This window comes from Nuphar pumila, chromosome 12 (genome assembly GCF_984573655.1).
Source record: "Nuphar pumila chromosome 12, dmNupPumi1.hap1.1, whole genome shotgun sequence".
NCBI classification, from domain to species: Eukaryota; Viridiplantae; Streptophyta; class Magnoliopsida; order Nymphaeales; family Nymphaeaceae; genus Nuphar; species Nuphar pumila.
In genome coordinates, this window is record NC_143260.1 from 24,733,436 (window position 1) to 24,794,383 (window position 60,948).

General features: G+C 37.3%; 2 protein-coding genes and 1 pseudogene across 3 annotated transcripts; all 3 read left to right on the forward strand.

The window, feature by feature from the left end:
- The first annotated feature begins 1,701 nt into the window (after nucleotides 1-1,701).
- LOC149820345 (LOB domain-containing protein 7-like) lies at nucleotides 1,702-2,346 on the forward strand. The gene has a single exon (XM_089981788.1). It carries the CDS (start codon nucleotides 1,702-1,704, stop codon nucleotides 2,344-2,346), a length of 645 nt encoding a protein of 214 aa, XP_089837914.1.
- Nucleotides 2,347-17,235: 14,889 nt separating this feature from the next.
- LOC149820346 (PRA1 family protein F3 pseudogene) lies at nucleotides 17,236-17,939 on the forward strand (annotated as a pseudogene). Its single transcript, XR_016426542.1, has one exon. The product of XR_016426542.1 is annotated as a PRA1 family protein F3 pseudogene (transcript).
- Nucleotides 17,940-44,302: 26,363 nt separating this feature from the next.
- LOC149820347 (thioredoxin-like 2, chloroplastic) lies at nucleotides 44,303-57,616 on the forward strand. The gene is made up of 4 exons (XM_089983726.1): nucleotides 44,303-44,716; nucleotides 45,379-45,561; nucleotides 55,933-56,097; nucleotides 57,346-57,616. Exons 1-4 carry the CDS (start codon nucleotides 44,516-44,518, stop codon nucleotides 57,478-57,480), a joined length of 684 nt encoding a protein of 227 aa, XP_089839852.1. The 5' UTR covers nucleotides 44,303-44,515; the 3' UTR covers nucleotides 57,481-57,616.
- The last annotated feature ends 3,332 nt before the right edge of the window (nucleotides 57,617-60,948 follow it).

Sequence of the window (60,948 nt, forward strand, 5' to 3'; positions counted from 1 at the left end):
CTTGAAAATTTTCAAACACCTCTGCCCTTTTAAACAAGAACACCAAACTCATACTAGAAAAATCATCAGTAAATACTTGTTCAAAGATGGAGTTTGTATCGGTCTACATATATCAACATGAACCTGAAAACTAGAAAAACAATTAGTTGAGTACATAAGAACTTGTTAATTATTTATTATTTGCCTATTTAATTGCACTAATTAGTTGGGTTTGGTCAGGCCAAACCTGACCCAACCCGCTTCACATTGGCCCATTGGGCCAATGAGCCGGGTCATGGGCTAGTCTTCAAACCCGAGCCCATTAAGAACTGGGCCATCTCCGAGCCGGGCTGCACTTAAAGCCCGACAGGCCGCACTCTAAATGGGCCCAGGCCGGGCCAGCCAGATGCCCACCTCAATCAGGTGGCGATGCCTCTATTGGCTTGATTCCATTGCTACAAAGAAAAGGTGTTGGCAATAGGCTTTCGCCTACCATCAACTACTGCAACGTTTATGGGAGGACACTGGGGGCCATCCCAGCCATGCATGAACGGCGGGTGGCTGCCGGTGCTGCTATGTTTGACAGTGGCTCCTTGTTGATGCAATCCATATGGGGCAGTGACTGTCCAATGTTTTTTTTTGGTGACAGTGCATACAGTCTCATAAGTTCGGGCTTGTTGGTTGTAACTGATAATGACTCCCTCTTGTTCCTGCATGAGAGAGATTAAAAAAAAATCAAGTTGAATTCATTTTTAATTTAAAATCGTAAAATTGGATTTTGGAGAGATTTTAGGGATTCTTTAGATCCTAATTATCTTTAAATCTTTATTAGCCATAGATGGGTGGACCGGATTTTTTCTCATTTTCACATTCCAAACAAGGTGCAGAAACTCCAGATTTCCTTGTTGGGTTAAGATGCCATGAAGTTACCAACTTCCACACATATATCATTTTATTCTTTTTACCCATTGCTTAGATACTTCTTTCTATTGAAATCTTTCGGTTGCTAACTTTCACACTTTCTCTCAACCTTACGTGCATGTTCCTCCTCTTTAATCGGTGACCCGTTTTCTCTTCTGCATCCAAGTTTTAGACGCGTACATATCAGAAAACGTCAACGTTTAATTAATTGCATAAGACATGATTAATTTGGTTACCATCCAAATTTAGCATGCATCTCTCTCTCTCTCTCTCTCTCTCTCATATTCATATCATCCCCTTTTGATCCTTTCCTCCCTCTCTTGATGAATTAAAGATCTCTCTCTTATCTTCATATTTTCCTTCTCTCATGATTGTCATACACCCACAAAGCTGTGCTCCCATGTAAGTTTTCCTTTCCCCTCTTAATGATTAATTTTCTTTTTTGAATAAGCCAAGGGAAAATCCTCCGATCACCGACCACATAAGGTTCTTGAGATCCCCCTGCCCAATGGAGAGTACCCCTTAGCATCAATCTTGCAGTAAGGGACAAGCACCTCCCCCTGCGGTGGGTGGGTTTAGAACTCGTGACATCCTGTCGACTTGACGACATTCACAAGTCGTCTCTACCAGAACAACGGAGCCCTTGCGGGCTTTCTCTTTCTCTTTAGTCTCGTCATTTTAATAAAATTGTGCATTTGTTGGTATTTCCATATCAGGTTGAATATGGCAGTCAAAGGTGGTACAAGTCAAGCTTGTGCATCATGCAAGTACCAAAGAAGAAGATGCCATGAAGATTGCGCAATGGCGCCATACTTCCCCCCAGACCAACTCAAGCAATTCCTAAACGTCCATCGTCTATTTGGAGTGAGTAATGTTCAGAAGCATCTTCAAAGATTGCATGAGTCACAAAAGGCTGAAGCCATGAAAGCCATCATATATCAAGCCAATGCCAGGGAAAGAGACCCTGTCTATGGTTGTCTAGGAGTCATTATTAGGCTCCAAAAAGAGATCGAGTACACGCAAAGGGAGCTGAATTTGGTCAGATGTCAGATCCTATTTTATCAGCAGCAGTTGCAAATCCAAATAAGGCAAGAGATGCAAAGACAGCAGGTAGCATCCTTTGACGGGGAGAGTTATCTTCTTTCAAAAAAAGACGGGGAGAGTTATCAAGCAATAGGATGTGGTGAAGTTCTAGAGTTCAACAGTAATGACCAAATGACACAGGAGTACTTGAATTCTTCTTCTTTTCAGCAATCCATGGCACCTTGTGAGATTGAATTGAAGGATTTCAACTCACAGAGTATTTACCAGACCACAGCAGACCAAGATTATGAGGATATCAAGCAACTGGATCCGTTCTTATTTGATCCGAAGCAAGATATCGTCGACTGCAAAGAAGCTTATGAGTCCAGGCAAGTGTTTATGCTGATTCACTACTGCAAATAGACAGGATTAAAATTAGATGCATGCATCATAACCATTCATCACATTAAAGTGTATTAATTAGATGCATTCCGCTTTATTAGCCATTCATCAAATTGAAATTAATTAGCTTGGTTGAATCTTGGCTGTTCATCCAGGATGAGTTTAAAATCTACTGTAATTTTCTAAAGAATAACTGAACACATCCATGCGTATGTGTGTGTGCATGTATGAGTGTGCGATAAACGAGAAAAAATCTTGCCTATTTATGCATTTTCAAGTTGAGTAGACTGTACATATCTATTTGTCATGGTATATTAGTAAAAAACATTCTTTACATATGGCAATTGGAATGCGAGGATGCAATTTTTTCTCTATTGCATTTTCCATGGATCTTGGCCAACCATGATAGTTCTACCCTAAAACATTTTAAGGATTAAATCTCTTGATCTAAAGCACATCCCGAAATGAACCATGATAAATCTTTCCATATGGTCCGATACACTTGAAAATACGAGTACATGAAATTGTACTAATTGGCCAAAATAATAGTGCACATATGTGTATCACACACACACACATTTGGATATGAAATTAAAGAAAATCTATACATATTGAGGGTCATCTAACTGCCATTATATCTACATGAACTTTAGTCTTGGTGTTAAAGTAAGGTCTTTAAACAAACAAAATTGAAAGTTAAACCCTACTGATCCAACATTCACTCACTGTTAAATCTTACATTCGTTGGGATCAATTTAAACCTTGCAGCTTAATGATCAGTTTCAATCAAGATATGAATAAATGGTTTTGGTTCGCATAGTTACTCAGTTCAGTTCATTATCCCATGACTTAGTGTGACCATCGGCGGCTTCGCATCTGATTTGACTAGCAGCCCATCGGTAGGTCAGTTGGTCAGTCAAGTCCCTGTTCATTTTGAACATATATTTTCCTTTATAAAGCTAGACCAGTCATCCATTTTTGCTTTCAAACATATCTTTTACATGGGGTTGACAACTCATGTCATGCTCAACAAGCTCTTGGTCATCCTTATAGCTTTCAAACCATGCATTTGATCTGATTCTCCCTTGTATTTGAAATGCAGCGCTGAATCATCATTCAAGGAGGTGCAATCAGCAGAACACGTACCTGAGGAAGAATTCAGCTCTCTACAGTCAACAATTCTTGCTAAATAGGACCATTTTGCTTTGCCCTTCTTCCAATAAATGCTACTGAATAAAAGTATATATGTCACTAAGAAGAGTTGAAACAAAGTTTTGATATAAAGGAAACCAAAGAAATGTGAGTATATGTTTTTGTAACGTGATAGCTTTTCATGTGGGCAATGTATATCCATTTGCTTCATAGACAACAAAAAGAAAATAATGAGCAGAATTGTTGAGGTCATGGGTGATGGATTTTGATGTCATCTGAGTTTGACTTGAAAAAAAAGTTTTGAATGGAAAACTATAAGGGCATGTTTGCAACATCCCTCAAGAGAATTATATATTTTGTTAAGTTTTTGATAGAATCATTATCACAAATTCATTCTCAGATAGACACATTATAGATAATATGTAATAATATAACAAATATATTATATATAATATAATATATTGGGCTGAGCAAGTGAGTCTATTGCTATTTTTGTAAAAGAAAGAAGAAAGTGAATCAAGTGCTTGTGATTTTGATTCACAGCTCAGTTTTGCAAGCATGAGAATGTTGTGCCCTAAGAAAAAAACGTTCTCAAGGGCACAATTTTCCCAAGTGATTCACTTTCACCGCTTGCAATTTGCAAAGATGCCTTAGAACTGTTGTGGTTTTAGGTCCCAAACAAAAATCCGGAAAGAGGTTCAAATCCGATCAGGCATCAAAGAAGGAACACAAATTACCCAAATGTAAGCAAAAAAGCAATCAACCAAAAGGCAAGAAGATTTATGTGGTTTGGCGATGTGCCTACGTCCACAAGAAGAGTTCGAGATGATATTATTAATAAGAAACAATCGCCGTACAAGAGAAATATGCAAAAACACAAAAAAGGAACAATTGCACTTATCGTTTGATAAACCAAATAAACTGCTGTGTGCAGCCAAGCCTTCCTCTCTCTACCACCAAGACAAAACAACCCAAGAACATCTTCTTGATGGCCTTCAATGGAGGACAACTGTAATAACTATAATTTTTAAATGTTAAAATAAATTCATTAAACCTTATGGACCTTTGAACTAGATCAGGACAAGATCCATAGTTTAGAAACTCGATCCAAATAACTTTTGGATTTGGATCTTTTACTAGATCTAGATACTAATCCAGACCCATATCCAAAGATAAAATAAATATTTTTAAGAGATATGAATATTTAATCAGATCCATAATTCAGGGATATGCTTGTAAATATTAAATTGTTCAAGGGTAAAATGGTAATTTTATAATCCAAGGGTATTTTATGAGAAATGGTTAAATTGTCTAAAGACAAACTGGTAATTTTATCACGCAGGGATATATTTTGATAAATAACTAAATTGTATAAAGGTATTTTGGTAAAACTAAATAGGAATTATGAAAATTAACAAAATAAAAAAATCTAAAATAATCACATTTTTCATAAAAACCATCAAAAATAATGTTTTTTGCTAATGATTTTACAAAACCAAGTCCCAAAAATAGGGGGTGTAGGATTTGGTTTTGATAAGGAGAGGGTGAGTCACCCTCTCCCCTCTTCCAGGATGAGGACACCCAGGGAGGGCGAGTTCCCTTTTGGCCTATAAATACTCTCCCCCACCTCCTTTCTCTGTCACTTCTAAAAGCCCACCCCTCTCTCCTTCTCTTTCCTTTATCTCTCTAAAATCTCAACTTCTCTCTAAGTTTTCTATTCCAAGGCCTGTTGTTTTTTTTATTGGTTCCATTAGAAACCGGCCTCTACCTTTTGACGATTTCTATTTATTTGGGTGAGTCCTGCCCAAGCAAGTTCGACTTTTGAAGCTTGGCCAACAAAGATTCTGCCCAATTTGAAGGCAATTTTGAGTCCTTGCTATGAAAGCGTTGCCAAAATCTTTGTTCATCATCAAAGATTTTCAGATAGCATAGTGGCAGAACTGCAAAAATTGTTGCAACCAAAAACATACTTAAAGTCACATTGTAGAAGCGCTGCCCAATTTTTCACTACCAAATAAATGAGGTATGTACTTGTAGGACTCATATGGTCCCTTGTATAAACTTATAGGACTTCCTAAGCTCTCTCCTAAACCCTTATGATTTCTTTTATTAATTAAAATATGGTTATTATACCAAAATTTTAGTCCATTTACACCCCTATATAGTAGAGGTTCTGTCAAAATTTTTAAATAAAATTTGGAATTTTATATACTAAAATAAGGCAGGTTCTATTAAAAATTTCAAAATAATTTTTGGGTTTTTATAATAAAATAAGAGCGATGCGGTTTGAATTTTTATCGAAATTTCAAATACCGTAATATGATATATGGTAAATAATAACAAAATTATAAGACTGAATAAGTAATTATGTCTTATTTGAATTTTAAGTAGTCGAGCTAATTAAAAGAAAATTACTGTTATTTTTAAGAAATATAAATTATATATTATCTATTAAACATTTAATTTTAGCATTCAATTTACTGTGGATGATATGAAATAAAATCATAGGCCTAAGGTGGCACTATTTTTTCTAAATTAATTGAAAATATCTAGCACTTTTATTTGCAGAGATTATGGGTTCAAAACAATAAATCTAATTAAATTATTTTATGAGACTTGTATGTGATACATATGTGAAGAATTTTATATAAGATTGTGGTTGAGCCATAAGTACTAACCAGGACTGAAATTGTTCAGAGATCCATTTATATTTTATGGTATTGACGTAAAGGTACAACTATTCTGAATTCTAAGCATGCTATATTTATTTTTATTGGCATGCATTAAAAAGATGATCTCAAAAAAATAAGAAAAGTTGTACTAATATTTGTGGAGCTAGTTGATGATGAGAACTTGTCGACCAACGAGTCAGTCAAGTAGTTTCAACACTTTGCACCCATCCTCGTGGAATCCCTATGAAAGGCTGTGAGGGTGAAAACCCAAGAGCAGAAAATCCATCCCCGCGAAGGGTTGTGTGGGTGAAAACTCAAGATCAAGAAATCTAAAAAACAATTGATCCTATCTCTGATCCATGATTGATGTAAAGAGGGACAAACTCAATAGACAAAGCCGACAGTCTAACCATGTACATGTGCTTAGCAATTGACTGTGATCATAGCTAGTTGCGGGAAGCCTTGAAGAAGGTTCATTTACTCTGGTGTTGGCCTTTCTACTGCCAGAGGTAAAACATGAAATAAAGTTTATGAATGAACACCCCCCTAAAAGTTTGAATGCTCACAATGGATCCAGGTAATGGTGTCTTGAAATGTAGTTAAATCGGGATAGTCACTTAATTCTATAAAATATTTGCTAGAATGATATTTAATACAAAACAATTTAATTTGAAAGATAATAATATGGTTCATGCATATAGGATAGACATGTAGATACATAATTATCTATTTTATTAATTATAGGCATACTGTATGATATAATATTATGTATGTTACAGAATCTAAAAACTTTTGGAGTTTCGCATACAAATTTTACCTAAGAAGGTTATTTCTGTGTTAGGAATACTAAACATTCCTTTTCGTAGATGTCAGAACACAAAACAATCAAAATACTAAAAGTCCTCACAAAAGTCACAAAGCTACACATGATGACTCTTTAAAAGATAAAACTTCTGATTCAATAATTGAATCGTAAAAACACTCACCAAAGAGGATTCGCGGAATTCCACAACTGTTATTAGGAGCACACAGGACAAAGTTGTCCTTTGAAATTGAAGGAGTGTGGTTTCTGTGGGGAGATGGGGCATTCCATCGATAAATGCCATCTCAAACAAGCTTATGATTGGAGACAACTGGTAGCCCAAGGCCTTACCGATAAGGTCTCACATACACCAGTGCTAATAGAATTTTTCTTGAACTCTTCCAAGGACACACTAAAAAATGGAGAACCCACTTATACTTTAGCTTCACTTACCTACACTCCGGCTATGCCTCCCTAACAACCCTGTAATGGTTGAATTAAGGATTGATTAGTGAAGTTTATGTCTTATAAATATCTATTGTATAATGTTCTATTATGTTTTCTCTTGCATAGTGTCATTATGTAAATGAGACAAATTATGAATAAGTATATGCTATGTTTGTCAACACAAGAATTTATGTTAATTCTTTGAATCCAGGAAAAATGTTTTAGAATGAGGACACCCAAGGGGGGAGAGTTCTCCTTTGGCCAATAAGTACCCCCCTCCTTTCTCTCTCACTTATGAAAGCCCTCCCCTCTCTCCTTCTTTGTCCTCTCTTTCTAATATCCCAACTTCTTTCTAAGTTTTTTATTACAAGCCCTATTGTTTTTCTGATTTGTTCCATTAGGAACCTTTGTAAATCCTACCTCTACCTTTTGATAGTTTTCATTTATTTAGGTGAGTCCTGCCCAAGCAAGTTCGACTTTTAGAGCTTGGCCAACAGAGGTTCTGCCTAATTCGAAGATAGTTTTGATACCCTACAGCAGAAGCACTGCCAAAATCTTTGCTCATCATCAAAGATTTTTAGATAGCACAACAGAATCGCTACAAAAATTGTCGCACTCGAAAACATACTTAAAATCACACTGCGGAAGTGCTGCCTGATTTTCTACTACCAAATAAATGAGGTATGTACCTGTAGGACTCATCTAGTCCCTTATATGAATCTATAGGACTTTCTAAGCTCTCTTCTGAACCCTTAAGATTTTTTTATGAATTAAAATGCAGTTATTATGTCAAAATTTTAGTCCATTTATACACCCATGTAGGGGAGGTTTTGTCAAAATTAAAAAAAAAAGGAACTTTCATACTAAAATAAGGCAGGTTTTGTTAAAAATTCAAAATAATTTTTGGGTTTTTCATACTAAAATAAAAGAGATACTATCCAATTTTTTATTAAATTTTCAAATACCATTATCTGATATAGAGTAAATAATGCCAAAATTATAAGATTGAATAAGCAATTGTGTCTTATTTGATTTTGAAATACTCAAGCTAATTAAAAGGGAATTACTGCCATTTTTAAGAAATTTAAATTATGTATTATCTATTAAATATTTAATCTTAGCATTTAATTTACTATAGAGGATGTGAAACAAAATCGTAGGCTTTGAGTTGACACTATTTTTCCTAAATTAATTAAAAATATCTGACACTTTTATTTGCAGGGATTATGGGTCAAACCCTAAATCTAATTAAATTATTTTATGAGACTTGTATGTGATACATATGCTAAGAATTGCATACAGAATTGTAGTTGAGCCATGAGTAATGACTAGAGATTCTGGAATTATCTAGAGATCCATTTATGATTGAAATGCATGCTTCATGTTGATGATTCATGCTATTTGTGTTTAATTGCAATTATGGTAAATTCTATAACTGCATGTTGATGCATTTTAATAACATGAAATGTTTTGTGAGTATTGACTCAAAGGTGCAACTTTATGAATCTTGAGTTTGCTACATTTATTTTAATGGCATGCATGGAAAAGATAATCTAAAAAAGATAAAAAAAAGTTGTACTAATATTTATAGATCTAGTTGACAGTGAGAACTTGTCGACCAACAAGTCGATCAAGTAGTACATATGCTTTGCACCCATCCCCATGGAATCCCTCTTAAGGGTTGTGAGGGTAAAAACCTAAGATCAGAAAATCTATCCTTGTAAAGGGTTGTGAGGATGAAAACCCAATATCAAGAAATCTAAAGGACAATTGATCCCATCCCTGATCCACGACTGATGTAAAGAGGGACGAACTTTGCTGACAAAGCCAACAATCCAACCATATACATGTGATTTCAGTTGATTGTGATCATAGCCAACCGTGGGAAGCCTTGACGAAGGTTCCTTTACTCTGGTGTCGGCCTCTCTACTACCAGGGATAAAACGTGAAATAAAATTTATGAATGAACACCCTTGGAAGTATGAATGCTTACAACGAACCGATCTAGTGGTGCCTCAGGATGTTAAATCAGGATAGTCACTTAATTCTGTGAAATATTTGCTAGCATGGCATTTAATATAAAAATAATTTAATTTAAAAGATAATAATATGGTTCATGCATATAGGATAGACATGTAGATACATAATTATTTGTTTTATTAATTACATAAATTAATTTTTATATTCATAAAACAAATGTCAGATGTAAGCAATTCTTTAAGATTATTTAGATTAAATTATTTTGATTATATATGTGACTCATAAGGAATTGTGAGACATAAGCAATTCCTTATGATTGTTTAATTAATTACAATTAGATTGATTCAATTTAGTTAAAGAGATTGCCAAGCGAATATGTATTGTTAGATTGTGATTGTGGAAAAATGCTTAAAACAAATTTGTCTTATGGATGTATATTGAAATGTCACATATGAGAGCTATGACATATTTTTGTGTACATAATTCCTTACACACTAGAGACCTGAGAGAGGTCTACTAGTACATACGATGACATTATGTCATCTCACTTATTTTTATTAAAAAATTTCATGTTCACATAGATGATTGGGCGAATGCTACAGTATACGAGGACTCAAGTATAATTTTAATATATACTAGGTTAATTTAAATTGTATATGAGTTTTCATGTTTTTGGCTTGTATAAACTCTGATATTTATTCAATAGAATGAAACGTTTTTGAAATAATTGTTGGGTTTTTCTTTTACCTGTAATGGGCCAAAAAATCAGAGCAAGTTTATGTTTTAAAACAACTTCCGCTATGTTTTGAAAAATGAAATTTTATAGTACAATTTTAATTCTTTGAATTTTTGGGGCATTACAACAACTCTCACCAAGAACCCATATTTTCCCCTCTCACAATTCTCTTATGTTTCTCACACAACCCCCAAACTCACCACACTTAAATAGGTGAGTACTCCCACAATTGGAAGAGTTCTACACCACTTGTCTCACCACTTTTTTTTATGAAATAAAAAAGTTTCAAAACCTCAAAAAAGTTCTCTCTAAACTTTATCAAAAAATGTAGCATGTGGTCCCATGATGGACGTATTCAAGCCACATAATGACAATCTCCACCTTGGCCTGAATGTCCCATTTACCAATCATCTCTTCCACATCTATGCCCCCTCTCCCTAGGGTCAACTATGTCTAACTTGAGACATTCCAAGCAATGCTTGAACTTCTCAACAATCATCAGCGTTGTCATCATATCTGTAGGGTTCTTTTTGGTAGAAATATTCTCTAACTAGATCTTTTCATCTTCAATGAATTCATGAATTTTATGGTACTTGATCCCAATATGCTTCAACCTTGGATGATACACCAGATTATGACCTAAGTCATTCACACTCTTGTTATCACAATGCATAGATACCTTCTCTTGTGAGATACCAAGTTCACTAACCAAACCCTTCAACCAGATAACTTCTTTTGCTACCTCAATTGTTGACATATACTCTACTTTAGTCATATATAAAGCAACAGTTTCTTGTAAAATGCATCTCCAACTGATAGGACCACCATTGAATGTGAACACAACCTGTTATTGATCATCTCCTATCAAGGTCACCTGCAGAGTTAGAGTCAACATATCCAACCAATGCACCTCCACATTTATCCTTCATGAAAGGGGACTTATTACAATTGTTGAATGAATTTTATGACAATGCAAAGATACCAGAGGTCATGGGTCGATCAATACTTATTCTCATCAACCATAAGCTAAGGAAATTGACAAATTTAAACCCATTTCCTTGGTCGGCTTGACCTTTAAGATAATTACAAAAATATTGGCATCAAGATTAAAGCTGCATATTTGGCCTCTTGTTTCTTTTCCACAGAGTGCCTTTATTTCTAAGAGGAGATTACATGAAGCATGTGTTATGGCCCATGAATCAATTCATTCCATCAAGCATTCAGGTACTCCTTTGTTCATTTTAAAGATTGACTTTGAAAAAGCGTTTGATTCTCTTTATTGAAATTTTTTAATAAATTGTTTCAAAATTATGAAATTTGGTGATAAGTAGACTTCATGGGTTGAAGGGTTACTTCACGCATCCTCGATTGTGGTTTCCATTAATAGGGAGAAAGGGAAACCTTTCAAACCTATGAGAGGCCTGCGACAGGGGGATCCTCAAGTGAATGGGACATTGTTTTGAGAAGAAACCCATCTAATGAAGCATTCAGGCAATAGACAGTCCTCATGGCTGATTTGACTGGTCAGTAATATCTCAACCATTGGAGTTTGGTGGGTTCGGCTTGCGCAATCTCTATTGTTTTAATATGGCACTCCTTGCAAAATGGTTATGGGTGATTTGTAAAAAAGAAGGAAAGTTGTCTACTATTTTTTTTTTTGAAAAATATGAATTATTGAAATGCCCTTGGAATTTGACGGTGAATCGCAAATGGAATGGGGGTTCAGGAATTTAGAAGGGGTGGACATTTTTGGTGAGTGAGTTTTGTCAGTTCCTAAGTGTATGCGTGGGTGATGTCAAACATACTTTCTTCTGGCAGGAGAAGTGAACAATCTCTTCGAGAGGAATTCCTCAAATTATATTATGCTGCTCATAGAAAATATTACAGGGTAAATGACGTCTGAACACCTTCCTCAAGTGAATGGGACATTAATGTTTTTAGAAGAAACCCATCTAATGAAGCATTTAGGCAATAGACAGTCCTCATGGCTGATTTGACTTTTGTTTCTTTGATATAGCAAGCTAACGACATGGTTTGGATGTTGTCAAATGATGGACAGTTTTATGTTGCATCTCTATACACATCATTGTATAGCCCTCAACAACGTGGTAGCCAAAAAACTCACTTTGGGTGTGTGGGTTACCTCTACGTGGTTCGTTGATGGGCTAGTTAATTATACAAGAAAATCTGAAAACGGAAACCAGGTTGCAACAACTAGGTTTTCACATGGCCCATCATTGCTCCTTATGTTTGTGCAATGAGGAATCAATTCAACACTTTTTCTGGGATTGTTCCTTTGTCTGGTTTATGCTGCAACAAACTTAGGGGGATCTGAACATGACCGGGGATGATTTAAAATTTTCTAGACAGGTTTTGATTGCTAGTCATCTCAACTCTAAAGGAAAGAGATGGATTCTTACGGCACATCTAGGTTCTAACAACGTAGAAATTGATTTGGTATGAACAAAATAAATGCATTTTTAGGGGTTTGTTAAGAAGTCCCGATTATCTTCTTTTTCAGCTGATGTGGGAACTATCGTTTAGGGTGCACAAAACATGGCCGAACCAGGCCACTCATTGGATTAGTTCTTGTAGATCCCTTGGTTAATGATCTATGCTCCTGTCAAGCATTTGATTTTCTGATTTTTTGCAATATTTTTTATTGTCTCTTTGTATTTGGAATTGACGAGAATGATACCTCATCACTCCTACAATTTTGTTCTATACTTAATGATTCAGTAAATATATTTTTTTGTAAAAAAAAGAAATATATATACAAATGAGGTTGAATATCACCTCAAGCTTAGGTAGGCTTTTTCTATAACCACGACGAGCGTAGTGGAACTTGGGCAGAACTTCAGCTAGATGCAAGCTCCAAGAGGATAGGTGATTAAAGGAATCTAGATCCTAGGTAAGGTGAGATAGGCTCAGCTGGCTAGATCTATTTAAGTAGAGTTGTGGAGCTAGGGTGAGTAGAGATTTCTATATAGTAAGGGTGCTTCTAGATCTCAAATACCAAATGACAGATTATATAGGAAGATCAGATCCCTATTTATAGAATTTTTAGTAGATACAAACATTATTCTTACATATCCGAGATTTGAAGATCCATATCTATTCACAAATGAGGTGGTGAGATCAAATTGGTTAAAGGTTTAAAAGCCTCTTTCTGATTGACTAGAGGTTTCTTAACTTAGGAATTAACGAAGAGATAGGCCAAAAGGGTATCAAGGACTCTGAGGACTAGACTAGGTTCAAGGAATCTATCTCACGAGTTAAAGGGATAATGAGAAGGGTTTCTTGAGGTTTATCTTCATCTGGTGCATGATTTTTGACCAAATGAACTACTAATGACACATGGTGCTAACAACAATCCAGATCTTCTAATGACAATTTATATGTCATTAAGGAGATGCTAGCAATATATCTAAATTTGGGCCAGCTGCGGATGACAATTCATGTGTGGTTAGGGAAAATGCTGATGACATGTCCTAGTCTAGGCCAATTTTTAATGATAATTCATTATAAATAATGATACTTCAAGGTTTGCTAATGATGATTCATATGTCGTAAGTAGCTGAGACAAGACTGTTTGACCAGGTTAATTTGTTTTGCTCATAACTTTTGACTTTGATGTTGGATTGATCTGATTTTTTACTTGTTTGAAAGCTATCTCTAGTTTAATTCATCTTTTGGTTTAAAAAACTTGAAGATTTTGTTTTGAAGGTCAAAAATGAAATTAAAGTTAAAATATCTCTAAAATAAGCCAAAACACTAGATTTTGGATAAATGATTCATGATGTGAAATGACGACAATCTATGTGTCGTTAGAAAATTGGTAACAAAATGCTAATGATATATCATGGTCTTTAAATCTTAGTAGGACTACACTTCTGCTGATAACACTTCTACTCAGTTTCTAAGGACAATCCTTATGTCATTAGCAGTTTTCTTGAGATTTTAAATCTCAAGGTTTTCTGCGGTATTCGGAACACAGGTAACGTCTGATGTTGGCCTTGGCTATTTTTTTCATGTGTATCTGAAGCTTCCAACCATGGTGAAAATTGAGAAAGACAATGTTTTCCTGCACTTTGACATCCTCCGCCTAGTGCACGAATATCACAGGGTCTAAAAAGGCAATATGGTACTTACACACTTTTCTCTACTTATTTTCCTTTTTGCTATTTTCTTTTTTGTGTCGTGCTTTTTCCTATCTGCACTCTCCTTTTTTCATGATAAAACACTAGGCATTTTGTTGCCTCTAGTGCTCCTTCTGAATGATTTCACCAATGGGTTATCGAATTCGTCCAGTATCACTTGCATCATGCTGCTCATCTTGTGACTTCCAAGTGGATGACAAGTTAATTACTGATTTAGCCAAGAGATAGAACCCTCGCACTAACACCTTATAGCTTCTGATGGAAGAACTACCATTACCTTGGATGAATGCATTAAAATTTTGGGGGCTCTATTCTCCTCTACAGGGTGAGTCAATTTAGAACCAATTTTTTCTAAACACCAAGCCCTATGATGAATAGACTGCTTTGTGGAACTTAACTAGTGGTGCTCAATGGCTGAGGACAACTCATCATGAAGTGCCTTGCCTGGCTCTAAAGGCTTTGTGGGAAGCTTATCAGGATACCATAAGTAACCGCAACTTGTGTGATCAATTCAAGGTGCGACTCAGGGATTGCTTCACCTTTTCTACTATTGCTTTCATCATTCTAGGAGAGACATATGAAGTTATAGATTTTTGTCACATGCGAAGCATTGGTTTCGTCTTGTGAAGTGTCTTTTCATGGGCATGGCAGCCTTGACATGCCTTTACTAAAGCTTGAGTACTTTTGCTTACCAAAGAGATAGGTGCTTTATAGGGAGCAAAGTTCTCTTTGAGATTTGGTTTTACTAGGTTCTCTTTGACATGAGACTAGAGCAAGTGAACCTTACGAATCACTTTCAGACGTGGTATAGTGACTTTGACAGTAATCTAAATTGGCAATCCCTAAAGACGCACTGGTTTATGATAGAGAATCTTGAAGAAGGCTCTATTACTTGGAACATTATGCCTAAACATAGTTATCAAAAGCGCCAAGTTCACCAAGCCGTATTCTCGAAGGGTTCTCTGGCTAGCTGGTCCTTTTTATCAAGTTTTGTACTATCCTAACATGTGTCTTCAGCAATTCTTACAAATTCAAGGCATCATTATAACAATGTGGCTGAGGACAGACTTGGAGAGGTTGACATTGATGCCATTGAGTGAGATTCTTGCTTGAGGATTGTCTCTTATTCATGGGTTCATGTTGCTCCCTTCCTTCTATGTGATGGTTTTGATGTCAGACAAGATTACTTCAACTAGTGGGAAGATGTTTGTCCATATTTTGATTTCCATTATCTCTTAAGGATTTTTTTAGTGTTAGGATGCTACATCGATGCTGCTTTTGTTTAATGAATGAATTCTTTTTTCTTTTTAACTTTCAATGTAATTTATGAATGAATGCATGCAAAATTGGAAGACAATGGCATGGATGTATTACAAACCGATTTCTGGGAAGTCCTTAGGTCTCATATGTAGTAATTTGTTAGTAAAAATTCTTGGATTGCTTACGATAATGCATGAATTGCTAACAACAATCCTATTGTTGTTAGTGACTAACTATAGAGAATGGGTCCCCATGATCCGAACTCCTGACACTCTAAAGTACTGATGATACATCAGTCAAAACTACCATGACATTCTAAAATAACTAACGACACGATCAGGATTGCTAATGATACTAGAGAAATTTGAAATTGTTGCTAGTAGCAAAAAGGCGAAAACCCTTCTGGGAGGGACAGTTTTACATATTCGGCTTCGGTATGGCTTGGTGCCAGTAAGGGAGTAAGAGAGACGTCTTTAAATGAGCATGAATCCCAAGGGAGGATGCAGAAAAATGTTCTTTCCTAGGCTGGCATCTTGTGCAGGAAAAGAAATAAGAGCGCAAGAAGGGAGAAATACATTGATAAATCAAACTTCATTCATAACTAATCAAGAATAAAACACACACATTCAAAGAGTCTAACCAAAAATCTTAAAAAAAGAGTCCAAGAAAAGTGTTTCAAGAAAACAAGAATCCAAATAGAAAAAAGCATCCTCCAGTGCCAGTGAGACTCTTGGGTGGATATAAATTTGGATCTTAAAAATCGGATCCTCCTTAAACGAATCTGGAGTGGTCTATAACTTAGTAATAGCACTACTTTGAAACACTTGATGGTGTTGGAGAAACTGTAAAGCATTTCTCCCAAACGACAGAGGGTAATGGGGAAACCTCAACAAAGTTGCACTTCAAGACTCCCAAATAGAGCTTTAGTACTTATGAGAAAATTTACGTTGCCTGTTTGTCAGAGGTGACAGTGAACCATGTGTTGCATGTGGGATGGGTTATGTTCCCCAGTACGTTGCCAGAATCTGTATCGGCCCTTAATCGATTTTCAAAATGATTCAGAGAATCGGCTGATCTTAATTCTGAACTGAATCGGCCAACTTTTAATCAGAGAAGATGGCATGCGTTATTTAAAAAACATTTAGAATTAAACTGGATCGTTTTTTGTTTCGTATCGATTTATGGCCGATATGATATGCATCAGCCGATTCGCCACGATTCGGATGACACTGTTAAAGCTTGTAAACTGAGATCTTTTATTAAAGAAGTGGAGGGCCATCTCACACTAATTATTTGTGACATGCATGTCCCACCACCAACGTGCCACTGACACGTATAGTCCCCATTAATCTACTTTTTCTCAAATTATTAATAGCCAGGCTTTCCCGGCCCCCCACCCCGCCAGGCGCCAGTTCAGCCCTATCCCATGTGCTCTTCTACTAATCTCTTTGAATGTTAGTTGCAGGATGTTAGCTACCTAAATTATTAGATGGAAATGACCTAAAAATCCATACGATGATATACCCAACAAAGTACATGCACAAAACTAGTCTTTATGGGCATTTCTTCATAAGAAGGGACAGTTTGGCCATGTTTAAGTTCAAGGTCTTTTTGGGTATCTAGCCCTCTAACCCAATCCATAGAGATTCAATAATTTGGCCGATACAAAAAGATATGTCCAAATGAATAAAGAGTTGATGATCTAGTGGTCTCTTCAGTTTACACCCTTATAACCTTTCTGCCGCTGGATATCAAGAACATATATCGACCATTCCTTTGAATTTTATCAGAAATCCAGTTTGGAGAACTATGAGTAAATATGGAGCCATTCCTACATCCTCAGGTGAGACCAGTGGGGTTGGTTTCATCTCTCGCGCTAAAGAGCGTGGCAGGTCCATCTTAGCAACGCGTCGGCCATGGCGAGAAATGGTGCATCTGCATGCATTTGGCATTCCATCAGGCTTCCATGATGCACTGGCTAGATTCAAGAGTAATGTGGGCTACTTTCGCGTTAATTATGCGATTATAGTGTTGATCATAGTCTTCCTGAGCTTGCTATGGCATCCAATTTCCTTGATTGTTTTCTTGGTCATGTTTGTGGCTTGGTTTTTCCTCTACTTCTTTCGCGATGAGCCTCTCGTGATCTTCGGACGGACGGTGGATGATCGGATTGTTTTGGTTACTCTCTCAGTCCTAACAATTATCTTCCTGCTGCTTACTCGGGTCACATTAAACGTTGTGATTTCTCTTGCTATTGGCCTTGTTATTATTCTTGTTCATGGTGTTTTCAGAAAGACTGATGACTTGTTTGTGCATGAAGAGGAGACTGCTGCTCTAAGTGCTCAGCCTGTTGTATAGGACTTTCCTATGTCTCCCTATTGTTGAATTGATCCTGTAATTTTCCATTTGCATTTTGTTTATGCTACTTACAATTTCTTTTTTCTTTTCCTTATTAATACTTTGTGGTAATAAAAAGGATTATAGCTGTTTGGCCTTGTATGATGATTGCTCAAAATTGGAGTGTCTACCGGCAGAAGGGACGGGCCACAATTAACGGCGACTCTAAGCTGCAGTGAAGGTTTGGCCATTACTGACAACTCTAGGCCGCCAGTGATGGTTGGTACACCAAAAAGTCATTAGCGGTAATGACCACCTTTCTTTTAGTGGGGGGGCTAAAAATGAACAAAGTGTAGCTGATCTGAAATTGATCCATGCAATAGTCAGACTGAAAAAGAAAAAGAAAATATAAATGACTGTTGTCATGGAGGAATTTTATTTGAAGATGGTAACCTGCTGTGTGAGAATAAGCACTAGCTACTTGTGAAAGAGGGAAATCTAGCAAATATGAATGATGTCATTTGTCCATTTATTCTGATTAATTTATTTTCTTTTTTTTAGGAATTTTTTACCAAGGATTTGTCCTCGTGATATAAGCTGTTTGGTCCATATAATTTCATTGACTTGGACTTGTGTAATTGGTGACTTGAAGCTTTCAATGCAAATTGCAACGTCACACACACACACACACAGAGAGAGAGAGAGAGAGATCAACATTACTTAAAAGTGAAACTCAACAAAGCGTTGAGTCCCACAAGCACAAATACAACAGCACTACATGAAAACACCATTTACACAAAAACAGAAAAACCCGAACACAAAACAGAAAACTCATCAAGGACCACAGACATCTAGATGAGGATCGGTTGTAGGCAGAGGCAGGTCTTTGAGATATATGCGTAAGATAGCATACACATCAGCCAAGACCCTATGAGTCAAACAGTTAAGGTTGAATGGGACATCCCAAAAAAGTAGCATTGTTTCTGGCCATCCATATGAACCACCACACTGTAAATAACCAGACTCTCCAAATAGTCCTCCACTTCTTTGCGCGTCTAATTATAGCAGGGTCAAGGATAAGATCTAACGCAAAGCATCCCTCTCGCACAACAACTGATGGAGCCCTCCAAGTTTTAGAAAACAATTTCTGAAACCAAAAAAGATGTGTGGTTGGGGTGGTAGGAGTTAAGAAAGCTTGGGAGTTAGGTTGGTGGTATAGGTAGGTGGTCGGGCTGTTGGCTGGGCTAGCAACCTAGGGAATCTGCTTACTGGATCACGATGAGGATCTTTTTGTTGATTCAATGGATTCCAGTCCATGTACTCATGTTAGAATATCCCATTTCTGATGTGAGGGAAAGTTTTAGAACTTGGGGCACATTTGCTTGGGCCCAAATGAGAATCAATATTCTCTCACAATCTTGAGACAACGATTCTCACTCATCCTATTTCTCACATGCAAGCAAATGTGGGATGGAAACCCATTTGGGATTCAAAATCATACTAAGGGCTAAGGCCGAGTTTTCCCCTATCTAATTCAAAACATAAGAACGTGCCCTTCGTTTCAAGTGCTATTTTATTCTGATACCCAATTGCCAAAGTAATATGCTTTGGCTGTCATTCAGCTATTTTCTCCTCAACCTACCATTCCAACAAGCATTGTTGAAAGGTGGTTGGAAGAAGCTCTCAACCTACAATTAATAAATGCCTTGAATGATTTCCAGCTAGTATATGTTGACTATTTGATAATCTCATTGCTTATATTAGATAGTCATGTTTGGATTAGCATCGGCTGGGCAGTGATCGACACTAGGGCTATCAACCGATCGGGTACCCGACCCATCAGAATGTACCCTAACTTGCTCAGTAACAAATTGTTGGGTTCGTGTTCGGGTTTTAGCGAGTTACGAAAATGAAATCCCAAACTCAGATCTGTATAAATTTCAAAAGTTCAGTTTTACTAAAGATACATATAAAGCAGTGGGGCTGGGTTAGATATAGGGCAAAAAATCCAAGTCAGGTAAGGTATTAGGCAAAAATTATAACGGAAACTCAGCTCGCATATTGCTGGGATTAGCACTGTTAATGTTCACAATTCAAAATTTGGGTTCATAATTGGAAATTTGGGTTGGAAATTTGACTTAAGCATGGGGATGCAAACAGAAGATACTTCAACATTTCAGCTTCATCAGCTCATAAAAGAATAAACCTATTGCCCCACTTAATCATTAATGGACAACATTGGGAAGGGGAAGTCATTGTTTCCAAGACCACGGTTTATTTCCAAAATAAATTTTTTCATTCACATGATGATATTTTTGATATGCAAGATATGGGGGTTAAGCAGTTTGATGAAATGACAACCAAAATGCTGAAAGAAAATTTTTCTCTTGAGGAAATAAGAAAGTTTGAGACCTACCAAAGGGTAAAACCTGGTGGGTTTCCAATAGATTTTTTCAAAAAATGTAGGAACAATGCAAACGGGGCATCATGGAAGTCATGATCCATTTTTTATCAAAATGGTAAACTTCCTAAAAGATCGGGTCAATCGACCCTTATAATGATCCCAAAGGAGCAAGGAGTTGTTGATATAAGTAAATTTAGCCCATTTTTTCTCATTGGGATGCCTCTTAAAATAGTCATGAACGTGTTGTCCACAAGGTTAAGGGTGTGATTAATTGGGTTGTGGCTCCAACCCAATGCTCCTTCATCTCGAAGAGAAGATTACATGACTGCTGCCTAGTAGCCCATGAAGGTACACACACTCCATACACAGCTTAGAAAAAAGATTTCATACTGAAATTTGACTTGGAAAAGGCTTTTGACTAGATAAATTGGCCTTAACTCAATGTTTGGAAAATATTGGAGTTCGACAAAAGTGGATCCAATGGATGCAAGGGATCAGAATTCGGCTTCCATTGCGGTCTCCATGGATGAAAAAGGGGTACCTTCTTTAAACCATCATGTGGACTGCACCAAAAAGATCCCCTATCACCATTACTTTTTGCCGTTGCCACTGAAGGTTTTAGTGTGATGTTGGAGGTGGCCGTAGCACAAGGGTAGTACATGGGAGTCAAATTATCGGGTGCCTCAAACTTTTCACACTTATTGCTTGCAGTTGACGACTATTTTTGGAGAGGCATCTGTCCAAAAGTTAATTCTTGTGGTTGACTTTACGTTGTTTTCCAGCAAATTTGGGTTTAAAAATAAATGGATCTAAGAGGTGTTAGTATTCAATGAAAGTGGTGAAGAACTGCAAAATATTGCATCAATTGTCTTTAATGTGTTGGATATTTTGGATCGGGTCCAACCTTGAGTGACCCGGTTTAACATAAGGCACTAACGAAGGCATTAGTGGGGAGGAGGTTACGTGAACGTAAAGAGTTCACATTCAATATAGCATATGAAGGGTTCACATACATGAATGCCATGCATGTAACCCCCCACTCTCCTCCCACTATAAATTGAGGCATGGTTGCTTGATAAGAGCAACCAAGGTGTCATCTTTCTCTCATTTGTGTTCAGGGTCCTGTTCACTATCGACATGACAGCCTGATCTTATTGTGGGCATCGATAGGCCGAGGAGAACGTTGTGCACCTGCACCTATGCTCGTTTCATTTATGGTGTCTACCACTATGTATTCTTACTTTATACATTCCGACAATGTTTTAAGAATGCCAACATTGGGTTATGGGCCCACACTTCGCATTCGTTGAGTATGTGGGTGTGTCAACGTTCATGCGGCTCTCAACGAAATTTGTATCGACGAACTTCTCTCTCGTTGTACTCCCGTTCAACTTTGGGAAGTCGGATGGCGATGGGGGAAGAGTTCATCGGCGCACCACCGCCTACAGGTCAGCAGTTGTTGTTGCCCTCCTGCGAAGGCAACGATGGTCACCACGATGCCAAAATCCCATTTTATGCCATTTTTTTTTTAGTTGTCGTCATGTGCTACCCTGTTGTGAACCCTTCTACTCAAGCCACAACCAGCATATTGCTGGCTGTTTTTGTCGCCATCGATGGGGGGTTAGCAAGGACAGGAGTTATACCACAAATTTTTTTACTCTCCTCTGCAAAATCAATCATCTCTAGTGTTGGGACGCCTTTGTCAGTGACATCCATAATCGATTGCCGAGAAGTGGAGGGCGAGGACAGTAACCTGAGAAGCCAAAGGGCTTCGATTTGGGGGTTTAAACCCCCCTTCCATCACCAACCTTTGCCGGCCACTGACAGTGATGGTCAAAAGTAGAACTGCAATTGGGCGACGATTTCCTGTGCTACCAGTTTTTTTAACCCTTCAGCCATCGGCCGATGGCTGGATCCAACGACGATCCATCGTCGAAGGTCGACTTTTGCCCTTCTGCTATCGTGATCGACCATCGGTAGAGACAACAACTGGTGATATCAAAGCAGAGGGTGTGAACCCTTTACAAAAACAAAAAAAACATCCTTAAACTTACCTTCGCCAGCACCATTGATGGTAGAGGGTGTCTGTCGCCGGGCGGGGGGAGGGGGTCACCATTGCTGGCAGACTTGTCGGTGCCGGTGGTCATCAACTGAAACAAGGGGGCGAAGGCATAATGTAACTCTTTAGTGCTAGGGTAAGAAGGTGATCTTAGAGCGACCCGATCAAGTAGCATTGGTATTCCAGGCGACGTTGAAGATTGCAAAGTATTGCAAGCAGGGTTGTGCCATGTTCTTGGTGAGTGTGACAACTACTAATAGTCAGGAGTCATCATTGTAGCATTTAAACGTAGTTCAAGAGCTGCCTTTGAAAAGATGTGCGAGACAACACGAAAGCCGAACACATAAGTCAATTGTGAAGAAGACATAACCATAAAGTTTGATGAGAGATGGTAGATTCTTAAAGCCCTCAGAGAGGCGTTTCTTAGCGAAGCCTACTGGTTGAAGTATTTCGTTCATCCAAGAAGCACCAAGATGTTCAAGGACTTACAAAGAACTTTCTAGTGGACTGGGATGAAGTCTGATGTGGCAGATTTTGTGTTTAGATGTCTTACCTGTCAGCAGGTTAAGATTGAGCATCAGAGGCCTAAAGGACTACTGCAACCATTAGAGATTCTCGAGTGAAAGTAAAATGACATCACAGTGGACTTTATCATGGAACTACCAAAGACCCATCATCAACATGATGTCATTTGGGTGGTAGTAGACCATTTGATGAAGAGTGTGCATTTCCATTCAATCATAACTAATTAGACCTTAGAGAGCCTAACTGAATTGTATATTGATGAGATAATTAGATTGCATGGTGTACCACTTTCGATCATGTCTAATTAGGATCCTTGTTTTATGTTGCATTTTTTGAATCAAATTCAAAAGGCTTTGGGTATCAAACTAAAGTTCAACACAACTTTTCATTCACAGATCAATAGACAATATAAGAGATCTATACAGACTCTCGAGGATATGCTAAGTGCATGCATATTAGATTGGGTAGGCGAGTGTGATAGACATGTGAAGTTTGTAGAGTTTTCTTACAATAATAGTTATTATGCCAATATAGGTATGTCCCTATATAAAGCCCTGTATGGTAGGTTGTGCAAATCTCATGTGTGTTGGGATGATGTTGGTACTAGGGCAGTGGAATCCCCAGAGGTGATTCAGCACTACTCGGATCAAGTGCGATTGATTCGCCAACATTTTACTATAGCGCAGAGTAGACAAAAGAGTTCTGCATATCAAAGGTGCATGGAGTTTAGTTTTGCAATGGGAGATCACATTTTTGTTCAGATATTGCCGTCAAAAAGCAATTTTAGATTCATGAAAAAGGAGAAGTTCAGTCTTCAATATGTGAGACCTTTTGAGATCCTTGAGCAGATTGGTAAGTCAGCATATCGAGTGACACTTCCACCTTAGTATTTTAATATCCACATCTTTTATGTCTCGATGTTAAGAAAATACATATCAAATCCCTCGCATGTTATTCAGTACAAGGCAGTCGATATACAAAAGGATTTAACGATACATAAGAGACTGATGAAGATTGTGGATTGTAGAGAGAAGGTGTTGCATGATAAGACAATTCTATTGGTAAAAGTGCATTGACAACATCACATATTGAAAGAGTACGTCTGAGAACCTAAGATTGACATGCATGAGCGTTGTTCACACTTATTCGGTATATTCTAATTTTGTGAACAAAATTATTTTAAAGGGGTAGGAATGTAATATTCAATATTTTTTTAGAATTAGAAATTAATAATTTATTTTTTAAAGAAATTAATTAGAAACTATAATTAGTATTGGGTTTGATTTTTTTATTTATTTGATTTATTTTAGTAACATTTTAGAAAGAACATTTTATAATGGAGCCCATTGGGAAAACCCTACCCAAGGTGGGGCATCCCAAGTGGATCCCTCTAGGGTTGGGGTTGGACCCAAGTAGGAAGCTGGATCTTAAGAGTGGGGCATTTCCTATTTGAATCTAGGCTAAGGTTAGGGTAACCATACTTATTTTAAGAGGAGGCTAAGCCCTACTTCTCCCCTTTCATGCATTTTGAGAGCCCTTCCCCCTTTCACATAGTTTGAGAGAAGAGAGGAAGAGGAGAGAGGAAGAGGAGAGAGAAGCCCTCTCCCTTTCACGTATTTTGAAAGAGAAGAGGGAGTAAGAGAGAAGCCCTCCCCTTTTCACGTATTTGGAAAGAGAAGCCTGTTGGGATCCTCTGTTGTGCATAACAAAAACCAGAGCATATATGGAGAGCGTACCTAAGGCGGCCATCGAAGAACTGGATGATGGCTGGTGGTTGGCGCTGGTGGGTGGAACAGGATGAGCTTCGCTTCTTAGCCGGACTGCAGCCTTCCAATGATCACAGGCTCCTTCAGCAGTCGGTGAGTAGGATCCCTCTTTAGTCGAAAAACTCAGAAAAGGTAAATTTCTTCCTTAACCCTTTTTCTGTGTTTTTCCCTATTTTCGGGTTTCTCATTGACACCCGTTTATATAGCCGCAACAGGGGATCAATTAGCATAACCGTTCCCTCCCTAATTTTTTGTATGTTTATCGGAAGGAACACTAAAGGGAAAGTTACCATAAACATGGGTAACGGCCACACATCGTGGCTTATCCCAACAAAGCTTCCCCCTTTCACGGACTTTGAGAGAGAAGAGGGAGAGCACCTTCACATTTTTTTGAAAAGGAAGAGAGTATCTTCCCCTTCTCATAGTTTTAAGGAAAGTGAACCCCTCTTTTCATGATTTTTGGAAAGGAGGTTTAACTTTGTAGTGGAGGCCATAGTTGTGCAAGGAGTGTTTTCCCTATGATCTAAGCCATAACAAAGGTACAACGTTTTTTCTACTATCTAAGCCATAACAAAGGTACAATGTTTTCCATGTCATCCATGTATAGGATTCGGCGTAGGTCGATTCAAGCATAGAAATAAGTTTTAATTACATATGTATGCTGAATTTTTAGTTTAGCAAATCAGTTTTAATTAAATATGTATGCTGATTTTTTTTTTGGCAAATCGGTTTTAATTAAATATGTATGTTGGATTTTTAGTTTAGCAAATCGATTTTAATTAAATATATATGCTGAATTTTTAGTTTAGCAAATCGATTTTAATTAAATATATATGCTGAATTTTTAGTTTAGCAAATCAGTTTTAATTAAATATGTATGCTGAATGTTTAGTTCAAAAAATCAGTTTTAATTAAATTTGTATGCTGAACTTTTAGTTTGGCAATTATGTTTTATTTAATTGTGTATGCTGATTTTTTTTGTTTAGCAAATCTGTATTTTTTCAACAACATGTGCGCATTGTGATTAGTTATGCAAATCAGAGTTTGGTGGTGGTTAAGTTGGAGTTGTTCATGGTTTTGGTGGAGATATGTTTATGATGTGTTTATATTGAAGTTCAGGGTTCACGCAAATTTGGAGGTCTTTTGGTGCAGGAAGTGGATTTCGTGGAAAGCATTATGGGCAGCTAGAGAACCACTTCGTGACTCTCTTATGGGCTGGTTGGTTCTCAATGACGTAGTCAACACTAACTTTAGACTTAAGAGGCAAGGTTTTCATCTTGCTAGTTGGTGTTCGTTATGTTTGTGCGAGGAAGAGTCCACTCTTCACTTATTTTGGAGATGTATCTTCATTCACACCCTACTACATCGAGCTTGACATAATGTTTTCATGGATTGGGATAGCATCTCATTCCTGCGAGGGGTGTTGATTGCATATCACATGCACTCAAAATGTTTTTGGTGGCTTTTTGTATGGCATGCTTGGATATTGATGGCTTGGAGACTTATTTGGCTTGAGCGGAACCAACAAATTTTCAAGGGAAAAGCGACAGATCTAGAAGCCATTCTTTATCAGCCTATGTGGGAATTGAAAGATCGTGTTCTTCATAAATGGCCTAACATCCAAGCTGATTAGCTAGGGGTAAAAAGGTCTGCTACTTCATTGCCAATCTGAGATGGGTAGTTGCTGACAAAGTGCATTGCAAATGGCCCAAGCAGAACTTGAGATGGATTGAGGATTGCAGGGTACTTGTTGATAGTGCCCTATAGCTTCGCTCGGTTCGGACTGGTATGAAGCTGCACTTTCTCTCTCTTTCTCTCTATAGTGGTTGGATTCTGCAGTACTTGATTCAAAATCATTGGATTGTATCTGCTTTTATGTATTCTCTATTTTTCGGTTAAAGCAAGTGACCTCATCGCTTGTTGCAGCCTTATAATGCTTAATTTTTTCAACATGCTAATGCATTATCATTTCTTTCAAAAAAAAAAAATAAGATCTAGAAAACCTCATTTATGACTAGACATAATTAAAGATAACATCTGTGAGAGTTTGTCGAAAAACAAGTAACGGGTGTGAACCAACTTCCTTGAAGGTGTGATTGTTACTTTTTTCCCAAATGAACCACCAAGCCGATAGGATTCAACACCTCCAGACATAAGATCATTTCTTGGAACAACGAAGTTTGGGAGGCCCATGCAAGAGATCTCTGATCCAAGACTCCTCATGAACACACAAATCTAGAAGGGTCCATGAAGTTAAAAAAATGGTATGAAAGTAGGATCAAACCCAAAACAAGTGAAAGTTGCCTTCCTCCTAACATTCGCAAAACTTGCTAACTGCAAACCCCAACGACATATTCAACTAGGTCTGGACCCTATGCCAATACATTATCTAAGTGAAAACTTTAGTGTGTGAGGATGGACAGGGTCCCCATATGTTGTTACAAGGAAATAGGGGATGCACCTAGTTCCAGTAGGGACAAGTAACATAAGGTGATGGAAAAAAGAGCATCTTTAGAACAATGCCAAATACGATGAGGCAGGTTTGGTGAGCAGGTATCTAGAGAGTGGCTAAGTGTCGCGGCTATTTGACACAGGTAATCACATGACAACATTTCATGTGGGGCCTGCATTACGTAGTTGTGGGCCCATGCAATACTGTCATGTGATTGGCTAGTATCACATACCTGTGGCACTTAGCATCTCCTTTGATCTCAACTTGGTTTTGGTCATCCAATTGTACCTTTTCAACCAAAATGGGAGGGGTGTAACCTTGGACCAAGCCCTCCAAACAAGTGAAATAAGTATGTGATTCCTTCTTTGCAGCCATTGAGTCATATTTGGACTTGAGTAAATAAACCAAAACCTGATCTCCACCATCACTGCAGGTGGCCACGAACCAGGGACAACCTTGTCCCTGAATTCAGATCTCGATGAGTAGGTATAACTCGCAGCTTTTGGAGCCCATGGAACTAACTGTAATAATTGGTTTTCATAAGTAAGGACTCGAGCATCAGTGGTCAGGCATAAATAAGATAATCCTTCTCGGCCATCAAAGATGAAATATTTTTTATTAAGATAAGGTCCATTTTTCCTGTGCACATGAACACAACACATCTACATAATCTCTATTTTTCCTATGCACATGAACACGACGTATAAAGCAATATAATGATGATGCCCGAAATAGCCCATCACTAGAGAGAGACCAACTCACCTCATCCTCTCTTTGTGAAATATGATACTTTTGCAGCAAAGCCATAAGCTCAGTCCACTCTCGAAAAACCAAATCCACCGGGTTTCATCTTAGGACTATATCCCACACCTCCTCTCTACTCAACCAAAATTCTCATACCTTTCCATATTTTGCTCGGGCTGCGACATATAGGTTAGGAAATTTATCTCTTAACTTCGCTTTCCTGCACCAAATGTCTTGCCAAAACAACGTCCTCAAGCCATTACCAACTTTGACTCCGGCCACCAAATTAAAATGGTTTAAGAACGCTACCTATCCTTTCCAAATCCCGAATCCCTTTTCCCATTTGTGATTTTCATGCCAACTCCATGACTAACCCGCAAATCATATTTTTTGGAGAATATTAGGCCAAGTAGTCTTTTTATAGAAATCCTCCATAGCCATTTAGCAAGGAGTACAATGTGTGAATCTCTCAAGATTATGAATTTCCAAGCCCCCATTTCTAAGAGGTCAAGAAATGAAGGACCAATTAAGAGGCGCTTTAGAGTTTTCCTAATAGACCCTTGCCAAATGAATCTTTGAAAGAATGCATTTATGTTTTTTTCAACTTTCTTAAGGATCTTAAAAACTTGTAGGAAGTGCAATGCTATGGAAGAGATATTGAACCAAACAAGGTTGATCCTTCTCGCTCTAGAGAGTAATCGAGAAGCACAAAATGGAAGCTTTTGGCAAATTTTGTCGTCAACTACACTCCAATGAAATTCCCTAGAAACCCCCCAATGAAGAGGTAAACTAAGATATTTTATAGGTAAAGTTTTGGAATCACAATTAAAAATAGACAAAGCCAATCTTTGTGAGACACCGAAGTGGTCATTAAGAACCAAAATTTGACACTTACCTTCATTCATATGAAGGCCGAATATTTTACAAAAGCATTTTAGGACCACGCAAAGTGCCTCCAAGTTTTTTTCCAAAGTTTCTTAAAAAATAAGCAAGTCATCCGCAAAGAGTAAGTGAAATATAGAGACTGACACTTTTCACCCCTTGAAGACTCCTCCCTCCTTTGCATGAGAAAGCATCATGAAAGGCACCTCCATAGCCATGATAAAAAGGAGAGGTGAAAGAGTGTCACCTTGCTGCAACCCCTTTTTTGTTTGAAAAAAGTCACCTCTTTCCCCATTTAGGGAAATCACTATCAAGGATGCGGAGAGCAACCCCTCGATCCAATTTCTCTAGTTCTCTCCCAACCCCATCATTTGTAAGCAAGATAGCAAAATCCTCCAATCTAATGAATCAAAAGCCTTTTCGAGATCAATTTTAAGAATAAAAGATGGCGTACCTTGGGACTTTATGGAATGGATTGTCTCATGTGCAATGACATATGCAACATGAAGCCAACGACTAGGAATGAATGCAGTTTGGCTATCGAAAATGAGATGTCCAATGACACCCTTGATTCTTGTTGCCAAAAATTTTGAGATAATTTTATAAGTGGAGTTCACCAAAGAAATAGGTCTAAACCGTCCAATATCATTGGCGTGCTGATCTTTCAGAATAAGAATAATGATAGAATGATCCATGGCATTCAAGATTTCAACATTTAAAAAAGATCATCTTTAATAAATTCCCAAGCATGCTTGAAAAATTAATAGGAAATCCATCAATACATGAGGACTTGCCATTTGGAAGATACCAAATAGCATTCTTGACCTCCTCCAAGGTAAAATTAAGCTCAAGAGATGCTTTTTTTTCCCTCTTCGCTAATGGATTTGAAGCCTATACTAGAGATGTCATAATCCACCTCCACCACCTTCAAGAACTATTTCTTGAACAATTTTGTGGCACTTGAAAGGATAAGGGGCCCCTCTCTTCTAGTCCCATCAGTCACCAAGGATGAAATACCGTTCACCCTTCGCCTTTTAGAGCCACATAGGTGGAAGAAATTAGTATTCATCTCTTCCAATTTGAGCCAATGGGCCTTTGCTCTTTGCTTTCATCTAATATACTCTCGCACCCTCCATTCTCCAATACGCCCTACAAGTTTTTGCCTTTCAATTTTCAAATTGGAAGCCATTTTTATGTCACCAACTTCCTCTTGCACAAACCCAAGCTTATCATGAATTATTTTCATAGCCTATCCACTACCACAAGAAGCTGAGTGCCACCATTCCTCTACAAGAGTCACAAAATCCGGCTCCCTTGACCACCAAATTTTTCATTCAAAAATTGTTTTTCCGTTGTTCACCCCTCCCCCCCATGAGAGCCATATAGAAGAGTGATCTGATACCAAGATAGGATTCATCCACACACACATATCATGTAATCTTTGGAGCATGTGTAGTGACAAAAAAATCTATCAAGCCTCCTCATTACCGAAGGGACCCTTTTGTTTGACCAAGTAAAATGTGCTCCTTGCATTGGGAGTTCTGATAATTGTGCCATATCCAAGAACGCTGCAAACCTTTGCATATTTTTAATTAGAATATATTTGAGGCCAATTGGAATCTTCCAAACGAAGAATAGAGTTGAAATCGCCTCCCATACACCAATTGGATGACAACGAAGGCCCCAAATCTTCTTCAATTTTATGCAATTCAACCCCAAAATCCTTTTTAAGGGTACTAGTACATAGGCCATAGACCCCATTGAGGAGAAAATCTGCTTCCCCATTAGCCATATTGAGATGCATACCGATAAAGAAAACCTTTTGATATGGGCAACGATACCTTGTAATCCATCCTTCTAAGCCATTAAGATACCTCTGGATCTTCATAATAACGGGTGAAAAGCAAAAGAACAACCCCTCCACTGTAATACCCATGATTTTTATCAGATAAATAAAATTTAGATTTTTAAGTCATTAAGGTGATACACGAATATTTTATTGTTTTAATTATTTATTCGTAATTGGATCTTGGATGACCTATTTGGATCTTCAATGTTGGATACCAAATATCCTGTTTAGAACTCCGATATTCCATTCGGATCTTAGATATCAGACCACGAACCTTAAATTGAATATTTAATGATAGATTTTGGTCAAATGGATTGGATCCTCGAAGTTTAAATCAAAATTTTAATGGTAAAATTTCTATATTGGGTCTACAACACTTTAGTGGGATTGGTATAGCCTAGGCGATGTTCGGATCCATAACATTGCATTTGGATCTTCGACATCGAAACTTCAATATTAACCTAGATCCTTGTATGGAAACCGTAAGGATCGATGTATATCCATAATAATTCATTTGGATCCATAGTTCCAAATCATATAATTAAAACTTCAGATTTCTGGACCCAAATTTATTAAAAAGATTTACGAAGCACAATGGATCTTGGATCCATATTAAGTTATGTCAATTTTTTATTAACGTAAACGGATCCATAAAGGGTCCATATTTATGTATAATATCATAAAAATAAAATAAGATAATAATAAACATAACTTATATATATACCCAAGTTAATAAATGGATCCACAGTTGGATCCATTTGGATCCAACATGCGGATCCATATTTCGGGCAAGTTGCGGATCCACACCATAGGTGAGTCGCAGATCCAACTCTTGGTTGGAACTCGGGTCTTGGACTCGGACCCAAGCCCTGCCCCGCATACGTAAAAAAAAAATTTTATAATATAAGGGAACCCGATACGGGTTGCCTGATAAAACAAAGCTGGTTAGGATCCAGAGTGAACCCTAACCCTCGTAAGGGGAAATCGCAAAGGGGCAACAGAGGGGAGATGCGCAGCCGCCGCCGGTGAGGGTACCGGCCCTCCCTTTTCGAGCAACCTTCTACATAGGCCCTCCCGTTTCTCTCTTCCTCCCACTTTCCTTTCTTCCTCCCACGCTCTCTTCTTCACACTCTCCTCTCTCTTGTCCGCACGGCTTAAGGAAGAACTTCCAACGATAGGGGAGCTCGACAGTGGAGCATTCGACAGTGGCTGACCCTCTTATCGCGACAGCAGTCTCCGATTGTCGGAAAAGCGTCGGAAGAGGTAGGAAATTTCTGTGTTCTCCATGTTGGGTACGTCATGGGTTGAGACTATGGTGTGGGTTGTCCGAAAAACCTCAAATTCTCTATTTGGGGATTTCGGCTGTTGTGAAGAGAACCTCAAATCCAGTTCATCTCTTGTCCTTAGATTTCTTTTAAAACTAAATCTCATTGAAAACCCCAAATCACCGATTTGGGGGTTCCGGTTTTCTAAGTTGGAAGGGGGGGGGGTTGTATTTCAGATCTTTACTTTAAAATATGTTACAATCCTGAATGTGTATTTTTTTTTAATTTCTGTAAATAGCTTCTTCTTTTTTTTCATATATTCTGTTTGCAAATCCTGCTAAATTCTTTGTTAAATTATCAAACATGACGAAATTTGGATTTTTGGTTCTAGTACACTACAACTCAGTCGATCCTTGTAACTGCATTAGTCTGTATAACATTAAATAATTGATAGTTTAATTTGGGTAATTTCGGTAATTGTTCCTAGCAAAAAAAAATATGCATATTTCCTTGGGTAATACTCCTGATCAGAGTAGTTGACATTAGATGTATAAATTGTCATTCTGATCATGCTTGAACCCTGAATATGATATTCATTATTACCGGATGAATTTCAATTAATCTGTTCAGATATGTATATTTTGAATTACTCTACTTATATATATATATATATGTATATATATATCAGAATAAAGACTGACCTGTGAATTCTGAGTGAGCATTCAATATTTACTAATATGTCTGTGCATGCATCTGTAGGTGCTTATGAGGCTGTTGAGCATCATGTATGCTATAACTTGTATTTGGAAGGTCTGACCAACTTATAGATTTCATTTTCATGTTCCGTACAAAGATAGTGAACATGTCATTTAGTTGATTAAGTTTACGCTAATGACAATACTGCAAAATCTTGACGCGAAAGCTGGCATGTTTCTTGGTTTGTCATCTTTGCCCAAGAAAGAACAAACTTCAACACTTGAAAGACAATATAGGTTGAATTTTAAGAAATAAAAGTATTTTGGTTGATTTACATATTAGGTGTAATGGACCATCTTCTATCTACAAATTAAATGGGACATCTTGACTTCTTTGTAAAACAGGTTCTAGTAAGTTCAATCCTTAGTATTTGACATATACAATGATTACATGTTATATTATTTATGTTCAAATTATGAATTTGATCCGCATAATTTATAGTTATGTATGTTCAAATTATAAATCTGTCCTAGACAACATAAGGTCCTATTATATTGGGTATTTGAGAATGTTCAAAGTTTGCATCGGATCCACACAACTTAGTGTTCTGTTATGTTTACCAATATATTTGTGAATAGTCAGATAGTAAAACCCGATTCAAACAAATTGTGGTTATGCGATTATGCTGCATGGCTTTCAAGAAAAATAAAAAAATTGGTTTGCCTGTTTTCCAGGTTGAAGCAGCTGATCAGAATTTGTAATATGTTTAAACAGTAAATTGCGAATTTGTGTGATTGACATATTAACACAGTTAATCAGAAATGTGTGTTTCTGTTAAAATAGCAAATCTTTAAGTGTATGATAGTCTAAAGATGTTATATTATTATGACGGTTTTAATACTTGAGTAATACATTATTTTGTGGATTTCTATTAAGTTTGATTTGCCTATTATTTTGTTGGCTGTGATCAGATCTAAGTACTTGTGATCATGTATAAGCTTATACAGTTGTATGCATGATGTTGTGTGAAAAAAAAATGTGGCAGTCTCATAAGCTTCTTTCTCATAGTTTAAAGTATGTCGGTTGCGATTGGTTTTAGTGGAACTCATATGCGTTCTCAAATTAAATCTGATTCAGTCATGTGCTTCTCAGTGATGTTTGAGATATATTCTCTTGTATGTCTTGTTCAGTTGATATTGCCAATTTGGTGTTCAACTGCATAGTAACTTGTATATTAAGTTGCTATTTAGTTGTATATTAAGCTGCATAATTTATGTTGTTAAATTGCATATTCCTTAAAATGTTCCAATGCCCATTACGTGCATATCATCTAGAAGATTCAAATGGACATTAAGATGCTTAATCTCCCATGTCCATATGCATGTTAAACTGTAAATTTTTCTGAAGTACTATTGCCTAACACTACATAATTGCTGAAAGTATCAAATGCCAACTAAGTTGTATATCTTGTGGAATGTTCAAATGAGAGTGTGTTGGGAGAAATGTATATAGTTGTATTACCAAATCTCTAGGACTATACTGCATGCTCAATAAAGGACACCAATAGTGTCTTTGCTTGTTAGCAGAGTTTTTAATACATGCCACCCTATGTTGGGATGTCACAAGTCAAAACCTAATGGTACGTTGTGGCAATTTGCTATTGAAGAATAAATAAAAAAAAAAAATAATAATGATGATGAATGAGGATCTGACAACCGAACCTATGGGTCGGATTGTTGTGGACATATGAATGTCAAGCTAGTGTGTTGAGGGTCATGTATAGACCATCGAAGTTATGACGTGAATCCACATGAAAATGAAAATATAATATTGTTGTCCGACTGGTTTAAAGGCACCGGGGCATTCATGCTTGACTGGTTTAAAGGCACCGGAGCACTTTGGGTGGGTTATGCAATCAATATGACAAAGAATTGGGATTTATTCTATACACCTTGGTAAAATGACTAAGGTTGAGAATTCTACTGCTATGATAGTAGAAGGAAGTGGGGAAATGTCCCATACTTCGGGAAAATAATTTAATGAAAAGATTAACCCACTCAGATTTCGGGCTTACCTTGGAGAGGGTAGGTGGTACAAAACTCCGGGGACATGTGTTTAAGTGTTTCGAGCTAAAGTGACTCGATGGTCCCCAGTCCTCGGAGTTGGGGGGACCCGGACTACCAATATGTCCTAGGTGGTAGCTCTTTGTTCTTCTGCAGAAGTTAGAGATGCATCCTGTTTTGGTTTTGGCCTTTGGGAGATTCTCTCGGTCACTGGCCGCTCCCTTAGGATTTTTAGTCTCAGTTAGAATGTTCGGGCTAATAAAATACCCTTGAATAATATATCCCCGAACGTTCTCTTCTGTGATGGTTGCCTTGGCCCGTGTGTACCCGCTGGATAAGATAATACAATCACTATTTAGAACAGTTAGGTATCACAATGAGTGGAGTTATTAAAGGGACATTTGCATATTCTTTCAGCATGCTCTATATTTTGAAATTGAAATGAACTGAAATCCTGAAATGGGTAAATATGAGATGATTACATGAAAGTTATGCATGTTATTGTTATTGTTGTTGCATAACTTATCTCACTTACTTATTAATGTTGCATCCCATGTTCTACCTGCTCATGTATATGATTGATGATTACTGTTGTTGCTTTACGTGCTATTGTATATACTAAAGATTTACACTTGACACCCACATCACATACTAGACTCATGATGTACCTGCATTAAGAGTTACAATTTTCCTACTTAGACGTGGTAGTCTAATTCCAATCAATTTACTATTTTTCAGGTAAAGAATAAGGTTTATGAGCAGCTGTGGGATGAGGCATCAGATCGAGATTTTTGGATTTATTGTTTCAGGGATAGTTTGAGTTCCTCTTATGATTTTAACTCTGATGATTTTTATTGATAAATTGAATGAAATAAATGTGTTGGGTTTTCTCTCCACCGTAATGTCTCGAAATACTTAACCCTATGTTATTAATTGTTTTCGCTGTTATATAAAAAAAAATCCTCTTAAATTTGGGTTAAAATTTTGGGGCGTTACATCCACTCCATGAATTTCTTTCATTTTTGTCTCTTGAATGCATATGATATTCGGCTTTTTTTTATCTATGACGCTTGATATATAGAGTTGTTTATGCTTTCTGCACAACACCCGTGCATTCCACATCAAGATCTTCATGACAATTAACATTGTAAAACCCCAACACCCTTGAGAGAACTAGCCCTGGGCCTTCTAGACATAGAGCGGAGCGGACCTACCTTCTTGCTTTCCTCATGTCCGTCAAAATCGTTGAGCAAGAGGAATGCACCAAACTTTAATTTAATTGAATCAAGAATTTCTTTAAGAGTGCTCTCGTCATCAAAACTTTCTCGGTTAGCCACAACCTTCACTGGATCAGGAGATGGTGGCCCTATGCCACAATCATTGTCAAGGTTTTGGGTCAATACTGTAGATGACGACATCCACAAATCCATTCCATTTGATCCATTTATTGAATCCAGATCCAGACATTGCAGCAGACCAAGATCGACCCAGATATCCGATCTCATAATGACTGTAGGATCTGGATCTGGGTCAGCAGTAGGCAAGCCAAGTGACCCGTAATCCAATCCAAACTTTATGAAGGAAGAGTACTGGTTTTTTTCTCTTAGAAAAGCAGAGGAGTAAAAAAGTATGAGAGGGGCAGGTCCAGACTCGTCCCAAAAGAATAGTGATTGGTCCTCCCCTTAGAAGTCATTGCGGCAATAGAGTCCCAAGATTGCCGATAAAGAATCCCTTCGTTCTTCAATAAGGGGTTTTGAATTACCTAACACAGAGTTACGAAACCCTTTACTTTTTTAAAGGCTTCCTCCAATTGTGGAGCAAAGCAGGTTATATGTTCCCCCCCCCCCGAACAGGGCAGTTAGCTACATCTCATGATCGGGGGTCCCAAAGAGCACCACGTATGTAAGCATGTGCGTCTCGTATCCCCATGTTTGTCAGCATTAATTAGCGTTGGAGTTTGATGCGATTGCAAAGACTTAAGTAACCTCTCCTCCATTGGTGCAAAAAAAAATGACGATTCTTGAAAAGGAATGGTTGTAAAGACTTAAGTGCTCCGAAGATGATTATTTAAGACTCAGTCTCTGCACTGCAGGATTATCTGAGAAAGAAATCTCCCCTGGAGGAGGCCATGAACATCAACCCTCCCACTCTCTCTCTCCCTTCTATTTCTGCTTCTGTGCACATCCATTAGAATATCATACATTGCTCCATCAAGCACCGACTGACCTGTACATTGACTCTTGTGGAGCCTGATTCAGAGTTTTTACCCTTACAGGAGGAGGGTTTGGGGGCTCCTCCCAGCGTGGGTATCATCATTCAAGAAAATGAGTTGTAGATCCTGATTCAGAGTTTTTACCCTTACAAGAGAGGGGTAAAACCTCATCTCACTCTCTCTCCCTTTTCTCTCTACTTCTGTGCACATCCAACAAACGATCCAACATTTCTTTATCAAACACCGACTGACCTGCACACTAACTGTAGCATCGTTCAACTTGATGAGTTGTGGAGCCTGATTTAGAGTTTTTGCCCTTACAGGAGGGGGGTTTGGGGGCTCCTCCCAGCGTGAGTAGCATCATTCAACTTGATGAGTTGTGGAGTCTGATTCAAAGTTTTTACCCATTCATATTTTAAGGCATTAGATCTCATTTTTGAACATCCACGCATGTGCAGTTTGCTTTCATCATGTTCAGTTGCTTTCTAGATTATACTTTGAATTCTGGTGCATTTTAGATCTATCGATTGTATGTAACCAGAGCTCATTTTAATCTGATTTTTTTACTGCAACTTCATGCATATGTCTTCATGCTCTCCACCAAAAATCAGATCATTCTGAGTTTGTTTGACCCATTTTAAAAATCGAGATTCAAAACTTGTTATTTTGCACCGTCAGGATTTTAGCAGAATCAGGACCAACTTGCGGAAGTGATTTCTCCCTAACCAGAGATGATCTTTCCGATCCGTAGAAAGGGTTGTTTTCTAAATTGAATCTAGTTTGTTCATACCAAATTTCAGCGATTTCTATGGTGTTTTCATACCAGTTTCAGGTCAAAAACCATAACCCTGTCACCCTGTGTCATTTTAACACCTCAGATTTTGATCCATTTTGTTTGAATTTTATTTTCCTAATGGAAGATTATTTTTCAATTCTGTAAAACGGGTTCTCTTCGTTTATGTGTCTAGTTCATTCCTGTAAATTTTCAGAATTTTTCATGGTCAATTATTATTTTATTTTGATTAAATACCAGAACCTTGTATCTAGATTTTATAAATGTTCTGATTTTGGCCCCCATATCATGACTGTTGTAGCACTTCTTCAACAAATCGTTATTTGATTGGCAATATTCTTCAGCAAATTATTGTTATGATTTTTTTGAGTCTCTAATGAGTCCCTACTATGATTTATAGTATTTTTGGGTCTCCAACGAGCCTCACAATGATTTATAGTATTGTCCGGTCTTTTAACTATGATTTATAGTGCTTTGGGGTCTCCAATGAGCCCCACAACGATTTTTAGTGTTTTTTGGTCTTTTAACTATGATTTATAGTATTTTTGGGTCTCTAACGAGACCCACAGCGATTTGTAGTGTTTCTCGCTAAACACTACAGCGATTTGTGATACAAATCGCTATCCGAATCAGGACCAACTTGTTAGGGCCATATCTCTCTAACCAGAGATCGGATTTCAAATCCGTAAAAAGTGGTGTCTTTGTTATGAAGTCTAGTTTATTCCTGTAAATTTTCAGCGATTTATATGCTCATTTTATATCCCATTTGGATCTAAAACCAGACTCTTATCAGTCTGCCTTATTTGAGTGACATAGGTTTTTATTTCATTTTGTAAGAGTCATATCTCCCCAACGGAAGATCATTTTCCAAATCCGTAAAAAGGGTTTTCTTCCTCTATGTGTCTAGCTTATATCTAGAAAGTTTTATAACTTTTTATGCTCATTTGATATTTCAAACCTGTTAAAAATTGAGACACATAGAGGAAGTTTCAAACTTTTTAAGTTTTATAACATTTTATAACATGTCTCGGTTTTTAACAGGTTTGAAATATCAAATGAGCATAAAAAGTTATAAACTTTCCAGATATAAACTAGACACATAGAGGAAGAAAACCCTTTTTACGGATTTGGAAAATGATCTTCTGTTGGGGAGATATGACTCTTACAAAATGAAATAAAAACATATGTCACTCAAATAAGGCAGACTGATAGGGGTCTGGTTTTAGATCTAAATGGGGTATCAAATGACCATAGAAATCGCTGAAAATTTACAAGAATAAACTAGACTTCATAACAAAGACACCACTTTTTACGGATTTGAAATTCGATCTCTGGTTAGGGATATATGGCCCTGACAAGTTGGTCCTAATTCAGATAGCGATTTGTATCACAAATCGCTATAGTGTTTAGCGAGAAACACTACAAATCGCTATAGCGAGGTCCAGCAACACTATAAATCGTTGTGGGTCTCGTTAAAGACCCGAAAACACTATAAATCATAGTTAAAAGATCGAAAAACACTACAAATCGTTGTGGGGCTCGTTGAAGACCCCAAAGCACTATAAATCATAGTTAAAAGACCGGACAATACTATAAATCATTGTGAGGCTCGTTGGAGACCCAAAAATACTACAAATCATAGTAGGGACTCATTAGAGACTTAAAAAAATCATAACAACAATTTGCTGAAAATATTGTCAATCAAATAACGATTTGTTGAAGAAGTGCTACAACAGTCATGATATGGGGGCCAAAATCAGAACATTTATAAAATCTGGATACAAGGTTCTAGTATTTAATCAAAATAAAATAGTAATTGACCATAAAAAATTCTGAAAATGTACAGGGATGAACTAGACACATAAACAAAGAGAACCCGTTTTACAGAATTGAAAAATGATCTCCCATTAGGAAAATAAAATTCAAACAAAATGGATCAAAATCTGAGCTGTTAAAATGACACAGGGTGACAGGGTTATGTTTTTTGACCTAAAACTGGTATGAAAACACCATAGAAATTGCTGAAATTTGGTATGAACAAACTAGATTCAATTTAGAAAACAACCCTTTTTATGGATTGGAAAGATCATCTCTGGTTAGGGAGAAATCACTCTTGCAAGTTGGTCCTGATTCTGCTAAAATCCTGATTGTGCAAAATAACAGGTTTTGAATCTCGATTTTTAAAGTGAGTCAAACAAACTAAGAATGATTTGATTTTTGGTGGAGAGCATGAAGACATATGCATGAAGTTGCAGTAAAAAATTCAGATTAAAATAAGCTCTGGTTACATACAAATCGATAGATCTAAAATGCACAAGAATTCAAAGTATAATCTAGAAAGCAACTGAACATGATGAAAGGAAACTGCACATGCGTGGATGTTCAAACATGAGATCTAATGCCTTAAAATATGAATGGGTAAAAACTTTGAATCAGACTCCACAACTCATCAAGTTGAATGATGCTACCCACGCTGGGAGGAGCCCTCAGACCCCCCTTTTCTGTAAGGGTAAAAACTTTGAATCAGACTCCACAACTCTTCAAGTTGAATGATGTTACCCACGTTGGGAGGAGCCCTCAGACTCCTCTCCTATAAGGGTAAAAACTCTGAATCAGGATCTACAACTCATTTAGTTGAATGATGCTACCCACGCTGGGATGAACCCCCGGACCCCCCTCCTGTAAGGGCAAAAACTCTAAATCAGGCACATAAGTAGAGAGAGAAGGGAGAGAGAGTGAGAGGGTTGGTGTTCATGGCCTTCTCCAGGAGGAACCCTTTACCTCTCTTGATTTCTTCTCTAGAGAGAGAGAGGGTTTTACAATGTTTTACGAAGAAGGAAGAAGAAGAATATGACGATGGAGCAATGTAGGATCGTTTGTTGGATGTGCACAGAAGTAGAGAGAGAAGGGAGAGAGAGTGAGAGGGTTGATGTTCATGGCCTTCTCCAGGAAGAACTCTTTGTTTCCCTTGATTTCTTCTCTAGAGAGAGAGAGGGTTTTACAGTGTTTACAGAGAAAGAAGAAGAAGACATGTTTGTCCTTTTTTTGAACAGAAAAAGAAGAAGACTTTGAACAGTCAACATCATCCTCGACTTTCTGGATGGAGGACATGTTTGTCCTTTTTTGAACTGTTTGTTTTTTCTTTTTTGAATGAAGGGCATTTTTGTCATTTTCTCAAACCATCACTTTATGAGAAGAATAGCAAGAAAGGGTACTTAAGTCTTTGCAACAACACCAGAGTCCGATGCAAAGTTATGTCAACATACACGGGAATACGAGCCTCATGTGCTTGTATACGTGGTGCTCATTCAAAGCCCCGAACACAGACGTGGGATTCAGTGAATCATCGGGGGCGAACATACACCACCCTCTCATTGTGGAGGGTTCCACCGCAAGGCAATGATGACAGTGCATCGATCAGAAATCTCTCCCAACTCTGCAGTCCGACGGCCAGAAGAGCTTTTCGGCGATTGCTGCACTTAAACGACTTCCAACGTGACATTGTAGGAGGCGACCCCTTTAGAGCGACCTTGCAAGATGTGTTGTAGGCAAAGTTGACGGTGCCATGCCCACCGTCTTTCATGAAGGACAGGTCACTGAGGAAGTAGCGAGCCGAGCCTACCAGAAATGATTCTGTGCCTTCATCTCCCCTTGCTCTCGACCATTGGCGTCCCTCTCTAAGCATTTGGCGATAGAGGCATCATTAGGCAGAACCGAACAAAGAGAGTGAGTTTTTCCAGTGCCTCCCTCGCTTGGTCGACGAAGCCTGTTCTGGTGACTTGCGCGTCGGGGGTACCCTGCCACACTGCCGGCAGCGTGAGCAGCACCGAAAGTTGCAGTAAGCACAGTTAGTGCAAGACCAGTCACCAGGTTCAGGTGTCGTCCAACCCTTAAACATGTACTGGTACCTTGATAATGCTGCTCTCCTTTCTGCATGCCGAGAGCGACGAGAGCGGTATTCAGCCCAACCTTCGTCATGTTGCGAATCCAAGAATCCTTACACCGTGCAGTGAACAAATGCGGGTTGCAGGAGTCCCTGTGGAAGCTACACCGGAGGCAGGCGGTGGGCTTATGTTCATTGAGCGTTGCACAGCCTTCGCACCACCATCCCTGAAACTGAGGTCGTAGGAGTTGTGCCGATTTCATCAAGCTAAGCGTAGCTGCCTCCTCCTTCTTCTCTTTTCGCTGCTGCGGCAGCACCTAGTTTACACCCACTTTCGCAAATATTGGATTCACATCCCGCCATTGAAGACCACCGGCCTGGACACATCGTACCATGGCCGGAACCCAGTTGCTTCTGAATTCCCCCCAGCTCAGAGTTGACAAGTTTTTCCAGAGATCGATAATGGCGAACAGGTTCACATCTCTGGTTTGGCGCCGGTGCAATCCACCTGCCTGTTTCTTAATCGCATTTCATCGCGGAAAATTCATAGTTGCAGCCGTTGACCTTCGAGTTTCCTAACCGACATCATGATACACAGCAAGATATAAATCAACATGGTAATCAAGAGTAACAGTCGATTGAAACAAAAACATGAAGCAAACATGTCGAATTTTGCAATATACCAAAATCCAAACACATGCAAATGAACAAACATATGCAAAGAACATGTTAATATTATGTAATAGGCTAAGGCGTACGAAAGTACTCTCCTCCTAAACCCGACCCGATTCAGCACAATGCAATGGGCAAATACGCATATGTGCGTGGTAGTCATCCCAACCCCTTGTTTTTTGAAACAAGTGTTAGAGCCCATAACTTTCTTGAAACTCTTCAATATGAGACTATTCCACATCATCAAGTCCAAACATACTTCAAAAGAAGTGGTTCCCATAGTTTTTCATTATTTGAATTCCTTTTTTTCCTCTACTTACACCCAACACTAACTTCTCCCACCTAGGGGTGGCAATCGGGTCGGGTTGGCGGGTTGACGTGTCAGCATACCTCAACCCGAACCGACCCGTTTATTAAACAGGTCGACTGTGGCAAACACGAACCCGACCCATTTAATAAACGGGTAACCCGACACGACCCGCCAACCCATTTAATAAATGGGTTGGGTCGGGTAAACGGGTTTTCAGGTTCGCGGGTCGGGTTGGCGGGTTGACGGATCGGGTTGGCAGGTAGGCAGGTCGGGTTGAGGGGTTGACGGGTTGGCGGGTTGACGGGTCGGGCAGACGGGTTGGCGGGTTGACCCACCCGCCTAACCCGTTTATTAAACGGGTCAGCCGGGTTGGCGGGTTGGCATACCCCCAACCCGAACCCGACCTGTTTAATAAACGGGTTACACGGGTTGACCCGTTTATTAAACGGGTTGGCTTAAGCCCAACCCGAACCCGCCTAAGAGGCGGGTTGGCGGGTCGTGTCAGAAATTGCCACCCCTACTCCCACCATGCCAGCCTAACACATTCTTAGCAAACCAACATTTCAGGGCTCCTGCTGACATTCCCCTGAGATTTTAACGTAGTCTTCACCGCAGCAGCTTATGATCTGATGTCCTGCCCTGCCGGTTCTTGGTCTCGTTCAGGCCTGATTGATAAATGCACTTTGATGGTTCCTTGTTCCGAATTTCGTGTGTCCTGGTGTTCTTTGGTTTGCTTCCGGCATGCTCCATGCAAACTGCCGAGCTCCCGCAGACTGACAGCGATACTATCTCTCACCGGTTCTCTCATGGCATCCACTTTCTCACCCCCACCCAGTTTGATGCCTCACATGGTATTGAACAATCTTCTATATCTTAATTGGCGGCGACTAATTTTCAAATGTCACTTATCTTTATGTATACCTCACTTCGACCAGATTTTCTTTGTAATTGCAACATTTTCCAATGAAATGTTTCTCCCTTCTTTATATATATATATATATATATATATATATATATATATATATATATATATATAGAGAGAGAGAGAGAGAGAGAGAGAGAACTTTCTTCCTTTATGGCTGGCCCAAAATCCTCTTCCGTTAACTCACGACATGCCATCTTCATATTAGAATAATAACCTCAGGATCTTGATTATGAATATTTTTTTTTTAACAAAATAGAAGTTGTAAAAGGGCTTTCGTGCTTACTTTACTGGGCATTGGAATTTGGCATAACAAATAGAAGTTCAAAGTCTTTGTTAAATAAATAATCAAAAAACTAAATATTTTTTTCACACTGGTAACTTTGGTAGAATTTTTTTTCTCTTTTCTTTCTCTTTCTATCTTTGGTAATATAATATTCTTAACCATAATATAATTACGAGGCAGTTTGACTAAATATTTTGAGTACTAAAAAAAGACATTAAACCCGACAAAACCTTTAAGTAATTTTTAAGAAAAATTAAAGTAAATTACTTTGGTGCACCAATGCCCCCTCTATAACACTTTGCAATTGTATACTCCAACTTTGTGATGCATCCATTTTATTCATTGTCGAATATGTGGCCACGTGTCAACATTATGTGGGTCTATAGCCAACCAAGTCCAATTCTAGCCCACCTAGTCCGGACTCGTCTTTTTTTTTTGAGAGGTAATAGTCCGGACTCATGTCAAGTGCTCGGACCATGAACCATCCACTAAACTTCAGCTACTTCTGCGCTTGGTCATTGGTAAAACGGTTTGGAGTTGAGGGAAGATCAGGTCATGCAGTGTATAACTGATCATCGGTTATATTCACTCCCAACCGCACATCTCCGGTGGGGATTGAAATATAACCAACGAATCGGTTATACACAATATGACGGGATCTACCATTCTACCGGAGCCTCACGATATCCACAAACACAAGAAAAAGCAAAGCAAGAGAGTCTGACGCTGCCGACCCTCTCTCTCTCCCTCTCTTTTGCTGCGTGGATTGTGAGAGGAGGGTTCCCCTTCAATCTTGATGGACGATAAATTGGGCTGACAACAGAACCAATCTCTCTCTTTCCTCTTATCCGTGTCCAATCTATGGCGGTTGTTGTTCGCCGAGGCTTTTCTCTTCCTCCTCCCCTTGTGTTGCCTTTCCCATCTGCGAGCTCCACCAGGCTCTCCTTGCCCTCTAGATTAAACAGAAGTTTGAGTTTGGAACACCAAGAATCAAATCATAGGTTTTTGTGGGTGACCGAGTTTTCGATTTATTTAAGGAGTAAAAGGTCTCCTTTTGTCAAGGTGAATTGTTTTTCTGGCAATTTTTTTCTGGGTCCTTTGAATTGTGACTATTTCGGAGTTGTGTTGCTTGAGATTTTGCTGAATTTTACAAATTTGAGAAGTTTGAGTGGTTTCTTTCTGTAGATTTTCATGAAGTTTGCGTGATTTGTTGGGTAGCTAGCGCTTATTCTCGGATATCGAGAGGTTATGGTGTTTTCTTAGTTTTCCCGATATCTGGGGAGGCATTATTTGTTGACGTTTTGCGTTTAGTTTTGAGATATTGGAAGTTTGTTTTGGATAGACGCTGTTGAGGAGAAAATTTTACTCAATTGTGGAGATTTTCGGATTCAGATCGAATTTGTTGATTGCAACTAACACGGAACTTGTGCGAACTGTGGGAAGTTGTATTTCTAATTTAAGTCTTCAATTGGGTAATGAATTTATTGGTGCTGGGAGAAAACTTTGGATTATTTGAAGTGACATTTTTCTATCAACAAGTTTATTTCGATTAGAGATCTAGTCATTTTGGGGTCTTTGCCGTGTAATTATGTCGTTAATGATAGTGCTATGGTTTCTCTGTTGTAACTTACTGTTATCTTGAGCATATCCCATTGCTATTCTGTGTCTTCGCTGCCTGTGACAGGGGTCATTTTGTATGGCTTCTAAGAAATTGTTGTTTTCAGGCACATGCTTCTATCACGGAGAGTGAAGCGCAAAAGTGGTGGGAGAAGAATGCTGGTCCAAATATGATTGATATTCACTCTACCCAACAATTTCTTGATGCATTACGTGATGCTGGTGATAGACTAGTAATTGTTGAGTTTTATGGTACTTGGTGTGGCTCTTGCAGAGCACTTTATCCCAAGGTGATTCATTCTTGTCTTGTTTTCAGCCCTTTCTGTTATAATTAGTGTTTCAATTTTGACGTGAGATGAAAGGGCTACAAAGATAAGCTGTTTTATTCTTCTCAAGAAGGCTGTGATAACCATGTTGTAGTTGATCCAACCAAGAGTAATTCTACAGATTCAATCCAAAGATAAACTTGGTATGAAATTTCTCCGTTTGTTTGTTTGTAACAGTCCAAGTCATCATGAATTACATCTTCATTTTACTAATGAAAACAATGAGAAAGGTTCTAAATATAGATCAAAATTGCAGATAAAATCATATGGGTATGAACAATTAAGAAGCTATATTGCAAGTGTTCTTCTATGCACCATATAAATGCCTTCAACTAGACTGCCTATCTCAAAAAGGAGGGTCATTCCGATGGTCATGGCATGTAACAGAAAGTGTCTATCGTAATCATCCATAGCTTTTATATTTTATAGTCACTGTTTCTGATATTGTTCTAAAAGTGATTACAATCTAGGATCACACGTATTCTAAGGCTTCAATCATATTGTCTATGCATGATACTTTTGTTGTTCTTATTTTAATTAAAAATATTGCTTTGGTTAATTTTTTAATCCTAGTCGCAAGATTCTCTTTAGGGTTATGTTTATTTTTTTATATTATTTATGTCCATGAAAATTGATTAAACCTAGAATTTTAGATTTAATATCTGCCTGAATTATTTGCATCTACCACACCCTTTACTCGCTAGCATGGTCTTGTCATCAATAACTCAGCCATATTTTGTTATTACCATTTAGCATGTATTCTGTTTATAGACTTTTGTATGTGCTGCACCTGGTTCTCTTGATCCTTTATTGATTTCTATTGATGTTGTACCTTGTGCAAAGTACTCTTTTGTGAAGATATCTTACTAGGCGTTCCTTTTTTCTTCATTTTTCCTGCTTCTTGCCACTGTTTCCCTTATATGCACGTATTACATGGCAATAAGGAAACTTGCATAATCACATTAAATTGTGAACCAGTTATACAAACAACAACTACGCCTTCATCCCAAAACAATTGGGGTCAGCGATATGAACCAAAAAAGAAATTCATTTTGGGTCTTCCACATGAATCCTTTTCCTCCAATCATTTCTATCCAACGCCATGTCCTCGGTGAGGTTCAAAGCATTCATATCCTTTCCTATCATCTCCATCCAAGTCTTCCTAGGCCTACCCCGACCTCTTTTAACTAATATATTTTCCCATTTCTCCAACCTTCTAACTGGAGCATCATTAGGCCTTCGCCGAATATGTCCAAACCACCGTAAACGATTCTCTCGCATCTTATTTTCAATGGGTGCAACACCTACCTTCTTACGTATCTCTTCGTTCCGAATCTTATCTTTTATTGTATTTCCACACATCCATCTAAGCATCCGCATCTCAGCTACACTCATTTTTTGAATATGATGTCTCTTGGCAGCCCAACATTCCGTACCATATAGTAAAGCGGGTCTAATAGTCGTCCTATAAAACTTTCCCTTCAACCGCAATGGCATTCTACGATCGCACAGCACTCCAGTAGCACTTTTCCATTTCATCCACCCAACCTTTATCCTATGATTTACATCTCCATCAATTTCTCCATACTTTTGAATGATGGATCCCAAATATTTGAAATAATCATTCACCGGTATATCTTGCTCACCAAGCTTCACTACACTCCCATCACTACTTCGTTGCTTACTAAACCGACATTCCATATATTCAGTCTTACTCTTACTCAACTTAAAACCTCTAGCTTCCAATGTCTGTCTCCATAATTCTAACTTAGCATTAACCCCAGCTCTAGACTCATCAATCAAAACAATATCATCAGCAAACAACATACACCACGGTACATTTTCTTGAATTGATCTCGTAAGCTCATCCATCACTATCGCAAATAGGAAAGGGCTTAAAGCAGATCCTTGATATAACCCAACCGTTATCGGAAAATTGGTTGTCACCCCTCCACAAGTGCGGACATTGGTTACTACTCCTTCATACATATCTTTAATTATACTAATGTACTTGAGAGAAACACCTTTCTTCATCATTGTCCACCAGAGAACGTCCCTAGGTACTCTATCGTATGCCTTCTCTAAATCAATAAAAACCATATGCAAATCTTTGTTCCTCTCTCTATATCTTTCAATAAGTTGTCTAAGAAGATGTATAGCTTCCATAGTTGATCTTCCAGGCATAAAACCAAATTGATTCTCCGATACCATGACAACCTTCCTCAACCTAGACTCAATCACCCTCTCCCAAAGTTTCATAGTATGACTCATGAGTTTTATACCACGATAGTTTGTGCAATCTTGTATATCACCCTTATTCTTATATAAAGGCACCAAAGTACTCTTCCTCCACTCATTAGGCATCTTATTTGTTCGCCAAATCAAGTTAAAAAGATTTGTCAACCATTCTAAACCTTTCTCTCCCAAGCATTTCCAAGCCTCGATAGGTATACCATCTGGGCCAACTGCCCTTCTTGATTTCATTTTCTTCAAAGCCTCTGCAATTTCTTTCTTTTGAATCTTGCGCATGAAGTCACGATTTATCTCATGAAAAGGAATGGAGAAGTCTCCAAGATCTTGAGCATGACTATCATTAAATAGCTTATCAAAATAATCTTTCCATCTCTCCTTAATCTCCTCATCTTTGACTAAAACCCTTTGCGTTTCATCTTTGATACATCTAACCATACCCAAATCCTTCGATTTCCTATCTCTCATCTTTGCAAGCCTATAAATATCCTTCTCGCCTTCTTTGGTATCCAACTTGTCATAAACCTCCTTATATACCTTAGCCCTCGCGTTTCGAACAACTTTTTTAGCTTCCTTCTTTGCTATCATATACTTCTTCAAATTCTCATTATCACGACTCTTACTTAGATTTCTATAACACTCTCTTTTAACCTTAATAGCTAATTTGACATCCTCGTTCCACCATGATGTATCCTTACCTAGTGGTGCACCGCCTTTAGACTCACCCAATACCTCCTTAGCTACTTTTCTCATACCACCCGCTATCTTATTCCACATTGATTCTGAATCCTCCTCGAGACACCAATCAACTTCCTTAACTACCTGCTCTACAAACATTCATTGTTTAGCTCCTTTCAGTGCCCACCACTTAATTCTAGGATCTATCCTATGTCTATCCCTTTTGCGGCATTGTCTAATTCTAAGATCTAAAATTAAGACTCTATGTTGTGTAGCTACACTTTCTCCTGGTATAACCTTACAATCGATGCAACAACCCCTATCTCTCTTTCTAAGTAGGAAAAAATCTATCTGACTCGTATTAACCCCACTTTTAAATGTTACTAGGTGAGACTCCCTCTTCCTAAACCAAGTGTTTGCTAAGATCATATCATAGGACAAACAAAAATCTAAAATCCTTTCTCCACTTTCATTTCTTTCTCCTATACCATAGCCTCCATGGATATTCTCAAATCCATCCCTACTAATGCCTACATGTCCATTAAGGTCACCGCCGATGAAAAGCTTTTCTCCATAAGATGTCTCTTGTACTACTCCATCTAAATCTTCCCAAAATTGATGCTTAATGGAATCATCTAAACCTACTTGAGGTGCATAAACACTAATAATATTAATAATATCCGTACCTAATACTAATTTAATAAGTAAAATTCTATCACCCTTCCTACGGACCTCAACTACATTATCTATAAACTGACGACTCATAACAATCCCTACTCCATTCCTATTCCTATTTATTCCTGTATACCAAATCTTATATCCCCAAGGTTCTATCACTTTAGCTTTCTCACCTACCCATTTGGTCTCTTGAAGACATAAAATATCAATCTTTCTCCTACACATAACATCTACTAACTCTACCAACTTACCAGTTAAAGACCCTATGTTCCAAGTGGCTAACCTAATTTTATGGTCTTGGAGTAACTTCTTTACCCCCACCCGTCCAACAAAGTGAGGGAACCCTTGCCTATTTGACACCACACCCGGGCGCCGGTGTGACGCGTCGCTTCTGGGCGACGACCTAGCAACCCTTGCACATTTATCACTGCCTCCAGGCCTAGAGAGTACAGCGCGTCGCTCAGTAGGGAACGCCCCAACGAAATTCTCATATTGGTTCATTTTCATAGGATATGACAAAGTTTTTATGCTGGCTGTCACAGGCCTACCGCAACCCTCCTCCTTTATCCGGGCTTGGGACCGGCAGTGTATAACTACACAGGCGGAGTTAAATTGTGAACCAGTTATCTTATTTTAAAATTCCATACTGTTGCTACTGTATTTCTAATCTGGGCTACAAGTCATCTCCACTATATTGAAATAGTTTAAGTAAAGGAAATCCTAAAAGGGGCTTCCCATTAAGTTTTGACCACATATAAATGATATAATTGTGACAACAAAAATGCAGGCTTTTTCACCAGATCGATGTTGAGGATTCCATGGATCAAGAAATTCAAGTTTATTTATGTCTGATATTGAGATTGTTAAGTCTGATGTCTATGGTCCTACTAAGATGGGTATATTCTAATTATTGAGGAATCCCTTGGGTCTATTTGGTCATTGATTGGAGTGGCACATTATGCTTTTACTCTTTTTATTGTCAAGGATTTGTTTACAACCGAGATATAGCTTCTTCAATTTGACTCTTGAAAAAATATATGAGCGGGTAATTCTAGAGCTGCCTATAATCCAAATTTATTATTTAAGGGATATTTTTCTTACATTGGGTTAGTATGATAGGATGGAGGGGTATTGAGATTACATGTTTTCTTCTGCTCTCAACTTTTGTTTTTCTTGTTTTACTTTGGATCTCTTTCTATATTCTTTGTCATCAGTTATTGCCTTCATGTGTCCTCCAGATGAAATTCTTTATATGAATTTGTTTTCTGTTTGATCTGTTTTCTTTTACATCAAATTTCTAGGTGTGTTTACCTTTCTTTTCTTCTTTAAAGTAGATGGATTAAGTTATTACTTAAACGCATCAACATTATTATCCTAGGTTTCTTGATGGGTGATCATAATCCATCCGGAATATGTTCTTTTGGTGGACTGCTTTTATATTTTAGAAACAACTTGAGACAAGTGTTACAGTCTTAATTACTCTCTCCAAGATTATGTATTTTAGTATGTTGTGGTTTTATTTAACCCTTTCTTCTTTTCTTTTCTCCATCCTGACTTCCACAAAGGTTAGATCTTTTTTTTTAATCATAGATTTTCTTTTTGAACTCAATGCTTGCTACATTTGTTTAATTTATTGCAATATTTTTCTCTTGTCGCTCTTTTATAGGTTTCCAAGCTAGCAGTCAAGTTCCTTATTGTTTCTTTTAGCTACCATCAATGTCATGTGACATTCGCATCGTTAATCATTATCTGGATAATTGATACCCAATGTATACAAGTGAATCATAAATCAAATCACCTTATAAATCACCCTTACTGATACAAGTGCATTGCACTGTTGATGCTGTAATTCCCTACTATTAGGTGGAAGTGCATGGTATCCGTTTTGAATATTTTGTGTACAGGTGCAGCTGTCAAGGCATAATTGCAATACACAGCACCATTGAGAGGAAAGACTTCATATATTATGTGAAATGATAATTTTTTCCCGTTTGTTGTCTACTCATTCCAAGAAGAAGCTTTCCAGCCACAAGTCCATCATAGTTTGTCATGGATCTTCTTGTTGTCTTGGATGTGGGTAATGGAACTCAAAATTATTTTGTGGATCTCTATCACCCACTTGCGCTAATGATATTGCTAAAAATGTTACAATAACTCAGTAAGGATTGGACCTCATTTCATGCTGTGAGGAGATGAATTGGTGCCTGTTAAACGTTGGACATAGACAAAAGAAAAGAACAATGAAGAGGTGGCAAGGTGACCAGAGAGGAGGAGCTGCAGTGGAAATTCATTGACTGGATGGAGGCTGATGACTGCATCTGCAAACAACTGTCAGATGAATGAGTTTCAAGACATACTTGAACTGTGTGAAGTCTGCATTTTGAAAATGATGCATCAGGTGGCTGAATAATGCCATGGGCAAGAAGGATAGGAGAATCAGATAGGGATTGGTCAGTATAACTAGAAGGGGTCGATATCGAAGATATTGTTATGTGTCATGAGGTTCCTCCCATCAAACTGCAACTAATTAATTGACTACTTGAACAGAGCATGAAGACTAGTCCCTACATTCTCTAATAAGGCGTATCTGATCACAGTGGACTTTTCTACTAGGACTCGAATAGGTTGTGCTTTGAATGACCCTGTTTGGGTGTCCAACTGTTCTAGCTTATGTTACATGGATATGGTTGTGGATACGGAGATACACTCATTTTTATGAAGATTCCAGTATGACTACTGCATAAGGGGATACAGAATGGGAGTCAAAATGGGGTATCTGTGTGAGGTTACTTCTAGCCTACATATTAAACAGTCTATGTATTAGATTGTTATCTTCACATTTTGATACCTCAGAAAGGAGAAAGTTGAAATTTAATATGCTTAAATGAAATATCTTCTGGATTGCAGATCATATGGATCAAAGGATTTATATATCCAAACAATTAAAATTAGTTTGTCAAAATTGAAGACAAAATTCTATAAAATCTATTCCAAGTAGTTGTACGACATTTTTCTCTTATTTTTTTTCTGATGATATTGGTCTAATCAATGTGCTCTTGTTGAACTTTCACTATGATATAATGATGTTCTTGTAGACTCATATCTTCTAACTTGGAACTTTCTCCTTCTCCTTGTGCTGGTCTTCAACAATTGCAAACCACCGATCAAGTATTTAGATGCATTCTGTAAAAAGACACTCTTAACATACTATGGTTATTCGGCAATGCATCAATGCTTCTAATGTTGGGTGATTTAGAACCTGAGTACATTCTAAGCCCTCACACATGAATCGGTCAAGGTGATCGAGTGAATTCCTTTGCCATTATTACTATTCTTATTATCATTATTACTATTCTTAATAAGGCAATGCAAAAGGATAGCTGGAGAATCAATTCCTGTGATGGAAACCAAATGATGTTTCTGGCAAATGGTTGTGAAGACACTTTTAGGTGGATGAGCATTTGGGCGATTCCCATCGTTAAATATGGTTTGCCCACTAAGACATGTTTTAGACAACCCTCTGTAGATTGGCAGAACCATAGTTGTCAAAAGTCCTAGTCAGAAGACCCCTAAAAGGACTAGTCGAGGCCTCAGTAGCTCTAGTCGGTCTAGTCAAGACCAAAACACGAAACATAAAGAAAAACATAAATATTACAATAAATAGTTAAATTTAGTAAGAAACATATGATTGTATTTGTAACTATGAATGAAGCATAGATGTATATTTCAGTGTAACATAGTGCAAAATTCGTAAAATTGCATAACATTGAATATAAAACATATATATGTAATATTGTATAATATATCTAGAAAACATATATAAAAGCTATGTATGTGTGTGTTTGTATGTGAAAAACACGGACATACACGTAAACATAGCACATATATCGTTCAAGGTAATTTCTCAGCAAGAGCTTTTCTCGAAGATATTTTCAAAAGGTAAAAAGTATCGAGAACATCTTAGAACCTTAAAATTTTGAATAAATATAAAGAATGGTAGGAAAGAATACGTTTTCTATTATTTTTCTTACAAAGCAAAAGAAGAAAACGAGAAGGTGGAGAAATAAGAAAAGGAGAAGAAAAAAAAATTAAGAAGGTAAAAAAGAAAAGGAAAAGAAGGAACAAAAGAATGAGAGAAGCAAAAAGGAAGGGTTCACAACAAGAGAAAGAAGGAGAAAAAAAAGACAACCATGTCCCTGCTTTATAACCTAAATAAGTTGAACCCTTCCTGATGTCTACACATTGGCAGTCTTGTTCATAAGTTCCAAACTTACATAAAGATGCAGTATGCTGGAGTCTCAAGCCATAAATTTCCAAAAGTCAGATGAAAACATTATAATACCATACCCTCTCACAGTATCAAATCTACCAGTCAACTTACCTTGATCCAAAATGAGTCAATAGCTTCATGGTGGAACCACATCTTCCTTTCTTTTGATGGGTTACTCGTCACCATCTTCAGTGTGAAACCAAAAAGATTACTAGTTTATGTTATGTTTTGACAGGAAGCAAAGCCAATCACGGTGATTATTTTGTAGCTTCAAGCCTTCCATAATGTCAAACTCAAATGCTCAATTGAAAGTCTCATTCCCAAGATTGTTAGATATATCATAGTTCCAATGAGTGCATCTGAAAGCAGCTTACACTGACAGATGTTAGTGTGTGCAACTTCAAAAGTTTGCAGCATCAGCAACGGACAGTTTTGCGAGTAAACCGCTGCCAATAACACACTTCAACCTGATCTAACTGTCTGCTCTAACAAAAGAAAATTTGCTGCTAGATTTTTCTTCCAGATAAGAAGCTATCTCATATTTGGTTTTGCCAAATCCAGCATCAAATTATGTAGTGCCTGACCGCCTTGATTTTTGGTTCTTTTATTTGAGGGCAAAAGAAGGAAATTTTGTTAATAAATAAAGATACCACTATGATATGTTATACATTCATCGAAACTCTGCCAATCACGGTTATTCTCTTGTAGCTTTAAGCTTTCCATAATGTCAAACTCAAATACTCAATTGGAAGTCTTGTTCCCAAGAGTGTTAGATATGTCATAGTTCCAGTGACAGCAGCTGAAAGCAGCTTACACTGACAGATGTTAGTGTGTGCAACTTCAAAAGTTTGCAGCATCATCAATGGACTGTTGTGCAAGTAAACCGCTGCAAAATAACACACTTCAACCTGATCTAACAGCCTGCTCTAACAAAAGAAAATGTTGCTGCTAGATTTTTCTGCAAAATATGAAGCTATCTCGTATTTGGTTTTGCCAAATCCAGCATCAAATCCCGTACCATGTTTGCCACTGATTTGAGAAATTATGTAATGCCTGACTTCCTTGATTTTTGGTTCTTTTCTTTGAGTGCAAAGAAAGGAAATTTTGTTAATAAGAAAAGATACCACTATGATATGTTATACATTCATTGAAACTCTGAAATTTTTTGATACCTAAGGCCCCCTTTTCTGAAGCTCTAGAAAAATCGAAGTCATTCGACAAGCAAGGGGTGAAGATGCAGGAGATGCTTGAGATTTTCAAGCACGTTCAAATTAACCTCCCCTTGCTAGATGCCATACAACAAGTCCCTACATATGCAAAGTTTTTAAAAGAGCTTTGTACGTAGGTAAAGGTCCAATGTGCCAAAAAAAAATTTATCTGATTGAGCAGGTTAGTGCGGTGTTACAACACCAAACTCCTCTTAAGCTCAAGGACTCTAATTATCTCATGCGTTATATGAGACATAACTGTCGAGCGTGCCTTGCTCGACCGTTGGGGCAAGTGTGAATATCTTGCCGGGTTTCTTTTACGATGCATTCAGGCTAAAGGAGATGAAACCTACACCGATGTCCCTGTAACTGGCAGACAGATCGATCAAGGTCTGAAATTTTTTGATCTATACGTCCATTGAGACTCTGAAATTTTTTGATATTGATACATCCAAGCTGTTTGCACTAAGTTGCTGCAATAGTAGTAAAGCTCAAGTGGAAAATGTAGTCATCACAGCTAAACTTTCCATGTTATAATTGCACATTGCTTTCTCTGTGTACTGATTGACTGAAATGCAACAGAGGTTACTGAATCTGTGATGGAATCAGCATTCTGTATGTGCTCAACTGCATTTTGAGCTTAACCTTGAACATGGTTGTTATCATCTCCTAGGCTGAGGAGAAATCGAAAGCTCAGCTGCATTTCGTGGCTCTCAAGAAGCCACCGAATGTTATCCCTCAATGTCATATGCTTAAAATTGCACATTCTCAATAAACAGCTTGACTTTTTTCTTATGAGTTCTCCCTGGTGCATGGGGTTTTTAAGGAAGCTTGATCTAAAAGTAGCATAGAATGTCAATGATTTTCAGTGCACAATCTTTCTCTTTATGAGTTTGCTCTGGTGCATAAGTGTTTTAAGGAACTTTGATCTAAAAGTAGCATACTAACAATGATTTCCAGTGCTGTGCTTGCATCAGATACATTGATGATTATGTTGTATTCTCTCTGAACTGCATCCAACATTTCATTCACTATTTTCTTTTTGGTGTTATGTTTAAGTAGTGTGCATGTTTGGTAAACTTTTAAATAATCGATGAACCAGTACAATTTCTTTTGTTCTGATACAATGAAACTGTTGATCTACTTAGATATCTCCTTGTGTATTGTTTTTTCTGTAGCCTCTTTCATACAGTAAGTTTCTGGGATTGTTTGAGATTTCCTTCTGTTACTGATTGACTATGGCTATTGCAGCTATGCAAGACTGCCGAAGAACATTCTGATATTGTGTTCTTGAAAGTGAACTTTGATGAGAACAAACCTATGTGTAAAAGGTTGAATGTTAAAGTACTTCCATATTTTCATTTCTATCGGGGTGCTGACGGGCAATTGGAATCTTTTTCTTGTTCACTCGCAAAGGTCAGTGGTCTAAAATTCGCTTTCTTAAACTTTGATTCCATTACTCCGGTAAGGATTTATGGAAATTGAGCACTAAACATACTTCCTATTAGATGAAACATGGTGATATTATACTTCTTTATTCATTATTCATGGCAGATGGGTGAAGGGAGAATGTGACAATAAATAAAAGCCGATGATGTACTTGAACCAAGAGAGAACAATTGGTGAACGTATCTGCAGAAAATAACTGTCCACCTAGTTTTGGTCATTGAACAGCAATTTTTGAGGAGTGCATTATTAATGGTTTCCAGCTTGAGAAAAGAACCTTGTGAAATTGTTGACTAATTGGAAAACAGTCTCATATGGCATCATTTATACACTGGTTGCAATTTTTTATGTAACTGGGGGCAGCTGTGGTAGGTTAGAAACAAATAACTGGCGAGTGATGTGAAAGAAACTATTTGAATTAATTAAAATTTGAAACTAAATGTGTTGTACATAAGCCAATTGTTGCAGAATATTATTCCCCAACTCAATTACACCTTACATTGCTTAAAAAATTTAACAGATACGTCTGATTATCTAGGCATGTGATAACCCTTCTTTTTTCTGTAATTTTAGAAGGTTTTTTCTGTAGAAACCACTGAAGAATAACTTATTTGTAATGTCTTAAGATGTGTAGATCCTAAAATATGCTCCCCAAGCAGTCAAATAGCCTGACTCTACTGTTCTCTTGTGAGAACTTTTTTTAAATACTCAGCCTGCCAATATTTCGCCAACACCAGGATCAAATGAGATAGCTGGATGTTTAGATGTCACTATCATGACCAAGGGTTCTCGGGTTCGAATCCCAAGGTTATCCCCGAGCTTACATAATTTAAAAAAAAACAAAAAGAACACTAACACTGTGATTGTATGAGGATGTGCTAGTCATCTTAAGATTCTGAACATGAAGTCGTCTGCGCATAAAGTGCTTGGTTAGCTTAATGAATGAAAGTTGGCTTTCAGTTTTATGTTCACGTATGCATTTGAAGAACCAAAACAATACATCATGTGGTCAAAAAGTTCAGCAAGAAGCAATCATGAATCTAGTGCAGGCTGTGCAGATATTATTCCAGCTTCTCATATATAAACATTTGAAAGATCCCTCTCTTCTATCAGCATGAACATTAAATATAAACTTTGTGTTTCAGCTGTATTATTTTGCTTCTTTCATAAAAACTCTACCTTGGATCTGACAAGTGTGTCACGATCTTCTCCCTGCAGTTCCAGAAGATAAAAGACAGCATTGCAACGCACAACACTGCCCGCTGTAGCATTGGTCCTCCTGTAGGTGTTGGTGAGATAGACCTTGCATCCCTCAACATGAAGGACAAGCCGGCAGAAGCCAATTCTCGATAGTCATTCTACAGTTTCTTACCAAAGTTGTTAAATTCAATATTTAATTCTTGTATGTTGAGAAGGCATATTCAATATATAAATTCTGTATCTTCTGTTTGATGTAAAGTTTGATGAAAATTCCATTGCTTTTGTTCCATTTGCATGTTTGTCTTTTTTTGTTTCTTTTGGTTTGGCACACAAACAAATCCACTCCCATAACATGAATGTGAAAAAAAAAATGGGTTTATTCAGTCGGTACCGCCACAAGCAAGCTCCACAGCAAGACTTTGGCTTAAAATCCAGCTAGGGTCGTCTCTAGTGCAAGGTTTGCCAGGATGGGAAAAGGAAAAGGGAAACCCATTGGGAAATCGATATGGGAAACAGAGGCATTTTAGTCTACAGAGTTTTTTGCTTCAAAAATTGATATGTGGATCACTAAAATATGATAGTATTTTGGCAAGAGCATGCATGTTATTAAATTTTAGGGTTGTCAAAACCCGAAGTAAACGGGGTTTGTTTTTTCACCCAACAGGTTGATGATGTTTTTTAAAGGCTGTCTTTCGTTTCTATTTCATGATATGAGCTTTATTGTTTGTCCATTTTTTTCTTTTTGGTCCTGTCAGTTTTTTGTTAAATTTTGGATTGAGTTCGGTGCAGGAAAAGGCTACTATTTCTTTGTGAAAAACTTGTGAGCTTTACAGTTGGAGCGTGTTATTTGGTTGTCATGTTGTAGCAATACTTTTAGTTTGCCGCATTAATTTTAATTCCACGACTTAGCCCTTCCCATAAAGAAGCAAGTGGGTCAATGACCTCTTGAAAGAAGAGACTTCAATGTGTATAAATTAACCCACTGAACCAAGTTTATCTCTGGCCTACACCAAAACTGGTATTTAGCCGCGGCTAAAACCATGCCTAAAGACCAAAACAAGCCTAAAAACTTTCAGCCACAACACTGGCCGTGGCCAAAGCCTTTGGCCACTGTTTGAAACCACGGCTCACAACAAACCGTGGATCTCTGTGTGTGTGTGTGTGTGTGTGTGTGAGTAATAGGTTCCTTAGGCCCTTTTTTTTGTTAGGTCTCGTTAGGCCTCTTCCAAAATTGTAGTTTTAAGTATTTTTCTCACATCTAACAGTGTAGATGTGATCTATAGGTTTTGTTTAGTGGGAACCGGCCTTTGGATCACCAGAATCTGAATTTATACAGGTTGTCCGATGATCCAAAATCAATGGCTATGTAGGTACCAGTTTTTCCTGGCTCAGAAAAACTTGTTTTTTCATCGGAAAAACATGATCCAAGAGTTGATACACATCTAACACTTCAGACCTATCATAAAACACTTAAAACCTTTGGGGCAGAATGAGAAATGGGGCCTAATATGTTCAGTTCTCTCTCTCTCTCTCTCTCTCTCTCTCTCTCTCTCTCTCTCTCTCTCTCTCTCTCTCTCTCTATCTATCTATATATATATATATATATATATATATATATATATATATATTGGATGTTTATATATTTTATTAACATTTAAAAATGCAAATATACATGCTTATACTTTATTTATTTAGGTATTTATTTATCACTATAACAGTACTAAATTTATAAAAAATGAAAAATCTTAATAAATTGAATATTGAATATATATTAAATATCTATAAATATTCATATATATTTGTATAAAATTTATATATATGAATTCCTATATAAATGTAATATATATATATATATATATATGTGTGTGTGTGTGTATTTATATATAAATATCCAGATATTCATTCAAATACAAATATATACATATATATATATATATATATATATATCACTATGAATATATAAAAATATAAAATACACATATGATATATAAACTATATATATATAATATAAGTACATACAATATGGGTAACTGAAATATGTAAACCAACAAAATATGTAAACTGGTATGCACTGACATTTTCATTGGTTTTTTTATTTTTTTTCTAAAATTTTACCATATGGATGTGTTCTAGATGTTTGGTTTTATAGAAACATATTCTTAGATCATCCAATTAGAATGATATATTTGAAAATCAATGGCTCAAAATTTTCATAAATATTCAAGCATACAAAATCACATTTCATGATCCTATTAGGATGATCCAATAATCGATTCCAAGCAAATGGACCACGCCGAATGCATCTGCGAAAGATTTGCAAAAAATCCTATGAAAATCTTGGTTCATACTAATTTACATATTTCACCGGTTTACATATTTCAATTTCCCCATACATTATAGGTATAAATATATACATTTAAATAGAAATATATAAGTATAAATAAAAATATACCGATATATGTATAATTTCTGTAATTATTTTTATATTTAAATAAAAAATATATACAAATATATGTATAATTTATGTAATTATTTTTATATTTATATTTATATGTCATATTTATATCCATTTGGTAGATATACATATTTATACTTTATTTATTTGCATATTTATCTGTCAATATAGAAACACTAAATTTATCGATATCTAGCTATATATATATATATATATATATATATATATATATATATATATATATATATATCAAAAGAGAAATGTAAACATAAATCTAATATTGAAGATATATAAATAACATATAAATGTATTATATATATTTATCTTTCTTTACTGAAATATAACTATAATTATGTAAATGTCTTCAATTTAATCATATGCGCATGTTAACATCTAAATATATAATGAATATATTACAGATTTTTATTGATATTACAAGAAAATTATGTTATATATGTATATAAATTACTTGACCGATGGCCCATGTCTCAAACCTGCGACCTTCACATTATTAGCAAGTTGCTCAAAACAACTGAGCTAATAGTCCCTTCTTGTTTATATATATATATATATATATATATATATATATATATATATATATATATATATATATATATATATATATATATATATGAGAAAGAGAGAGAGAATAAGGAGTAGGGGCCTGACCCTTTTTTGTGCCTACCAAGTTTTTGGAAAGATTGTTTCAATATTTTCTAAAATCTGTGCGATCTACATGCTTGATTTTGTGGGAATCGACTTTGGGATCGCCCTATTCGAACACCAAGTTAGGTTTTTATAAGAGTAAAAAATCTATGGTCTACAATTTCAAAAAATAGTCAACTTTTAAAAAGTTATTTTTTCTCAAAAATACAAAATCCAAGTGTGATTTCCTAATAAATCGATCATGCTGAACACCTGTACGGTCAGATTTTTAAAAAACAACCTAAAAACCCCTATCCAAGCTTGGTAGGCACAAAAAGGGTCAGGCACCTACTATATATATATATATATATATATATATATATATATATATATATATATATATATATATATATATATATATATATATATATATATATGTGAGAACTGAACATATTAGGCCCCATTTCTCGTTTTGCCCCATAGGTTTTAAGTGTTTTATGGTAGATCTGAATCGTTAGATG

What these genes read in the sequence shown, in the direction of transcription:
- LOC149820347 (XM_089983726.1), top strand. Translation starts at nt 44,516, where the DNA reads ATGGCGGTTGTTGTTCGCCGAGGCTTTTCTCTTCCTCCTCCCCTTGTG. An exon ending in GCAGAGCACTTTATCCCAAG is followed by an intron (nt 45,562 to 55,932) that starts GTGATTCATTCT and finishes TGGCTATTGCAG; the next exon opens with CTATGCAAGACTGCCGAAGA. An exon ending in TTTCTTGTTCACTCGCAAAG is followed by an intron (nt 56,098 to 57,345) that starts GTCAGTGGTCTA and finishes TTCTCCCTGCAG; the next exon opens with TTCCAGAAGATAAAAGACAG.
- LOC149820345 (XM_089981788.1), top strand. Translation starts at nt 1,702, where the DNA reads ATGGCGCCATACTTCCCCCCAGACCAACTCAAGCAATTCCTAAACGTC.